Source organism: Mytilus galloprovincialis, chromosome 14 (assembly GCF_965363235.1).
Source record: "Mytilus galloprovincialis chromosome 14, xbMytGall1.hap1.1, whole genome shotgun sequence".
NCBI classification, from domain to species: domain Eukaryota; kingdom Metazoa; phylum Mollusca; class Bivalvia; order Mytilida; family Mytilidae; genus Mytilus; species Mytilus galloprovincialis.
In genome coordinates this window covers 64,992,673-65,064,761 of record NC_134851.1, presented here as the reverse complement: position 1 = coordinate 65,064,761, position 72,089 = coordinate 64,992,673, and the positions used below count along the sequence as shown (strand labels likewise).

Here is a 72,089-nt window from a genome sequence, read left to right as displayed (position 1 = left end):
ACGCAAATCGCCGTATGTCACCAATGTTTGTGATTTGAACACCTTGGATTATTCTCTTTATACAATAACTTTGTACTGTGAATGAAACCCAAACGCGTAAGAATCGTGGAACACATTGGTACAAAAATCATGACTGGAATAAAGGAATTGACACAAATATAAACTGGTTAGATTGTTGACCGTATATTAAGTTCATTTCATTTTATTCTGTACTTATAATACTTGTGTTGCATACCAATGCATTTGCTTCATTTTATTAAGACAACAAACGATTGCTTAGAAAGCAAAATAAAGTTGGTTTAGGTAGTCAAACTGAAGAGAGCATTTCTCCATGTTTCTGCTGTTTACTATAAAATATGTTTCTAGAGCGGCAATTATCATGTAGAACAGTAGTGGCCTATCAGAGATATGTAATTAAATGTATTTTGATGCTGGATGTGTACGGATTGATAGTTTAATCTTAAATGCATGATATCTTTTATTAATTGTTAGTGGCTTTGAACTAGCTGTCAGATAACCGTGTGTACTCTCAGATCTGTCCCTAGTGTCTTTTTGTTTTCGGGATCATAAATAAGGCCGTTAGTTTTCTCTTTTGGATGGTTTTACATTGCCATATCTGGCCTTTTAAAGCTGACTATGCAGTATGGGCTTTGCTCATTGTTAAAGGCCGTACAGTGACCTATAGTTGTTAAGGTCTGTGTCATTTTTGACTCTTGTGGACAGTTGTCTCATTGGCAATCATACCACATCTTCTATTTTATATTAAACATTTGAACAATCATACACAATACCTGCATGTATCATGTGTATGTATATGTGTAATAATAAGTTTATATGTGTATGTATATGATATACATATAAACTTATTATTACACTTGTATATATAAATAATACGTGACAAGACGGTTTCATATGAAATAAAATTTGAAAAATAAAAACCTCCCACCCGCCCCATTTAAAAAAAAAATTTGGATGAAAATCTACTTATTAATTTTAGTTGGCCTTATTTATTTCATTTTCATAAAACAAAATGGTGGTACGCAAATTATTGAAACAATAGGAAAATAGATAAATATTTTAGTGGCCCTATACTAACAATGGACAGCATATCAAAGTATGGTATTGGTAATGATCATTTCCATTCCAGAGATTTGTATGTTATTGATGGGAATACATTATTTGCCTTAATAGGTCATATTAAAAAAAATTTATAAGAACATTGTAATCATAATATCTACCATTCAATGATATTTGAATCTTTTTGTATATACATGTATTTTGTTTTCTTTCTCTTTATTACAATACATTACGTTCAATTGTGATTGTATAACGGGCAAATCATTTCAGGTAACAGATTTTGAATAGCTAATACCAAACGTAGTTTAAAGTAAGCATGTGTAAAATCTGTAACACTGATACAATGTGTGTTTTAAACTAAATGTTTCCTCGTCAAGTTACTTTAAAATCAGAGATTAACCTCATTTCTTTCATAACTGTCTTTTGTATAAAATATATTTGTTGTTTTACATCCTTTGTCGTATAAAATAGGTTGATTTTTTTTAACTGACACGGATTCTTTTGTATTAGTATTTAAACTTAACCGTACACTTACTATATGCACGAATACATAAATGATATGAAGATCACAATTATAATGAGACGATAAAGTTTTAAAATTTCTATATCATTGGACATTTTGGACACAACTACAAAAATATTTTATCTCGAATTTAAGAAAAAGATTAAAATAAAATACTATGTAAATAGTATACTACAACCAAATATCTTTCCGGTCAAAGAATGGTGGTTACAATTGTTGTTAATTGACTCTTAAGATCTATAATGAATTGATGCATTGCTATAATAAACAATATTCAGTACAAAACATAAGAAAACGACAGCTATATGTATCAATGACTTACCAAGTTCATCAGCAAAACAGGTGAATGATTAAATTAAGCTTCTACAGGTACTCACAATTAATTCACTAAAAACTTGTTTAACTAAAAAAAAATACCAGGTGATAATATCGAGGCGCTTCAGAGGATTTCATTGTTTGTTGATCGGTCTAATAAAGCTTAAACATAGGTCTAAGCTCTATAGCTTTTTTGTTTGATAGTGTTATTGTTATAGTGCTGCTCAAATACAATTCATATAAAAATGAAACAACTACCAACATAATCCAATTAGTTAGAGAGTCAAACAAGTAAAAAGTTTAAAAGGATTGAGAATTCCAAAAAAAGGTTGTGCCAAATAGGGCTTAGGTAATCTATGCCTGGAATAAGAAAAACCTTAGTATTTCGAATAATTCCTTCTTTTGCAGACAGTAAATTTATGAAAATGAATGACCATATAAGCGATATTCATGTCAACACCGAAGTGCTGACTACTTGGCTGGTTATACCCTGGTGATACGAAACGTCCACCAGCAGTGGAATCGACTAAATTTCCTGGATATTTTGATAATATTGAGCTTCCTCTTATTTGTTATATTTACAAGAAATCTACCCGTAAATTTGTGTTTAATTATATTACATTTATGGACCCATTTTCCATGTTATAACAGAAGATCTTAACATCGTTCAAGACCGAGAGTTAAAAAATACCTCAGTAAAGGGCCTAAATATCGTCCATCTCAATTATTAATTGGAATTAGTGTCGTAATATCATCCACCACTCGCTCCGTACTTACTGTTTGAAATGGATAAAACGGGAAAAAGCTGATAAAAAATATTTGGAATATTTTTGTAATCCAGTAATGAACATAGTTGATATTCGTATTCAACGTTTCAAAGAACATTTTACTCTTAACAATAACCACAATAAACCTATTTCTCGTAGCAAACAGAAACTTAAAGAACTAGCCAAGGAATTTGTTTTTTTTGTCCCGGCCGATAAAGCTGTTAATAACATTATTATTGTTTGACGTAAATTTTACATTGAGGTTCTAAAAAAAGAAATCGCCAATTCACCAACATTCCAACTGGCTCTATTTTCAGAAAACGACATCTGTAACAAACATAAACTTTTAGTTACCTCTTTACAAGCAGAACCAAATACAATGAAAGTCCCAACTATGTATTAGCTTCCGAAGCTACAAAAACACCTTACACATATAGATTCATTACGTCTTTAAGCCATTGTTCAACTACTAAATTGTCTATTTTCTTACCAGTACACTTGGTACAATCAAAAACCTGATATTTTTTTCAAATAAGGCCTTTGAAAATAGTGGAATAAATTACTTTTGGAATGCCAAGAACTCGTTGGAAGGACTTGAACAATTGCATGCATATATTGGTGATTTTTAATCTACCCTATATACCACATTGCCTAACATTCTCATTAAGAAAAAAAGTCACACCTAATGAAATTGGCATTTAAAAAGTCAGAATGTGAATATATATGTTCAAACTCTTTTAGGTCATTTTTTAGTAGCAATAAACAAAAAAACTATGTCAATAGAACATGCTTTATCACTATATCTGCCCTTGAACTTTTACTAGATACAATTTTTGTTCGCTTTGGAGATTCCGTATATCGTCAGGCTATCGGAATTCCAATTGGGACTTGCTGTGCACCAATTATTGCGGACCTTTTTAGTATTGCTATGAGTTACAATGTATGACAAAAATCAGCAAAGACCCATCGAAACAACATCTCATACACAAAGTTAATAATACTTTAAGATATTTGGATTATATGTTGGCTCTCAAAAAGGACGACTTCAGTATGTATACTAAAGACATTTATCCTGTTGAACTTACTTTAAATAAAGCTAATACTAACAATGACCACTGCCCTTTCCTCGATCTTCATATATATACCATTACCGGAAAGAGTAATACTAGAATAAATGATAAAAGAGATGATTTTTCATTTCCTATCGGTAATTATCCATTTTTAGATGGTGACGTTCCCTTGTCACCATCTTACGGTGTTTATATATCTCAATTTGTACGATTCGCTCGTGTATGTAACAATGTTTATGATTGAAATTAGAGAAATCGATTTCTGAAATATTATTACACCAGGGTTTTCGATATCACAGACTAGTCAAAACATTTACTAAATTTTATGATCGGTATAAGGACATCATTCGTAAATATAGCTCAACATGCAGACTTCTTAGGTATTTCACATCCATTTTTGTATGGAAGTATTCTTTATAAAGCACACAAATGTCAGTGTTCACCTCAGAAGCTAACAAAACCTTTAAATAGATTTATTAAGAAGGGATATAGTTACGATACTGTTGTCAGGTCATCAAAGAGACAATAACTCGACCATAGAACAGACAACAGCATAAGGTCACCAACAGGTCTTCATTGCAGCCAGAAATTCCCGCACCCAGAGGCGTTCTTCAGCTGGCCCCTAAACAAATATGTATACTAGTTCAATGATAATGAACGCCATACTAAACTCCAAATTGTACACAAGAAACTAAAATTAAAAATAATACAAGACTAACAAAGGCTATAGGCTCCTGACTTGAAACAGGCGCAAAAATGCGGCAGGGTTAAACTTGTTTATGAGATCTCCCCAATCCCCCCATACCTCTAGCCAATGTAGAAAGGTACACGCATAACAATACGCACATTAAAATTCAGTTCAAAAGAAGTCCGAGTCTGATGTCAGAAGATGTAACCAAAGACAATAAACAAAATGACAATAATACATACATAACAACAGACTATTAGCAGTTAACTTGTTGTCGGGATGTACAAGTACCCGCCCACGTCCACGTGTATTTGTGTCCATCTGATGAGCCTTTTTCAACTGATTTGTATAGTTCGTTCTTATGTTGCACTGTTTTACCACTGTTCCAGTTTACGGGAGGGTTGGGATCCCGCTAAAATGTTTCAGCCCGCCACATTATTTATGTATGTTCCTGTCCCAAGTCAGGAGCCTGTATTTCAGTGGTTGTCGTTTGTTTATGTGTTACATATTTTTTTTCGTTCTTTTTGTTATATAAATAAGGTCGTTAGTTTTCTTGTTTGAATTGTTTTACATTATCCTACTGGGGCCTTTTATAGCTGACTATGCGGTATGAGCTTTGCTCATTGTTGAAGGCCGTACGGTGACCTATAGTTTTTAATGTCGGTGTCATTTTGGTCTCTTGTGGATAGTTGTCTGATTGGCAATCATACCACAGTTTCTTTTGTATATGCCAGCTCCAAACTTCTATTAAACTGATTGAAAAATTATGTCTTTATCTTATGAATATCATGCACAATCCAGCCCGTTAGGGTTTTAGTATCATACCATCATTATAAATATGAGTAGAACATAAGGTCTGCCGAGCGTTTAAATATTTAGAATGTACTGTCGAGATAAACAATATGTAGGCAAACTTGTTCGTTCTTTTCAACTGATCTTACGATGTGACGCCTTTTTTCATGCCGTCACAATAGGATATTCAGAGGAATTCAAGAACATTCGACGTCATAATTGAGTTATGACCAAAGAAGAGCTGAGGTCGAACGATCCACACATTGATTAAATAAACATAATCAAATTTGTCAGGAAAAGAATCAATCGTGTAAGAATTAGAGTAAATGAACTAACACATCATAATTATAACAGTTATAAAACCGAGGAGATAATTTATTCGAGTTTTATCTACAACAAAATCCATTCAATATATATTTTAAAAAAATGAAATGATGAATATAACATCTGAACATTAAAAATTGCGGCTTCAACGTTTTCGTATGACAACGATCAATAAAGTTCCAAGCATGCTGATGCTAACACCATTGTTCAACGCCTATGTGGCATCAAGTACTAGGGTACAACGCACGCCTCGCTTCTGATAGGTTATCTATAAAATATGAACAAACAACTAGTAGAACTTTTACCTGAGTACGGTAAAAATGTTTTTTGAAAGTATTTGTTCAGTTATTTCAAGTTTCCTAAAAAAAAACGTTTCATCATCATTGATGGCCCGACAAAACTTAAATCATTTACTATGAAAAATGAGAAAAAAATATGTACACAAAACTAATTTCTCTTATTAAATACTTGTATTTGATAGATCGCATTTTGTAAACGGGACAGAGTACTATTTACATTTGAACGTGTTTTGTTTTTTACTCTTATTGTTAATATTTCCTTGGTATCATCGGTCTTTTCTTTTGAACCGTCAGCTTAACAATTAACACGTTATATCAATATTTAAAAACTATCAACTAAAACTCATAAAAGAAAATGTTGATTCTATATAGCTAGCATAACGAAAATAGGATAATATTCATATTGAGTATAGGTTTTCGTCGCCCATGGATACAAGTATCATTTCTCATAGAACATTTTTTTTTTGTTATGGATTCTCTGTATAATTCTTTAATACATACAATGCATATCGTGAACATAATCCATGATATTAAAATACTGACATTCCATATTCCAATAGGCAACATTTTGTAAAGCTGTATTGTGTTTCCTAATTCAAATGAGAATCAAACGAACCATTTTAGCTTTAACTATCTAACTACAATGAACAGTGATACTACTTACACTCAAGTGTGACGTACGACACACCAAACCAATGAAGACACTCCGTAAATAGTTTGATATGGGTCAACCGTTATCGCAGGGAAAACTGTCATTTTTTTTACTATATTTTAACTGAAATGACAAATGTTAAATGAAATCTTATAATGATAGAACTACAATCTCTACTGTTATTTTTGTGTATTCATATTTTAAGAAAGGTAAACAAACCTGTACCCTTGACACTACGCGACATCGATACTTTTCTAAGTTGACAAAGCAACACGTCGATCGTACCCATTTGTCAACCGTGATAATTGTTAAATGAAACAATGTCATTGCCATAGTTTTTCTGCTAAACATTTAATTGACAAGTTTTGGTTTAAAACGTAACGAGTTTTCGTCCTACTCTAACATCAATCAATTTATTTCAAAACTACTGCATTTTTCTTGTATCCCTGGTGTATCGACTGGAGAACTGTCATACACAAGTATTGCACAGGTTGGCACTCCTGAGCGGGTGGGGAACAAGAAGGTGAACTGTGTTTTTTTTTTACCAAAAGTATCGCTTAAGTCGACGCTAGGGAACGTATTGCCCTTGATGTTGGTTATGAAAGATTCGTTTATTATTGAAGACCCTACATTAACTGTCAAGATGAAAAAACAAACATACATGCCCTGTTTATTGATATTTTTTCGTATTTTTTCTATGTATTGTGTGCGATATTGCCCCTTGAAAATTAAAATTTTCCCCAATAAACAATATCTTTATGTTATAATGTGTATACTTTTTCATTAAAAACATAATAGTTTTTTTCGGGAAAAGTATTGTTGATTGAGGAGGAGGATTCGCTTCGATGATGTCAGTGCTACATTTCAATGAAAAGTCATTTTGTTGATGCCTTTCGAGGTTATATTAATATCTATTATTACTTACATATTAGATACACATGTTTATTTCCCAACATTGTTCTGGAATGAACTAGATGTTACTATATCTTAATATTAGTCATTTAATTCTTCAGTTATATAAATATCAATTTAATCAAAAGAAACTGAAATAACGATGAACCTGCAAGGATCGAACAAAAAAACGTATGCATATTCAATCATATATAATCGAAAAAAAAAAGAAAAATAAAGTAATCGTTAAACAAACAAGCGAACAGATGTTAACATTATCATATCCTTGCAACACTAAATAATATTAAGTCAGTTGACACATCAAAATATAAAAAAACACACACTCACTACAGATCAACCGACACCTTTTCTATGCAATAATTATTGAATTGAACTGTAGTTGATTATGCTATGCTATCAACTGCCAATAGGTTACATAATAGTAAATTAACTAATTAAACAAATATGACAAAAACATTTTGTATGTTATAAGCTAAGTGCAAAAAGTTCGGGCGTTCATATCAGAGATTAGCAAGATGTTAATTTAGTAAAAGTATTAGTTAAAAAAGTTGTAGGTTAATACCGTTTTATTCTTGAAAAGATAAATATACATGCACAAGCAAATGAAATTAACAAAATAAACTGATGTTTATGATATATTAGTATATTGATATACAAAATCATGAAATTCAGACAATGAAATAATCTTCTAACAAACCATTTAATGACTTTTTAGTTCTGGTATATTGCATTGAATATATTGTCCAGACTACAAATTATTCAATAACATAAAAAACAACTTATTGAAAACTCTAAGCTCATTTTCATCATACACTAATTACCATACATTTTGCTAATTTGGCTTATGTATGTTTATTTGTTTTGCTCAAATATTGTTGTCAATGTTATAGAATTCTATGCGACTGTCATCAAGTTAAAGATTGAGCTAGCTCACAAAAAACAGAATTATTCCACCATTTTCTTCATAAGAAAATGTCTGTACCAAGTAAGGAGTATGACAGGTGTTTCCCATGTAATTTTTATTCGTTTGATGTGTATGACCTTACAATTTAGATATTTATTGAAGCCCTTTCCTTTTAATTTTTTCTTAAAGTTCGGGATTTTTGTTATTCATTTTTTTTTCGTATCATCGATTACAATTTAAAATTAATCGCTCAACTATGATTTCTTGTTAATATGTTATCATTAATATACTTACATTTTTCATTAAGGACAATTACACTAAAAATTCTCTCTGGATCTGAGTGTAAAATATTCGTTGTAGTACTAGTTTTAGATACTGTGACATTGATTATTGAGGTCCCAGTTGCACAGAATATGTTGCTTCCATAGACATGAATGCCTATGTTAGTAGAGGCTGCATTTGTGCCGACAACTTTTATTTCATTCTCTCCATTGAAAGTTGAAGATTTTAAATCGCCACTGTTATATTCCATCCAATAAAGTTGATTTCCGGTGGCATCTTATATAAAAAGAAATAATACTGAATAATTCTTATATGATTTGCATATTAGGAAATACCTTGATATGATTGGTCGAGAGATACTTGATCTTGACGTTGGTTATTTTTTGATAGACAAAGATCGAATTTCTTTTCGTTCCCATTGTTAACAAGATGGCGGCGATAATAATACCGACGTTAAAAAAAAAAATTTAATGCACATTAATCGTTTAACAAAATAACAACAACAAAAAACATTCGTTTGAATGAAGAGTTTTAAGAGAAACAAAAATGTTTTTGTAGTTTATTTTTTATCACATTGAAAATGTCATGGAGTACATATTTTGCGTATGCTTATAAACATATTCATGCGCCATGACTATTCGATGACTGAAATGATACAATCTACGTGCGATAGAGGTAACGAGTGTGTACTTATATTTTCCATCCAATTTTAAAGAATCATAAGGATTTAACCCCCTTTTAAAGGAACTTATTTGTATATAAACTTTGGACTTTTATTTGTTTGTGAGTGAATTGGTAGGGTTTATACACCAATAAATTCCTTTAAAAAGGCGTTTTATCCTATATTATTTTAACTGTTGAAGGTTTGGTATTATTGAATTAAAGTTTATTTTATTGCAGATTATTGACTCATTCGTACCCAATAAAATTGAGAATGGAAATGGGGAATGTGTCAAAGAGACAACAACCCGACAAAATAAAAAACAACAGCGAGGGTCACCAACAGGTCTTCAATGTAACGAGAAATTCCCGCACCCGGAGGCGCCCCCCAGCTGGCCCCCAAACAAATATACACTAGTCCAGCGATAATGAACGCCATACTAATTTCCAAACTGTACACAAGAAACTAAAATTAAAATAATACAAGACTAACAAAGGCCAGAGGCTCCTGACTTGGGACAGGCGCAAAAATGCGGCGGGGTTAAACATGTTTGTGAGATCTCAACCCTCCCCCTATACCTCTAACCAATGTAGAAAAGTAAACGAATAACAATACGCAATGTATCACTTGTTGACTGCCTCTTTGAAGGTTGAAGTCAGATGCATTGTTTAATGTGTGGCCTAATCGTCAACGTATTAATTAAAACACTGAAATCCTAACTAATTACATATATACAGTGTATGACTAGCAATTTGTACCTATACAGGCCTATTAAAGTTCACTGTTACAAAAATGTATCCATCTTTTTTACTTTTATCTGAAATATTTGAACTTCGAATAGAAACTATGCTAACATGCACAATCAGCCAGTTTAGGCTAAAAAAGGCAACAATAGTATACCGCTGTTTGAACGTCATACATCGATTGCATACATATATGTGATGTGGTATGATGAAATTACCCTACTGTACAGATGACTGTATGTGTCATATAAAATGAATGCAAAATTGAAAAAAAAACTATTTCATGTTAAGTGTTTACTTATCGATATTAAAAAATATCAGAAAAAAGTACCTCTGCAAATTAGAAATATAAAAAATACGCGTTTATATATAGAAGATATTAACCCGGAAACCGATTAAAAAGACGTAAATAATTGAACTGCTGCGAAAAAAAGCGTAAAAGGTTAATAATTTTGATTCTTTGGAAACTAATTGATGACTATTTGTTTGTTTTTTTAACATTTATTATCTGTAAGATAACTCACATAGACTCAAACCATATATTCTGTGTGGACTATTGATGATTGTCTGTTTCTCAGTTCCATTTAGTCTAGCTTTTTTATATTTCCATTAGTTGTGTATGTACTGTAATACATCCATCTGTTTTAATTACAAAATTATATGAAACTCACAAATACAATTAACTAATTATAGATACATGCACTGAACATTTTACGCCACATTTGAGTTTCGTCTACAAATAACCAAACAGTGCCGCTAAAAGACAATGCCGTTTAAAGTACAAATTCAAAAAATTATTGCCTAAAATACCTTAGGTCATTTATTATCGTTTAGAAAGTCTTTTCGAAGTTTGAAAATTTTGTAAACAGTAAATTACCATATCAATGACACAGAGTACTTAGGTTTTAGCAACAGTAGCATAAAAATGGTTTTCTGGTTAAACAAAGTAATATGGTTTGTTTCTCTTACTTATGATTGGATTATAATCATTGTTATTTACCATACTGTACCACTGTGTACAACACACTAACTTTCATGAAATTCTTAGCCACTACATTGAAAACAACAGCTTAAACAAAATTATGAAATACAAGGACTTGCAACAAATGGAAATTCTCTAAAAACTGACAAAACTTTAATGGAAGGCCTAAAGAACCCATACAAAATGTTTGAGTCTTTGTAACGGTACCATCTGAGGTAAATGGTTGGTTAAACCTAGTTATATAGCTGAACCTACATCTCGATTAACAGAAACTGTTGTAATATACAACTCAGATTGTATAACTTTGCCCACAAGGAGGGTCTACCTTGTTTGACATACAAATGTTCATAATTTTATTGAAAATGCAATTCACTGATCAATGTAAATATAATGGAAATTGATGAGACTGTCATCAAAGTTAGAGGGTTAGCGCTATAAAACCAGGTTTAATCCACCATTTTCTACATTTGCAAATGTCTGTACCAAGTCAGGAATATGGTAGTTCTTGTCCATTTGTTTTTGATGCGTTTTGTTATTTGATTTCACCATGTGATTATGAACTTTCCGAATTGATTTTCCTCTAAGTTCAGTAATTTTGTGATTTTACTTTTTAATATATTTTTGTTTCGCAGTTCAAATACCTCAATTGCGCTAGACGTGTATCTCCGCTAGTTAATCAAGCTGGCGATCTTTCTGTTGTTTTGTCTTCATTTTTAGATAGAAAACAAAATAATCTCAGCAGAAAATGTACATGCTCTCAGTAAAAAGCCAGTATCTTACGCTCAATACAAACCTGTTTGAATTATCTAATGTAATAACATAAAGCGGACCATCTTGGAGTACAATTATTTTATTTGACCCATCTAAATTACATCTATAAGGCTTTCCTGTTCCATATTCAGTCAGATACACGTGGCTGTATAGTTGATCAATGGCAACACCAACCGGTTTATCTGCCTTTGTTACAGTTTCTGAAACGTATGGTTGTTCTGAAGGATATCGAAATCTAAGTGTAAACAAAAAAGGACATGTGTCAATACCTCTTGAGTAATATAAATGTAAACATACAAGCAAATTATGAAATTCCAAATAGTGGAACTGATTACTTTTGAAGTGTCAAACAAATTACGGAAGTGTTTGATAATTATGATTTTTTTATCCTATATACCACTTTGCATCATAATCCCTTTAAGAACAAAAACATACACCGAACCTCATCATAATCTAAATAAAACATACACCATTTTATGAATTGGTATAGAATTTAAACTATTTCACGAATGTGATCTACCGATATAAAGGTGTGTACTACCATGAGATACACGAGGGGCTGCACATGTTGAGTAGGATCTGATTATACTTTCGGAACTCTTTCTGAGTTTCAGAGGGGTTCGTGTTGCTTAGTTTTCAATCTTATAGATTTCAGTCTATTCAAGGTTTCATAAATAAATCAGGCCGTTTCTTTCAATTGAAATTTGCCATTTCGGGACTTTTTATACATAATCTGACTATTTGGTTTGCACTTTACTTAATGTTGAAGACATAATGGTAACTGTAAGTAATTCATCTCCATGTAAATTTATCTCTGGTGTAGATTTGTCTCATTGGCAATCGGGTATGATTCCACCTTCTAACAAATAGAAGAAAAAAAAACGAAAACTTTTGTTTGATAGAAAAAGCGTGGTCACATGTTTGCAACAATAACTGCAACCGAACAAAGGGAAATATTTTATGACAAGTGGTAATCCCAAAAAAACAGAAATTGTGTTTGCATGCATTTGGTGTATTAATTCATAATGTATATTGTTTCTGTACAAGGTTTGCTACCGAGAAAAAAAACAACATTGCTTTGCGTGGCTTTCATCTCTATTATTTTTCTAAATCATGTTCTGGTGAAAGTTCACATTATAGGGGTGCCTGGATATTTTTTTAATATAGGAAAATTTAATTTAAAACATGTATATAAAATATACCTCAAGATATCATTCCGTTCAAACCTTGTAAAATAAACATATTCATATTTATAGCCATAATCTATAGAATGTATGACACTTTGTAGATTCGTTAACAAATCAGCTACTTCACCAGTGGTTAAGTCTCTTTCTTTGATTTTCCCATTAGTTGAAAAGATAATCTTGTGTTGATGACCTAGAATAAAAAAGGAAACTGTTTTCAAGTAAAGTAGTGTTTGATTTCTTTTGTAGTTTGCTAACACAATGGATACCATCCCCCAAGTTTTGGTAGGAAACGTGTTTCCCATTCCTTATTTTTTTTTTATGTTGTCAGTTTATTTTGACTTTACAGTTTAAATGTCCATTTATTATCTTTCGCATCTCTTTTTGTTACTTACAAAATAGCACTTTCTTTTAATTTCGGTCCATTCATTGTCTGTTTGTATTGTAGGGCGATATTCTTATGCGATGTTTGCATCGTTTATCACAAGGTTATATCAGTTCTGAATTACCAGTATGCAACTGCTAGGGCAGGTAACCTTTTTGAAAAAACTATGCTTGTGTTTGATCATATTCCGAGTTCTTATTATTTGTTCTTCTCCTCTTACCAAACCAGTTATTTTCGTCGTTTTTTTCATTATGGGAACTACATTGTGCGTTAAATTATATAAATGTAAATGAGTGATGAGGGTCCTGATATAGGTTCACGTCACTGTACTTTTCGTTTTATTCCTTTATTTATTTTTTTTATGTTAGTTGTCGTACAGACACCACTACTTCCATTGTGTTCATAAGAAAACATGCATCTTATAGCGGACTTGACACTGTGAATTTGTTGCATTATATCTGCAATGATAACAATAACATGTTTTAAAAATCATAAGATTTCTTGGTATAACTATTGGTTTCTGAGAATACGACTAAACATGTCAAGCTCATTACACCCGCTTCGGTGCAAGATAAAAACAAATGACTATAACATCAATAATCCTGTTTTCTGGATCTGATCCAGCTATATAACAAAAAGGATATCAAAAATCCTAGTTAAAGGTTTTACCTTTGAAACTATTTAAAATCAGACCATATTTTTGGGAACGTTGCATTTGTCTATATTGACACTAAGACAAAATGTTAAGATTTTGTTCTCCCCTTACCAAACCAGTCATTTACGTCTTAGTTAAAGGTATTATATTGACACTAAGACTCAATGTTACGATATTTTCATACACAATGATGGTATCCAATGTAAGCAATAATGTAAGAATAAATGGCAAAGTTTGAATTACTTACCTTTGTCAATACAGTTAATATAAATCATAATTCCAAATAAAAGACAATTCATATTGAGATATGTCATTCAACATTAGTCTGGTGTATCTGAATATGATTACAGTGATTTGAATCCAGTGTATCGGGTATATTATTTCTTATTAAGTGTAGGCTACGTTTTTTAACGTATAAAAAGACTGTTCATTACCAATTTTGTCTATTTTAGATGTCTACTACACAAACTATACTCGGATATTATACGCTGAAATTAAGTAATATGAAGTATCATGTTTTATTTGTACATCAACTATTAAAAAAACTTGACGTCAAGTTAAAAGTGTCATTTTATTGTAACTCGGTATAATTTATACACATATGATCTGAATAAAGTTAATGTGACGAAAAAAAACATAAATTATAATTTTTACTTCATATTTGACATTTAAATTGGTAACTTAATATTGTTACACATTGTAAAATATCCTATACTTCCTTTGTATATATAAAAAGTCGATGTTGATTCATTTTGAATGTATCATAAAAATCCTTTTTTAAAGGCTTTCTTTTTCGAGGTAAAACATAAAGTTCGTGGGTTTAACTTAATTTTTAGTATTCAAAAGTTCATTAGTTAATAAATGAAAGCAAAAACATAATTCATTCAGATTTTCATTTGTATATGTTACAGGCATTTTCTAAATTTAGGCATTTTGTAAAATGACTGAAATTTTTAGGCATTTTCTAAAATGCCTGGATGATTTAGGCATTTTACAAATTGACTATTTTTTTCAGGCATTTTACAAAATGCCTGAAAATATGGTAAGGCATTTTACAAAATGCCTAAAAGACTAAAACTGAATGGAATGTACTCAAAATTTAACGATTAGAAATATCAATTAAATAATTTTATTTTATCATTAAATATTGCATGAAATTTAAACAGTAAAAGTTTTATAATTGTAATTAAACCAATCATTTACATAAACACTGAAGATGACAATTATTTGTTGCTACATGTAATGTTTGGATGACAGCGACTGTTACACATTTGTCCTGACTTTTTGCAAAGGCAACGTTTAGTGTTACATCTAGTCTTACCACTAGCACTACAGCCACATTTTGTGTAACCCTGACCATCACACAAAGAAACTTTACTGACAGCTTTTCTAAAGGATATTTCATTATCATAATTTACACAATGAATAGCAATAAAATTACTGTCAGATAGTTCAAACTGATTCCTGGTGTAAAGTCCACGTAATATTCCATCTTTAATTCCTAGTTTATAACCATGCTCTTCCTTTCCAGTAACAACAGCCATAAGGTTACGCGGGTCTCCTTTCCCTCGATCCACATGTGGAATTGCAACTAATACATTTGCACCAACATCCACCTCTGTTAAAACTCTTTCCGATAGATTTCTCATCCTGACAGCTTGTTTTGTCATTGAGTCTGATGCATGCCTTCTCTCATTTCTGATTACCTCTTCGTTTGAACACAGGTGACAAGTGATAGTATCAGGTATGGTTCCGTTTGAACACAGCTCATGTATGTACTGTGCACAAGTAGAACACTGGATAATCGAAAAACATGGATTTTCACACACGGCACACACATGAACATCTAATTCTGTTTCCTGAGTTTCAGATAGATTTAATGCTGTATTAAGCTGGCTTTCCTCGTCAAGTTGGTTTGGCTTATCAGAGCTTAACTCATTTGGCCCGTCATTGCTTATCTCATCTGGCTTATCAGAGATTTGCAAATGCTGAATCAGATCTTCCTCCGTCTGTAAAGAACCAAGAATCTCTTGAGGTAGTGATGGTGATGATAGTCCTATCTTAGCATCACAGCCAAACATTGCCTTGTATGGTGATCTGTTAATACCAGAATGATGACTGTTATATTTTTCAAACTGAACAAATTTCAACCCTATATTCCACTTTTTACTGTTGTTCTCTCTCATCCAGATAACCAGCATGTCTTTGATATCTGCATTTCCTCTTTCGACACTTCCTTGTGATTGAGGATGTCGAGGTTTTCCATGGACTATTGTACAATCTGTCCACATGTCTTTCAGTTCTTTGATAATATTGGCCGTAAATTCACGTCCGTTATCCGACTGCAGGATATGTGGGGCCCCAAAAAGTAAAAATATATCCAGTAGCTGATAGGCGACTTCTGAGGCGTGCTTTGATGTAAGTGCTCGCAATATAGCAAACTTGGTCAGATGATCTTGATAATGCATGATAAATCTGAAATCACCATCTCTCATAGACTGCATGTCTACTAGATCAACCTGAGCTCTACTGTTGAAGTCCTTACTTATCAACGGCTTAATAACTAGACCTTTACTGGCAATTTTCCTTTTTTTGAGTTGACATTCTTCGCACATTTCTTTAAACAAATTCAGAGCATGCCTTGTCACATTCGCGTACTTCTTGTTGACCTCTTTTAACATTTTATCTCTTCCACCATGTCCAGTGTTCAAATGTGCTCTCATTATAATGCTGTATATTTCCTCTGCATATGCATAATATAGGATAGGATCTGTCAATGACTGTCGCTTTTTAATCAATTTTTCTACATCACCACAGTGTAACACATCAAATCTGCAATTTCAAAGTATATAAATTTGTTAATTTGTAACTTTTCAATGGTGGCCTCATACAATTAACTTTAAAAATCAATTTAGTAGCAGAAAAAAAGAAAGAAAAACAAAAAGTATCAATGTTTTGTCAATGAATTGGTGCATGCTAAATTTCCAGTGGCAAATATTTCATTCATATTCAAGTGGCCTATGAAGCAACTTAATTAGAGTTGTCTCATTGGCAATCATACCACATCTTTTTATTTATAATTAATGTTATTAGAAGTTGTCAACTCTATTCTTTTATGTGATCATGTACTTTTTTACTTGACCATTTGTTAAAATGAGTGCATCATATTTTTATTTTCAATATTTTGCAAGATGAGCAATTCATAAGAGCCTATAGATTTTCTTATTAACGCTTGCTATGAAAACTTTAAAATAAGTTACAGCTCAACAGAAGAAATGCACCTACCTTTGCATATGATAATAATCCGACGAATGTCCTTTTAATCCAATCTTAATTTTGTTCAAAATAGTTTCATATTTTTCTCTGTTCCATATAATACTTTTCTGATTAGAATCAGAATTTTCAATTAATTGGTTTGTAAATCTTTGTTCTGGTGTAAGAACAACATACCCTTCTGCCATGATGAAAAGAAGATCATTAATGAAATACAGAGTGAGTACTCACTCAAAGTTGTTGTTCTATGGAGTTTCTAATTATAGACACTAAAACTAGTAAAACATAAAAATTTAACCTGCAGGCTAGATTTATAAAGAATAATCTTAAATTTATTTTAATCAATACTTTTTTGTAGGTTTACAATACATTTCTGTCATCTAATTCATGTATTGCATATTTACACAATTTGCCTGAAATAGACCAGGCATTTTGTGGAATTTTCATTAAAATTTTCAGGCATTTTACAAAATGACTAGGTTTTTTTAGGCATTTTACAAAATGCCTGTCAACTTTAGGCATTTTAGAAAATGCCTAAAAATTCAGTCATTTTACAAAATGCCTAAATTTAGAAAATGCCTGTAACATATATATATAATCGAACGTAAACATCGGTGCACTTAATTGTATTATATTATCGCTATATAGGGTACATTTACATGTAGAGGTAACTATAAGTGTAATGCTGTAAAGATGATAATATCGGATACACGAGTTTTGACATATAATAAAGCGATCATTAGCATAGGCTATCACGTTTGTTTATCTTTAAATGATGATATTAATGTTATTTAAAGAAATGTAGAAATGACGCATAATTTATGATTCGATATATCTTTTATTGACAACTCAATGACCCCTATGCAAAGCTATTAACGTATTCATTTTCATATAGTGTTATTGCTTATTTCCTATCGGAAATTCCAAATGAAACTTCGTCTAATCGTACTCATCTGATGATGCAATTTGATAAATATAAACAAAAAATGCATTGTTCTTCCTTGTATGTATATTTCATAGTTATAAAACATGTGAAAGACATATCAATAAATTTCCACTGATAGTGGTGCTAGCCTTGTATTAACTGTATTTAAGAGCTTTGAATACAATAGTAAAGATAAACGTTTAAAGGTTACTAATGATTTACTGATTTACTATTGTTGCAATCTATTGTAACGGACATCTAACTTACGGATTATTATGTCCTTTTTTAGTGAATCAGTATTGATTTTTTGGATCACATATCAAAGGCAGATATTTGCAAAGTAGTCCTGGCACCATTAGGTGTCTTCAAGACAAAAGGCAACGTCCACATAGCATTGTATGACTAATATATCATCAAACAATATAATATTCTATTACATTTTTCAATAAGATATTAATCAACAAAACCTTATCTGTTCTTGCTTTACTATCTATCCCATTTCATACATGTTATAACTTGAAGCTTGTTATTAAAGTTAAAATTTAATGTTTCTTCGTATGCACTCCGTATACTGTAGCTAGGCGTAGTAGAACTTCGTGTAATTCGTGCAAGAAGCTATACTTTTTTATTACAAAGTTTTTCATGTTTTATTCTAAATTGAGGAAATTTTGTAACCTCGAACGCAATTAACGAATATTTAGGTTGCTTAATATCAACTTCACGTAATCGAATCAAAACACATATTATGTGTTCAAGTTTTACCGAAATTATCTGATTTTAAAGCGTTGTCGTAAATCGTTTCTCGTAAGCTTGTTTGTTCCTTGTGTTTCAAATGAATTTAAGATTTATTCTTATTAGATAAACTATTTTTACTGTTTGGTTATATCTTTGAAAAAAGATAAATGCATGAGTTCAAGACTGAAGAAACAATACGAAAAGAACATGTAAAGCACACAAATGTATTTTACATCGTACACTTGACATAAAATGTGCAGCCTTAATGTGTCTCCCGTATAAGAGGAAGATTTATTTTTTTAAAAGGAAATCATCGTAATGCTTCCGTTTACATTTTCGTTTAATATTTGTTTTGTTTAAATCAAGAAATAAGGAAATCAAAACGATTATAGAACCTTTTATGATGTCTAAGGTAAATCAGTGTACAATCATTTCGAGAAAATATTTGTTGTTGTTGTGTATTATTACCACAGGAAAGGAAATAGCAACTGTTTATTTTGCAGTTATTTTGACATATATCTGTTTGCAGTTATTTTGAATAATCGTTTGTCTGCTTTTTTTCTTCTTCTGTACATTGAACTGCATAATATTTCCTTTTGTTAACATGAAATATGTTTGTTGTTGTCATCCCATTTTTTATATATGCATTGAACAAATTTATAACGCTGATGATCAACTGACATATCAATATACTCACATTTAACCACAGTTGTGATCACAAATGGATGAAGAATGCGATATTAAAATGCTATATATCAAACTAACGAAAATACAAGCGTTTCAACTATCGCATATTAAGAAAGATAGACAGAGGTCTCAAAAGGGTTTAAAACAAACAAAACCGGGACAAACTGACAAAAGCTGGAAGAGAAAAAGTAAAAAACGACGACAAAAAAGGTTTATAAAACACATCATAATAACCAACAACACCATCCTTACCAATAACCAGAAGTTAGGCAGGTTATATGAAGGGTTCAGTAGATACTGCTCCATAAGTGACACCTTTTGTTATGATAATGTAAGATCAACAGATCACAACCCTGTGTGCGAGATATGACATGCCGATCGATAGTAAAGGCACTCACTTTTCATAAACATTAATCCAACAAGGTTATGAGAAAGATCGACTGAAATCGACACCTTATAAGTTTTAGAGTCACCATCAAAAAGCTGTTGACCATTACTATGTGCGTGTGTCTCAACTTATTAAAGACATGTCTTTGCAGTCTTGAATACCAGAATATTCGTCTAACCTGTACATGTGCTGAGTGTGCATGTCTGACTGAGTGTGGATTTGATGTTTGATAGCCATGCATTTTAGGAGACGCTTAGCTTCATTTGTCTTCTTAATCAATTTCTGAGATTTAAACCATCGGAAAACTACTCACGCTACTGATATCTCTATTTACAGTCATGTGCAATTAGATAATCGTACATATTTTATAATTTACTCTATATGCTGGCGCAGCTGCAAAGTTTTGATATTGGTGTCTATAATGAGTTTATTTGCAACCACTGGGTCGATCCCACTGTTGGTGGGGGTTTTATTCCCCGAGGGTATCACCAGCATAGTAGTCAGCACTTTTGTGTTGATTTGTACTGTCATTGATATGTTCATAATTATAAATTAACTGTTAACAAAACTTGGAATTTTTTAAATACTGAGGCTTTTTTACCTAAAGAATGCATTACCGTAGCTGTATTTGGCAAAACGTTTAGGAATTTTTGGTCCTCAATGCTCTTCAACTTCGTACTTTATTTTGGCCTTTTTAACTTTTATTGATTCAGGCGTCACTGATGAGTCTTTTGAAGACGAAACGCGCATCTGGCGCAGGTGCAAAGTTTTGATCCTGGTGTCTATGATGAGTTAACGGTATAAATTTTTCTGCACCACTTGTGCAGTTTGAAAATCCAAAGCTTATTAAAAATATAAGGAACTATAATCCAAAAAGGTTTAAAAAGTATAACCAAACCTGGACAAGGGATCAGAGCTTCAAATGAAAGATAAACATTTCTGAGTTAGAAATAATTTCTAACATAAAATTACAAAAACAGCATTTTTAAAAAATTCTAAAATAAAAATGGTGAAAATAAATCGATTAAATCAATCTTTACTAAACACATCCGCAATAAATCGATCACTTAACAATTCTGGTGCAACTATGTAACTACATGAAACATATCATACATATTTCCCCCTGTTTACCTTTAACAAATCATTAAAATGCTTATAGAAGATGAGCAAAATGTTTAATCAAAATATAGTTTTTCCTTCAAACTAAGAACAATTAAAAACAAAAATGTGCCTGCATTTTTGCAGCATGTTTGGGCGAAGAATTCAACAAGTGAAAACTGTATCTGTTATTATTAACAGAATAAAATATAATTACAACTGCTTATTAATTCAATTGTATTGAAATGCAATCACACTACATACACAAATGCAATATACGTTAGCCTTATATAAAAAAGAGTTCTTATCTGCATCTTATAAAGAGTCCTGCTTCAAAGATGACGCATCCTGAAGTCATTGTAAATGGTGGCTGATAAAAAAAATCATGTTGTGTTCATACTTTTTTGAAAGATATCCGTCTTAATCATGTTAATCTAAAATAGAATAACAAAAAACAATAAAACAATTATCAAATATAGTGCGCATCTGCAAAGTTTGTACATTTGTTTCGAAAGAAAAAAAATAATTCTAGATTGATGCAATGTTACTGGAATTTAAATAAAAAAACGTAATCATTGAATTTCAGTCAGAGTATTTACTTACCAAAACCGATGGGAAAGAAACAAAAACAATCAAGTCAAACTATCTCAAACACCGAGAACCTATTCACCTCTACTACAAAACGTGCAGATATAGACCCATTTAAACATTACTATGTTTCCAATACTTAAGAGATAACTGTATTGTATTTGAAGCTTGGCGGAAGTCGATCGGTAGTTTTACTGTCGCAAATTTAGTTTACCTGGCGACGTCCGCAAAGCTTCAAATGCAATACAGTTATCTCTATTCTAATGCAAAACAAGTACATAATTCAAATCAAATCATTATTTCCGTGTAAGATTTACATTCAAAAAAAAATCCGCGAAAAGATCTTATTTTTTTGGCCACTTAACTAGGTGACTTCATAGGTATGCTTCCGGTGTCAAATGTAAACACCGGGCGTTTTCTGCTTCTTGGCCGCTTCAGAATGTGGTAAAATTTGATAAAAAGAAGATTTCTAGGTGCAACATGTGAGTTTTTTTTTTTTATTATTATTATTGTAGACATTACACGTCAATACATTCCGCAATTCAAAATGTTGGCTTCCTTAGTTACAGACAAGGAAATCGAGTATTTTACGCTTAATGTCATCCAATCAGAACCATTGATACACAATAATTGTATTAAAATGAGAAGTATAAGCAGTTTATTGACTCATATATTTGCATGTACTGTGTTTTCATCATATTTGATTGTATCGAAGACAAAAAGGTACAAAGACATAGTATTTTGTAAATAAAAAATGTTTTTTTGTTCGTCTTCTTTTGGGTACGACATTTTTCATAGTAATAGCTTCGGTCTATATTCGTATGTTAAGCAATACGTATGTAGAATAGTAAATTGTCAGATAACAGGAAACTGTCTAATGGTTTAACGTTTGATACATAATATGAATTACAAAAAGAAGCATTCAATTCATAAAAATCTTCTGAAAAATAAATTTTGTGACACATCCGCAGTAAACCTGGCGCAACTGAAGAACAATATGGAACATATCAGAAATATTTTCTATGTGTACATTTAATATTTAAAAACACAAACTTAGGCTAAGAATGCTCTAGCCACAACACCGAAACTTAACATTGTATATTATTACTCGATTCTATTGTCTGACATAACTAAGTTGTTTGATAATACGTATATTGCAGGAATAAACTGTAAGATTGAAGGTAAACGATAATTTACGTTTTACCTCGTTAACTATTACACGCACAATGTCTTCCCAATGACCATCCCATTTTGCAGTTCATTTCCGATACGACTTAGCTACGGCCACACAATTATTGCCAATTATTGCAGAAGAACTGTAACATATTTTCACAAATTTTAAACGAAAAATTAAACAAAATCAAATACTATGATATGCATAATGCTATTGATATTAGGGATCTTTCCTTGGTTGTGTTCTTGTTTATTAGAGGACTGTTCTATATAATACGTTGAAGTACGGATGTTGCTTGTGGAGCAGGATGTGTTAACTTATCCAGACCACTTTATAGAAGACGGTTCTCTGATAGATGTGTTGTAAACGTGATTTTTTTTCCATGATTTTGTCAGTTGATCTTTTAGTGTTGCGCTTTCTTGTTTGTGTGAATGATATACTAGCATATGCATTCACTTTGTATTTTGCAGTATCAAAATATTTCAAATACATTTATCAATTAACGGTTGTGATTTTGATCTTCAATGCGAGGAACTTGCCTTCAATTGTGCATGAACTCATTAAGTCATATCGACAAATGGATGCTATCTTAACCAACTCAGATAACATTTATTGAAAGAAACACATGCCAATTTTTCTTGAATATTTTGGATAAAGAAATCTTACCCACTATGTACTGTGTTACGACTGAGTTAGTAAATATATCAACAAACACTGCTTGAAAGCCGATAAAAGCTTAATACAGACTTGAAACTGAGAACAATTTAACATATGAGTGTATGTGCATGTAAAATTCAAACAAAAAAAACTAAAATTTGCAGTCATTGGTAACTTTATAATACGCTAAAAATACTCACACAGATTTGTAATACAAGTACCACTTATGATTTAAACTAATATCTTGTTAGACATATGCAACATGTTTTCGTTACAAATATAAAATAGTAAAAGAAATCATAAATTAAAACGATATAGTAATACATGTTATAAATCAACAAACTACACGGCAGTATATAAAAAAATATCCAACATTATAAAGCTGTTAAATATCATGTGACTATCAACTATATAAACATAAATAACGATTCCACGAAACACCTGTACCATAATAGATATCAAGTTACGAGTTAAGTGTATATTTTGGTAAATATTTGTAAATATCATTTAATTGATTTTAATAAATAAATAAACATGTGCAAAGAAGCCCAAGCAACTATCAACAAAATCACTGAAAAGGTACATGATCAGTAAATGTAATGTTTGTCATATAATGCCTGTAAGTTACTTAAATGCACGTAGCTAAATGTATATATATATATATATATATATATATATATGTTTCATTAATTGAGTTATAAATGCTTACACTTTGTACGCATGTGGTGTGTGTCCATAAATACATTATCAAAAAACAGAAATTGTGATCGCTTTCAATGCATTCATAATATAAATGCGCATACAACGTGGTGTTCAGAGCAGATCTGGTTCTGTTTTCAATATTGAAAGCTTTATGATTGCGATTAAAAATGCCGTTTCGTTGTTGTCTCATTGAAGTATATCATTTTTTTCCCTTTAATTCGTAGTAGCATAATTTTGTACTACATTTAGGAATCTCTTGGTTGTAAATGCGGTTTATTTTTTTTCATGTTTTGACTTTAAAAATAATTTGGTTCAATGGTCTTGATAAGTTTTGCACAGTATATATCGCTATTATGTACATGTATCCCTATGTTTGCATGTGTTTTGTTTGTGCTGACAATTTTGATAATATTAGTTCCATTAAGATTGGAACATTTCAAATCACCGCTCTTTCTTTCAAGCCAAAACAGCCTATCAGGATTATATTCTGGAAGGAAATTTGACACCTGACATTACATATATTCAAAATGCTTTTCGAAATTAGTTATTTTATCATTTTATGTGCAAGATCTACAAACTGTAATGATACACATGTAATGTTTTTATTTAATTTTTGGCCATGGAAGTAATTCTTTAGGTTGTTGCTTTTTTTTAAACTACTCAAATAGATTATATCTGTTATGCTTTAGTGTTTTAAGTTATCTTTTCGTGTTTATATTTTTGCCATATTCCAATCAAGAAAATATGCTCATAACATGCTTAAAAGAAAATTAATATCGATAAGTTTAGTTACCGTAACAAAATATATAAGTAAAAAAAAGTGTCGTATCTTTGCTGTTTTTAAACTCGATGTCATACATGACATACATTAAAATTATTAAAAAAGCTTGTTTTAGAAAAACATGAAACATAAGGAGATTTCGTATGATAGCCAATAAGAAACCATTATCCACTGCAGACCAAATAACACCGATGTCACGGTCAGGTTTTGAACAATGAAGACATGACATTACCGTTTAGTAAGCTGTAGAACGACAAGACTTGACAAAATGCAAGACCCTTCATAGAAGAACATTTATATACAAAACAACATATGATATAAAGCACAACAGGGAACCTGCCGAATCACAAGCTCTGTACTTTGAACAGGCACTTTAGTATGTGGGGGAGGAGGTTAAACATTGTACACAACCCAAACAATCCCCTAAAATGGGAAAGTGTTTTAATAAAACAACATATAAAATCCGTTGACAAGGGCTTGACTCATAATATTGTCACAAACACTAGATACGCACACTATAGATCTTACAGTACTTGCAGGAAGATAGTTCAAAGCCAACACCAACAAATACAAACATCACGTATAAAGACAATAAAATAATCATTACAAATCGACTACATATAGATCTTGGTTACGATGAACAGTTTCAAACGATAAGCTAATGGAGTAATATAGTTGATTCAAGCTGTATCATATCTTATATAGTTAAGTCGAGTTTGACAATGTATCGTCGCTGGGCTTCCAAAAGTTTGTAAATTACAAATTTTTCAAGAAAAATATATCTCACACACAGGCTTTGAAAATTTGGACAAAATGCATGCTTCCAAAATTTCGTATGTGAACTTGAACATTTTTGTAGATAAAATAAAAACTGTGACATTGATGGATTATCCGAGAACTTAAATTATTTTCACAGAAATAAAGAAATGTACAATAATTTTATTCCCAAAGCCTTTATACAACGATTTTCAAATTTTCATACAATATTTTGCAAGCACACTTTACAAACAACTGACATTGGCAATTTTGGTAAATGTCTGATTTGAAACGTTTTAATTGGTCTAACTATATGCTATTTTTAACCAAAAAAGTCATATACGACATTTTGGAAGCCCAGCGACGGTATGTAAGTAGTTTTGGTGAGAACAGCAATGATACAGGTCTAACAGTAAAGTAGCTTGGTTTCAATGTACAAACATGTACCACTCACATGTCTGTTTGTTAATCATTGATAAATAACGCCTTTGAGAAACAAATATATAGAAGTAAATACATTCGATTCAAATCCTAAAAAGCTAAGCATGCCACTTTGTATTTCTTTGATGTAGTTGTTTTATAATTATTTGCAGTAACAGCTTTGAATATTTGCAATTGTTAAAGTTAATTTAACTTGAAATATATGCAGTACTTCGTTATTCATGTATTATGCCGCAGAATGCTTATCGTAAAATCAACACACATCACAACACATCAAATAATAACAAATCATGTAATTGATCTGACTATATAGGGCATGTTAACTCGACTTACGAAAGCTATGTACAATGTAGAGTAGTTTAGAAGATTAGGCAATATGTTAAGTAGTCATGGACATTTAATAAAGTTCAAGAAATGTCATTCCTGTGTATTAGAACTTCTGTCAACCGAATAGACAAAAACTAAATTTTTATGTATCACAAATAAGCTAATCGTACATTGCAAGGCTGTATTTTATATATTAAATATTATAGCAGTGTCAATTTTAATGTTCAGGGTTAATTTAATTCATATTCAGGACGATTCCATGTTAATGGGAAATGGATATATGATATACTTGACTAACACGCTGATTCCTGTTTTATTTCATAACGATTAATGAGGTAACACATCACAGAAATACATGTCACTTTTTCGATCATTTTATCACATATTTTGAACGCGGTTGCATAGCACATGTACCAGAGAAGCGACATATACCCCTTACAGGTTAATACGAGAAGGCGAATTTACGAATTCAGATAAATTCAGTCAAAACATTTAGTATACAAATACTCAGATTTTGTATAATTGTTATCGATACAACTACCCTCAATATGCCCACAGACGTAAAGATAAGCATTTACATTTACACTACGGTCATAACCGTACGGCCTTCAACCATGAACAAGGCCGACACCGTATAACAGGCTATAAAAGGTTTTGAAAAGACAATCTTAAAATAAATCAAACCTCAAAAAACCAACGTCTGATTTATGTACAAACTATTAACTGAACACGAATATATCAAATAGCTATCAAACGACAGAAACCCCCCCCCCCACACACACACACACACTTGGAACAGACACATACAGAATTAGGCGGGAATAATCTAAACTTTTACATTGTTATATTCAATGCAAATATGACATATTTAATAATTCAGATAAGGAAAAAACCTGCTCTCAGTTATTGATAACAACTCGACCCTTCCAATATAAAATCTTATCATGCTTTTCTAAATATCTCTAATATCCACAATGACTTCATTATTGAATTATTATCACACTTTTTAACTGGTTTTGTTAAAAGTATGCTTTCTGTTCATTTTTTAAGTTGTCAAATATGGATTACAAAAACACGCAAAAAATAACAAAGAGACGTTCAAACTCATTAGTCGAACACTAACTGGCAATTCTATGGCTAATTAAGAAAAAATACAAACAGACACACAGACAAACAGACAAACAGAATAAACATCAATACACAAAACCCAACATATAAAAACAGAGAACAAACGAATCCCACAAAAAACTAGGGGTGATATTCGGTACTCTGGAAGGGTAAGCAGATCCTGCTCCATATGTGGATAAAGATTTACATTGACAATTTCCTTTTTCACTACTAATTGTGGTCCAGAACCATTTAAACTTAATCGTCTAATTGCACTGCGTGTGGGATAGATACTGTAATACAGCCATCCACGTATAAAATGACATACAAAAAACGAAATAAACGAAATATAAATACAAAATCCAAACATGCATAATAAGATAAAAAAAAATATAAGAACGTTAAATAACATTGTCTGGGTTGTGCTGTTTAAAAAGTCTTTCTGAAGATCTGTTTCTAGCCTCGAAATCATCTTATTTACTTTAAGTGCGTCATAATACCATTGTTTCGATTTCTTGGTAAATCGTTTTTTCCATGACTGACGTCCAGAATATTCCGTTTTCCATTAGTATTTAAATTGATTAACCCTTTAAATTAAAATTTTGCAATTTGATATGCTAGAGGTGTCCAATTGCATAAAAACGAAGAAGGTATTATATGATTTCATATGAATATTCTGGCGTGGTACAAATTCGGAAATACATGTACAGAATCATTACAACTGATTTAATTAAGCTTTGTCACACGTATTCAAAAACATATCTTACTTTCTTAGAAAGGTGCACAAAATTCAGTGGTGAACTAGCTTTGTTTTGGTTTCCTTAGTTTGTTCTTTAGTCACATGTCACTTAATAGCTAAATAACTACAAACCTTTTCCGGTAATCTAACGTAAGAGCATATAGTTCACCATCTTGAAGTATTGAAATCTTATTTGACCCATCGAAATTACATCGCTTAAGCTCTTCTGGTGCAGTTCGTTCTGTCCAATAAACATAATTGTCCACTTGATCAATAGCAACACCTATTGGCCTCCTTGCCTGGGTTTCTGTTTCTGTCATGTAAACTTCTTCTGATGGATAACGAAATCTTGAAAAACGATAAAGAAGATATTCATTATTCTAATATTTTTTTTATATAAATATGTATGTTAATTTAATACAATTCAATTTATCATTTTATTGAGATAAATCATAAAAAAACTATAACATTTAAGTTGGAGGTATCTACAGTTTAATGCAGGATAAAATTGGGATCGATGGCTTGTTTTAGACATGTATCAATTTAAGAACAAAGAATTATAACACTTTCAACTGATATAGATCTTTTTTCAAAATTAAGTTTTGAGATCAGGTTTAGTTAGTTTAAACATATTTTATTTGCTGAATAAAAGCAAAATGGATTAGACAAAAGTAAATCACACTTATGAAGTCTTCTCCATAATACAATATCAAGTTACAATAATAGTATAATATAATGGATATGCATATAAAACAAACAGTTTATACAATATAATACAAGCTTTCATAGGTGAACAAAGAGGAGAGAAAGTAAAAAGAGAAAAAGAAAGTTTTAGAAAAGTCGTATAATTCTGTAACGATGAATTGTGGATTGATGACAACGATGAAGTTCCGTGTCAGTAACAATAACGCTCTATCAAGGCATAAGAAATCTGTTTGACCTGTTTATGAAATTTGGAACATGTTTGAAAATTTAAATATTTCGTTCGTTCGAAAGTTCCAAGTGTCCACAAATTAATAGCTTTGTATCTAAAACAAAGTTTTCAGATAGCCAGTTAAGGTTATGGAATAAGGTTTTTCTACATAATTATTTTGGGCAAACGAAGAAGTAATGGTAGACATCCTCAATATCGGACCCACAATGGCAAGAAGGATCATTTATAATATTAGCTCTAAATAGGTCATTGTTTAAGAATGAAGCGGAACATCGCAATTGCGTTAAATAAAGGCAACAGTAGTATACCGCTGTTCAAAACTCATAAATCCATGGACAAAAAACAAAATTGGGGTAACAAACCAAAATCGAGGGAAACGCATTAAATACAAGAGGAGAACAACGACACAACACCAAAATGCAACACACACAGAAACGGACCAATCATCAAACAAAATCCCACGAGAATAACAAATATAACATTAAAACCAAATACATGAATTTGGGATAGACAAGTACCGTGACACGTCTTATCGCAATGTAAATTTTCACTCAAAATTAAGAGAAAACAAACGACGCAACTTTAAAATGTAACACACACAGAAACGAACAATAATATAACAATATAAGATAATATTTAATTCCTTGGGCTGTACAAATAAAACGTTTCAACTTTACATAATAGACTATCGTTTTTTAATTCTTTCTTAAAATTAGAAATAGAGTCGACACTGCGAATTTTTGGATCAAGTTTATTCCATTCACGTATAGTAGAGGGAATAAACGATTCAGTAGTAAGGGAAAGTCTACAAAATGGAACAATAATATCATGACCATTTCTCAACGGGTAGTTGGTTGTACTTTGTACATAAGGAGGTACAATATTACATAGATATTCTGGTGCATGCTTTTTGTTCATGTTATAAAACATCTGTAATTTTCTTCTCCTTCTTCTTTCAAAAAGAGATTCCCAGTCAACCTCAGAATATAAAGTTTCAGTTTTTGTAAATATTGGTAGACCTGTAACTATTTTTGCGGCCTCTTATTGCAAATTTTCTAGTTTATGTGAGTAGCCTATTCCACAATTATTCCACACTTCCGTGGCATATTCAAAAGTGGATCGAATAAAAACTAAGTATAGTTTTTCTAAATTATTTCGAGATAATCGGTATTTAAGTTTACGTTAAACATTTAAGTGTTTCTTTACACTTGTTATTATACTTTCAATATGATTGTTTCGTTTTGCGTCACTACTGAAATTAATTCCAAGGTGCTTATGAGATGTACTTGAAGGTATATTTTTGCCATTTAAGGAAAAGCTGAGGTCTGGAGTCTCAATATTTGAAAAAATCATAATTTCGGTTTTATCTGGGTTAAATGACATAAGACATAAGACCAAATATCCAGCTCTTTCAAGTCGCGATCGATAACAGATTTAATCTGTTCTCCATCGTTACCAGAATAATTGAATGATGTGTCGTCAGCAAATAGCCGACATAGTGAAGTAAGCTTATCAGCAATATCATTAATATATAAGACAAAGAGAAGAGGGCCCAGAACTGATCCCTGGGGAACACCAGCTGAGACATTACAGAAGGAGGAAGACGAGTTATTTACTACTACTCTCTGTTTTCTGTCGTGTAGATAATCCTGATTCCAATTCAATACGTTTCCGTCAACACCATAAGCTTTCATTGTACAAATAAGACCCTCATGCCAAACTTTGTCGAAATCTTTAGAGAAGTCAAAGAATACAAAACAATTTATATCTTTTTTTCCAAGGAGTTTAATATGCAGTTATATATTTCTAAGAGTTGATGAACAGTTGAATTTTTAGGGAGAAATCCTGATTGATACTCATAAATTAATTTATTAGCTTTTAAATGATTGTATAAGTACTTAAACACAACTCTTTCCATAACTTTTCCTACACAACTAATTAAGGATTCCGGTCTATAATTTGATGGCAAAGATGAATCTCCCTTTTTCAAAATGGGTATCAGATTTGCTATCTTCCATCTAGTTGGGTATATCCCCTCTCTTAAGTATTTATTAAATATAATATGGAGCGGAACTGCTACCTTTTCATGACACAGCTTTAGCATCTTATGGCTGATCACATCAGGACCAGATGCTTTGTTTGGATCTAATATCTGAATAATATCTATTATTTCTTTTATATTTACCTGGATATCTGAAAATTTACTATTAGTTTTTGCATCAAATTCGGGAAAATCAACATGATCTTCATTTAGTATTGAAATCATACTTAAATCTTTGTTTAACAAATTACATTTCTCCTCATCTTCATATACAGTATCATTCAATGCATTATCATTTATAATATTTTGGAGAGGGGGTATGGTTTCTGAACCTTTTTTTGTATTTAATAAACGTTTTCATTAATTTCCAATACTTTTTTAAGTTTGAGGGTTGTTTTGATATTAGACAGTCCAAATCTGTTTCAAAATTTTCTTTGGCGATTTTTTCATATTATTTACTTTATTTCTCTGTTTTTTGTACTTCATAATATTATTTTCACAATTATATTTAATCACTTTTTTTCTTAATCTGTCTTGGAATGGAATTTCACGTCTTATGTCATTAAAACTTGGATCTGGATTTGTTTCAATATTTCCGAGAAAATGAAGTACGTACAACAGAAAAATAATGTTTGTTATTGGATTAATTGTTTGTTAAACAGAGAGATTGAAGATGAGGAGACTGCAACGTAAGTTGATTATAAATATGTCTAGATAGGAAGCTATGTGTAAATTGGATGAATGTACAATCAGGTCATTAGGTAATGTGACACTCTCCCTTAAGGTAACGCGTACAGACCTTTGAACGGCTAGGTGGTCTCGTGGTAGCGTGTTCACCCTGCATGTGGTAGGTCGTGGGTTTGAACCCGCCCCGTTCGAATTAAATACTTTAAATTGGTATTTGTTGCTTCTCAAAATTTATCTCAAGCTCGGCTTTGATTGCTAGTAAAATTTATGTTAAAAGTGTATCATATGCTCTTCGTCTCTTTTGGTTATTATACATCCTTGGCTTTCAAAATTAGGCTTTGAAAGTTCATGATGAGGGTTAATCAAGAAATACTCTTTGAACACCTTTTGTCATAACGTGTTTTTTCCCCTCTTTAGTTAAAATTCCAAAGAAATATATGATAGACCTAAGATTACTCGGGATTTCATTTTTGGTAAATGTCTTGGGGATATTTGTTCAGACATCAGGTGAATAAGCAGTACCTTAATTTCGTTTAGCCTGGTTATGTATATGTGGTTTACGCACACAAAAAATGTAGTTTGAGGCTTTAAGTGTGAGGAAACAAACGTACAAGTACATGATTGTCTGTTTGTAAACCTAATATTTCTTTGTTTTTTTATTATTAATCAACAACCTCATATTCTTCCGGAAAATTATCTACGTATTTTATTTCGTGTTAACCAATTGCCTGTAAAAATCATGAAAAGCATTTGTTAGGGGACGACCATGTGATCTTCTGGTGGAGGGCCGTAAGAAGTTATATTTTATTTTGTCTTTCAACATGTTCAATGTTATGATATTCATTCAAAAATCATTCTGCCCTTTCCCCTCGGACGATCAAATGGTCGTTTTTATAACATCCACGAGAGATAGCGAAAACATAGCTTAGAAATTGCAAGATAAAGGCATTTGCACTAGTACAAGAAAGTTGACGATGTATTGATGGTTCGTATCAAACGCCAATAGATATTTCGATACTTTCGATTCTGGTTCATATTTTGTTTTATTAAACATTTGCCAATCTGAAAAATAATAACCATAATAGTCAGAAAAAGTAGCGTACGATATTTGCTTATTTAAAGCGATGATTAAAGTTAAATGCACAATAAGAGTTAGTTTAATCTATTTGTGTTATTTGAATCATATTTTCCATTTCTTTATACCAAACACATACCTCAATATATCGTTTTTGTCCGCTCTTGGGAAATATATATATTCGGTGTTAGAGTCATCAACAAAACAATGGATGTAACTTTGTTGGTCGATAAAGATATCTGATACGTTTCCAGTGTCCATGTTAAATTCTTTAATTTTACCATAGGTTGAAAATATAATCTTGTTTTGAAGACCTAAATGTAAATTAAGAGGAATTTAAGGATTTGCTTACAATATAATCTCCGTAACAGATACAAATACTTGAAATTTTCTTTTTTCGTGTTTATATCACAATAATACTATGTTTGTGCTTTTCTTTATACTTGGCTATGAACAATCATTTATTAGATATTCATTTTTTTAAATTAAAAAAAAACGTTGATGTATTGTGTCAATAAAACACGGTCGAAGGAACTTGAATTTGATTACAAAAAATGCCTCTGCTTTTTTTGTCCCTAACGTTTTTATTTTCTTTTATTTAAATTTAGCATCATTTGCTACTTATCTACGAGTTTTAAGCAGCAGAATATCATCATCAACTTAACAATAGTTCAGGAGTTAGATTTGCACTGACTAATTGTGTTAAGTTTGTGATAAAAATATTTGTTTTATGGCATAGTGGATTATGGCAATGTACACTGTTTCAGGGGCGAAGCCACATTGTAAAAATTGAATTTTCAGTCAATAAGTCCAAGCGTCTTATCAATTTAATTGAATTGAACGACGAACAAAAACAAATCTTTCATATCTGGTTGTTTTTCACTTTTCTTTCGACAGTATATATTGCACGAGAGATTAGATTCATTTTAATCTAGTTATTTAAGGTCTATGATAATTCTAAAACAAAAACAAAATATGTTGTTTTATCCTGACATATTTCGTTAAAATGTCAGTTTTAAAAACTTTAAAAACTCCATATATAGGATAACTGTTTGAAGAATTTATAATTACAAAAATGAACACTTAGTTGTCCGACCGTTGTCTTAAAACCAAGCAAAGATGATAATTTTACAGTTGGTATTATGTTTGGACATTACAACAAGATGTGCCTTCAACATTTGCATTGTGTATTTATACCACATGCTTACCATGCTTACTTTCTATTACGACAGAGGCCTACTCATACTTCCGATAGTACGATTATCATATTTGTGTTTTTGTCCTTTTACTATAATTTTGCTTTAAGTGTTGATATTTGTCGTAAATAATAATGTTACACACATTTATAAAAGTCTTACCTTGATTAGTAAACGTTTACTTTTATTGTGTATCGTTCATTATAATTGGTTTTTTTTTTAAATTTTGACATTTACATCACACATTGTTTGAAATTGTGCCGATACAATGTCTCAATTTTGCACACAGTATCAATTTAAACGAGCCTAATGAACATTGATTGCAAAGATCAAGTTGACCCATTAATGGTCTTCGGCGTTTTCTGATCTTTGGTCTGGTTGTTGTTCATTTGACACATTCTCCATTTCCATTCTCAACTTTATAAACAAAATTATATCTGAAATTTGTAATGCCTTAAGGCCAATATATTATTTAAAAGCGGAATATACTTAAAATAGTTAATTAAAAGAGATATCACAAAGGAAGTTTGCATGTCATCAGTTAAATATTAAAGAACCTTACTATACCATACTAATAAACATGCATATTGAAATTACTGAATAAATAGTTTTTATTCTCTGTAATAGAGTATTCAATGTGAATAACGCTACATACATGTATGGATAGTTTAATCAATCACGCTCTTTAAAAAAGGTATCAGTTTATCTTGGTAATGTGTATTATAGATGTATTGTCACGGTACTAACTTGTCTATGTTAAATGCCGAGTAGCAGCGAAATTAAAAAGACAGAATAATGCACACATGACAAATAAGTTGATAAATACGTTCGTGTCCGAATTAAAATTGGTTGATGTGATGCATACAATTGGTTGTTGTGATGCATACAATTTGAAAACCAGTATAAAATTGCATCAGATAAAAAAATGCATTTGTTTTGCGTTATGAGAAATCGATGTTCATATTTTGTTATTAGACCTCGGAGAGACTGTGGGCAAATGTATATTGTGGTTATGAAATAATGATTTACAATAAGATTAAAGTAAAAACAGCATAACTTACCAAATCTTTTTGTCAACTTATGATTTCTACAGGAAACAAATCAGTTTCAAGTCAGTATAATTACTATTGTTCTGGTTTTTTAAAGTTAATACACTTCAGTAATTTTTAGTGTATTTCCGTTTACGTCATTTTGTAAATGGTGTAAGAAAAAAATAATTGAAATCGAAATAAAAGATTTAAATAGATTCATTTTACTACATTTTGGTGTACCTTTTTTGTAATAATTTGCCATATTAGTTATTTGCTGACAATACAGAAAAAAAACGATGACTTATAATTTAATTTTGGAAGTAACGCGTCTTCTGATTGGCAGACGTTATTTTGTTATCAGCCCATAGACATAATTTAGTCATGTGACTGTGACGTCCTCATGGTTATTTCATGGTTTTCTACGGTTAAAAATGGAATTTAGAATTAAATTATAAGAAATGACTGTGAAAGTTTTTCTGTCTATTCGAAATAACATAAAAAATGTGGTGCACACGGTTGAATAACCCGCTACGCGCGTTATTCAGTGTGCACCAAATTGTTTATGTTATTTCTTCATAGACAGAAAAAATATTACAGTCATTCCTTAATTAATATAACGGTTTTTAATAAAAAGGTTCCAATTTTATAGCTGTCATATGACATTGTTATATTGCATTATTAAAGAAGTTGACGATGTGAAGATGTCAGAAAGTGACATTTTTAAGAATGTGATTTGATTTTTCTCTTGCCTTCAACATACTTGTTGATCAATTGACACCTAGTGCAATTTTAAATTTTATCAAACATCGAGTCTTTCTAAACGTAAGTTCTTCCAGTCAATGCTTTAAATTAAAAATAAAGAGATGTGTTATTATTGTCAACGAGAAAACTATCCACCAAAAACTCATATGAAGTGGATGAAAGCTGTATAGGCATCCGCACGATCTTTAACAATAAGAAAAAGACAGAGAGAGAGAGAGGGAGAGACAGAGACAGAGACAGAGATAGACTAATTTACAAATGCGATGTGACAACGAAAAAAACATTTGTAAATCTGTTCATAGAAAACTTCTGATAGGAACATGTACCAGGTTCAGGATATATACATTTTACAACTCGCAAAATAGTCCAAAAATCAAATCTGTATACCAATACAAAAATAATGTAAAATATAAAATTGAGAAAGGACATGGGGAATGTGTCAAAGCGTATATAACTTACCTTGAGAACAAAAGCAAAGGAAAGCTATCCATCCGAAGAATGCCAACATGTCAACAGTACATCAACGTCAATTCATTTCTATGTTGTAAAGCAATAATTGATTAGTTAAAATCTAATGCAACAAAAGTGAGATATGAACATGTATGTTATTGCAGTGCATGGAATTTTTGATAGTTATCTTTCTTTTTTGTTGTGCTTACGCGATATTATTTAGAATTACATTTTATTATTAGTGATTTATAAGTGTTATGCAATTACTCTCATGATTACTTATTGTAATAGTGTTGATATGAGGACAAATTCATAAGAAATCGAAAAAGAAAAATGTATGTTTGGCTCAAAAAGCAAAACAAAAATGTGATGTTCGTTTTCGGCCATCATGTAGGGAGAGCGTGTTAGTATGAGTGCAATATCAAGAAGAAAGAACAAAACATTTATATTTCAGATTAATGTTTGAGTATTGCTTGCTTAATTTCTAGTAGCAAATGTTGTATCTATTCTAATGGGGGAAACATTTTTTCAACTGTTTTTACTACAAACAAAATTGAAAATGAAGGCGGCTTTGTAAGATTTTTTTTTTTTTTAATTTACTATAGCACTATATCACAATGACGGGATGAATAAGTACAGAGCCACGTCAACTAGATATTGTCAAAAATAGAGTAAAGAGTTAAGGCAATATTCAAAAAACATATAAGATAATACTTTCACACGTTATTAAGATGCTAAAAACGTCAGTAAACATAATTTTTACTTTCAGTCGTTAGTTTTCTAGTTTGAATTGTTTTATATTGTCATATCGGGGCCTTTCATAGCTGACTATGCGGTATGGGCTTGGATCATTGTCTAAGGCCGTACGGTGACCTATAGTTGTTAAAGTCTGTATCATTATGGTCTCTTGTGGACAGCTGTCTCATTGGCAATCATACCACATCTTCTTTCTTTCTATTTTAGGCCATCGTGTATTATCTATTATTTGTGAAGTTCCTACGGAATACTATCAACAAAGTCTTGGTATATTCCGATGAATCTTTAAAAGGCGACAGGTTGTTCGACCTACAAATGGTTCAACACCTTTCGTATCAGACACTGGTGACGTTTTACAAATTCTAAGTAGCAACTGCATCTGTTGAATACCGAATAAGTTGGAAAATGTATATCTTATAGGCAGGTGATGTTGATGTCTTGCTAATAATGTTGCGGAGTTTGGATAATTTCAAAATCAAAATCGTCTCCCTTGTCGTAGATTATAGATGCAAGATTAACTTTGTCATATGATAAGTGGGATGCCATTTGCACAATTAAAGATAAACCAACCACAATTGTATTAATATCTTGTGTATTGATACCTTGTGTATATACATAAGACATTAACTAAAACACATGCATTTCACTATAACTAATATAAGATAAAATGATAGAAAAAAACTACAACAACATTTATTATGTTAAATATCACCAGGTTTGATACAAATTAAAGACGGAATATTCTATCAAATACATATCTTGAGTTTGAGAAATGCAAGCTAGTTTCAATATTGATAATTTGATTATTATTATTATTTTGACAATAAAATTGAGAATGGAAAAGGGGAATGTGTCAAAGAGACAACAACCCGACGATAGAAAAAAAAAATTACAGCAGAAGGTCACCAACACTATGTATCACTTTAATAGTAATCTTCATCATTGAATTGTTTTGGGTTTTTTTTCTGTAAGAACTTAATGGTAATGTGACTTCCATTCTGATATGCTCAATCCCCCTTTAAAAAAAAGAGATAATATTTATATGGATCCAGCTGGAACACCAAAAAAAACCGATCAAAATTAGTTTTAACATTTTCACAAGTTAATGTATGTTTGCTGTGTCATCGATATCCAATTTATTAGTTTGTGTCAATATACACGATAGATAATGGTGTTGCATATATAATGACATTCATTTTCTTCTTCGAGAATCTTGTTTAATGATTGTAGTGTTGAATAAAATTATCAGTGTAGTTCCTTAAAAAGATATATACTCATGTCAGATCTAAAACATTTAACTAATTAACAAAGCTTGTACAATAAAGTGAACCTAACGTATAATTAGCATGTCACATTCGCCACCCTCGGAGTATGTACTTATTAATGGAATAAATAAACTCAAATGATGTGTGCAATTAATATATTCGCAACATTTTCTATGTTGTTGTACATTTTTTATTTATTTTGAATGATAATGTATGTCGTTTCGGACCAAATGACGATGTTAAATGGCCATCTATCAAGTTTACATCGCGCAGAATGTTATTAACTAATATAACGTATTACTCACCTTGGTGTCAATGCAATCGAACGGATAAATTGAATAAGCTACTTGCTAACGCAGATCAGGACAATAAAGTAACAATAAATTTGGCATGTTATATATACATGTTATATGTTTATATATTTAACAACATACAGTAAGAGAGTATCTAAATAATTGAATTCTGTGAATTCATTTATATTCGTTGGATACTTATTTTCGTGAATTTCGTTTGTACATGGGAACAACGTTTTTAAATGTTCAATACTAAACAGATTTTCTAAAAGAATGTATTCAGAATTTGCCAAAACACTGAATTTAAACATCCATGCAAGTTTTCATCAATCTACGAAAATTGGAACCAACAAAAATAAATGAATCGACAGAATACCACAGATCATAACAGTTAAACCGAATTAAATTATTTCATGGTTCTTTAAAATAAGCAACACGACGGGTGCTGCCAGTGGAAAATGATCTGCGTACATCCAGAGCAACCTAAGTATTTGGGGGTTCGTGTTGCTTAGTCTTTAGTAATCTATTTTTTATCGTACGTATGTACCTTCGATCGTCTGTTGGTCTATACTTTTTAGCCGTGACCTGGTCAGCTTATTTTCGACTTATGAGTTTGTCAGTCTTTCTTTCTTTTTCGCCTCTCGTTTATATAAGAACTTATATTAAAACTATGTAACTTTGTTATCAAACTATGCAATTGATTTACAAATAAAGTGTTTTGATTATAAAACATACATTAAAATGTCGAAAAGAATCGTATCAGTCATCATGTAATGCATATGAAACAGTAACACAAAGCAGCTTGGTTAGTAAGAGATATGCAAAGAACATCAAAACTAGTTTTGGATGATAAATATAATAAAAGAAACTAATACGCATATTCACAGACGACTGTATATTCTGACTGTTGTATGTGTGAAGTAGAAACGTTTTGACAGTATGTGAACAAGTTGTGTGTGTCACAGTCACAATATGCCACCCGGAGTGTAAAATGTGACTATTTGAAGTGATTCAGTTATTTTGTGAATATTAAGTTGAAAGCGACAAGCAGTAACAAATATTATAGGACTATTCAATTTAACTATTATACAGAAAAAAACATTAGAATTATATTGACATACACATGCTATATTAAAAATATCAAACAGTAGATAAGTATATTAAACCATATTCAAGGTTAAAGCCTTGACCTTCAAGAAGAAAACTAACAAACAAATAATCATACAAACAGAATAAATATAATTTATTTGATACTGTAACGATAGAAACATACTGATAACGTCTTGAGTGTGTACATCAATTTTCAATTCAATAAATATTTTTTTTAATTTGAAACATGAATTTATGGATGTTTGTTAGCATAAAAGATAAAAAAATAATACAAGTTCCTTTGCGGTCCTTTCAAATTTACATTACCTGTAATAGATGCACGTGTATATATCTGAATAAATACAATGACACATTTCCCCGTTTCCATTTTTCAAGCATAAAAGGATACGCTTTCAAGTGCGAGGTTTAGCTAGCTATAATATTTAATTAACCATGATCTATATAAACATAAGTCTGTACCAGTTCAGGAAGATGACATTTATTGTCCCCTCGGTTGATGTGTTTAGTCTTTTGATTTTGCCATTTGATTAAGAACTTTTCGTGTGGAATTGCCCTCGGAGTTTAGTGGTTTGGTGATTATACTTTTAACCGTGTCGGTGTAACCAGTCTCACGCATTGTATAGTGTATATTCGGTTACCTTGGTTAGGTAAATTAATGGATACAAGTACTTACGTTTTTCCTTGTATACAAATAAACCATATATTCTGTTGGTTCCTTGGTATATTACTCTTGATGATGTCACTGGTGACAATGTGACGTTGAGTATCTTATTAAAATTGATACAGTATAATTCGCTATCAAGTACATGGATGCCTACGTTTTTGATGGTCGTATTCGTGCTGAAGACTTTCCTGTCATCAGTTCCGTTTAAATATGCAGATTTCAAATCACCAGTCGCGAAGTTCATCCAGTAAAGTCTATTTCCTTTGAAATCTTAAATTAAAAGTAAGTGTTTTATGTATGCATTCAAAGCAACGATAAGTAATGATACCGTTTTGTAGTCTCTCTCTCTCTCTCTCTCTCTCTCACTCTCTCTCTCTCAAATGTAGTTTGAAGCACACTTAACTGTTTTAACAAGTACACGTATATTTAAAAAAATATAAAAAATTTGCTATAAAAGGCAATAATTTGTTAAGAAATCAATTAACCATCATGACGTTTTTGTAGATCTTAGCACTAGTAGCACGATTTCAGTCTGGAACGGTCATTTTGGTCTGATCATATTTTGATTGACTGGATTTACCGCGAGAGAAAAGTTTTAACATTTTAGGGCAGGTAGATTTTGACATTTACAATGTTAGATTTTCTCTAAATGCTTCGGTTTCAGGGTTATAAACCAAAATTTACATTGAACCCCTATGTTCCTTTTTAGGCATGGTGCCCATGTTACTTGGCAGGCGGGGCCATCGAACACCTTTTTTTAACAAAATACCGTAAGGATGATTGTAGCAAAGTTGATCCAGAAGTTTCAGCGGAAATATTATCGTAAGTTACCTAGGGATTACGACGGACGCAAAGTGATGAGAAAAGCTAACTTGGCCTTTTGGGAAAAATAAGTAACGGAGGTAATATGCTCTATCATTATATACCTATACTCAAATCCGAAGCTTCCTCACCGATCACTGTTTGATTTTCAGTACCATCCAATCGTGATCGTCGTATACTTCTTATTGGTGTTGTTAGTGTTGTACTATAATACAACCATCTACAATTTTGATTTAAAAAGAAGAACATTGAGACATTACTATATGAATCTAGTGAAATTTAAGTAATTTTACTCCGAACAATAAAGGCAACAATAGTATACAAGAGAACTATGACACGACAGAAACACAACATTAAAATGTAACACACACAGAAACAAACTATAATATAGCAATGGCCATTTTCCTGACATGGTACAAGGTATTTAAAGCAAAATACGGCGGGTTGAACCTATGTTATAATATTAAAATGACAACATTACAGGACAGGACTACAACACAAATAAATGGGAGAAAGTAAAAGACAGAGAAACAAACGAAAAATAGCCAACAAATGGTACCAGGTTAAAAATTTAATACGCCAGACGCGCGACACGTCCACACAAGACAAACAAGCGACGCTCAGATAAAAAAAGTTTAAAAGCGAAAACATGTAAAAGATGAAGATAACCGAGGACCAAAAGTTCTAAAACGTTGTGACCAATACGGCCAGGGTTATCTGCCTTGGACAAGAACATACTTATTATTAAAAATAATTCATGCTTTTGCAAACCGAAAATACGAAATAACTCTATAACAGATATACAAGATTAAACTGAAGTGGGGTCTAGCTACAGAATAAAAACGGATACATTGCAACAATACATCGACGTGTTAGCCAAAGACAGTCCAACGTACAAAGTACAAAGTGAATTTCTAAATCGAGTTCCCAAAATTTGGAAATAAATTGGATGAAATTCAAGATAGATTTGTATGGCTTATCTAACATTTATTATTAACAGTGAAAATTACAATACTAATTAATATCAAATTGTAGTAGTTATTATATAATTAGTTGTATAATCTAGCTATGTCAGTGTTGCTTCGGAATGGAACTGTAAACCAAAGATATTTTGTAAATTTCGTTGATCTAAACTAAAATGTAATAAATGAACTGGATGATTAATTATCTTTACTATAACACACGAATACAACAGAAAAAAGAAGATGTACAATTACTATAACACACGAATACAACAGATAAAAGAAGATGTACAACTACAAACGTTAAGACATGTGACAAAATCCGATGACAATAACAAATATAACATCAAAACTAAATAAATGCATTGGGGATGGAAAAGTACCGTGACACGTCTTATAGCAATGCGAATTAACACCCAGCAAAACAGTCACAATCTGAAATAAGTCACGTTCGGTAATTAATAGGTTAGACAAAACACAAAACATAATTCAAACGCTTGAAAGTCTTCTCAAAGCGCTAGTAATTCTTATGAATCAAATGTTTTAATATCTTTTATCTTATATTTTTTGTTGTTTAAGGACGTTTCATTCTGGGTTCTTCATGTTTTAACCTGCGTTATTTAATTAACTATCAAATCTATGATAATAAAAAAAGACAAAATATTAGTGTTAAATAAGTTCCTGCGAGGATATTCAGTTTAATCGCCAGGAACAGAAAGCATTTCAGTTATAATTATTCTCTTAATTTATTAGCATTTGATATACACTTGCCTGTTAGTACACAAAATGTCCTCTTTCCAAAGTTAGTGTATAAAAAATAAGCATGACATTTAACAGAAAAAAAATTGTATGGAGTATTCATTCATAAAACATTATCAATGCATGTACAGCAAGAAAAATATAATTTATCGATATAGTAAAATTAATTATTAGCAATTAAGAATCATTTACATTAACCAAAGCAATAAAATTCCTACATGCTCAATTTATGCTGACCTGAGTGGCATATATCCACTGATCTTTTGAAGATTATATGCCGATTTTATTCAATGATTAACTTGAGCTTTGACTGACGTGAATTATTTTTGATACTTTTTTTTCAAAATAACAAAATAGATACAAACCTATTTCGATAGTCTAATGTTAGAGCAAAGAGTGGATCTTCACTGAGGACACGTGATTTATCAGATCCATCTAGATTACATCTATAAATATTTCCAGCATTATATTCAGTCCAATACACATGGCTGTATAACGGATCAATGGCAATACCTATTGGTACACTTGCATTAGTCACAAATTTTGATGTGTAGGGTTTTTCTGATGGATACTGAAATCTAAGAATAAAACGGGTTTAAAAAAGGTGAAATAACCGAATTACCACCCTTCATTGGAAAGTCCCGTATCAAATATCCTAACCAAAAGCTCAAACACATTAAACGAATGTAAAACGACCTAGAAAAGGCATGTCCTTATGTACTTTAAGGTTAACTGTTTAACATTTGTATTATGATTTGGATTTTCAGATATATTTGTCTAAATCATCACTGAAGATTCATTATCTGATGAAAGGTGCATCACGTGCAGTAACATGTGTATTATCAATGTTTATTCAACCATAAGTTTGACCTTAACGATGGACTGTAATCATAAAAGGGTATAACTAGCTCAACATCCAGTACCTCTGTAACAACATAGAAATATGGCGGTTTTTATATACTTTATTTGTTGTAATAAACTTTAAAACGGCTGTCATAGCTCTGATTCCTCATCAAGGTTAAGCATAACGAATGTCCCTTTTTTTTTTATGTGATTTCAAACGTATGAATAATAATTTGGTTTATTTTTAGATATTCCCACCTAATAAATCACTAAAGCTAAAAAAATATCGGAATGCGCTTCCGATGCTTTAAAATTGGAATTGTTGCTTGTATCCTATTTTTAGATTATTAAACCATTAACAAAGTAGATCTAAAAATTGGATATGTTCTTCATACATATTTATATACCATGTCAATATTCATTTACGGATTTTCGCTCCTTTTGGTTTAATGTTTGACAGATTTTCGAAATCCTTTGATTACATCCATGTAGTGCCATTAAATACTTTGTTCTATGATAATGATGTCATTGTCTTACCTCTGTATGTCGTTCTTGTGAAGTCTTGGAAAATAGATATATCCATTGTTATAATCGTAAGTGATAGAATACACGTCACTCTGTATATTTGTTAATAGATATGATACAGTTCTAGTCTCCAGGTTGTATTCATATATTCTACCGTTATCATCAGTCATATTAGTTGAAAAGACAAACATATATGCAAAAACTGAAATATAAATTGAAAAACAAAATGTGTTTTTTCTTCTCTGTTATAAGTTGCACATAATTATGTACATGCATCCCTTGATCTTTGTAATATTACGTTAACAAGAAAATGTAAATACAATAATAGCTACGTAGAAAGTATAAGATTCATATCACATACATGGCATATTTAATTTGAAAACAAATACCACAATCATGTACATTTTTATGACATGTCTTATATGTGTACAATGCAAATTTCCGAAGAAAAAAAATACACATAAAAAACGATTGTTTTCAAATCTTATTCCTAGATTTCTTCCCTAATCAGAAAGACTAGTATCTTTGAAAAATGTTTATTATAACATAAACTTCAATAGTCTGTTAAAAACGTCAAACGAAATTTTCTACAAAAGTTTATTAAATTCTGCTTTAATAAAATATAGAAAATTATCAACAAAATATGATTCCACATTTTGCCTAGTCTATTTTCACAAGTGTAAGATTGTTTGGAAGTTATAGACCCACCATATCAAAGGGAATTGAAATAGTCATTTTCATTATAATTTGTATTGATGAACTGTCGATTGAATAAGTACGATTAGAGTTCTTCTTCTTCGAAAATCAAATTTTTGACCATAATAGCTTAAATGATGTACTATGAATTTATTACTATTAGTTGAATACCAAACTTCGTTGATTTCTTTGGTATCCGTATGCATGTTATGGGATTTGAGCTGGGTTGCAGGATAAAAGGAAATGGGCATAACATTTAAATAAAAAAGTAAAAATATGGAGAATAAACAAAAGTAGCCAACAAAAACGAAAAAAGGAAAACGGGCAAAATCAATTCAATAATAAAGAATACAAGTAGAGTAATGCGCAAATCAATAACAGAATAGTGAGAAAATGCAACAGAATATTGATATAAAGAACCCCAACCAGACCATCCCTTATGTTAATGTGTTGTTCTTACCTGTATTTATAAAGCAGACACACATAACAAATTCAAACAAGACTAGCACGTGTAGTCTCATGTTGAGGAAACACAAATGATACGTTGATACGTTAACCAAGACTATGCTAGCAGATATAGCATACTTCTGAAGATAAAATAAACAGGCGCATTAATGTAATAGTTTCTTGGCCAATTTCGTCGTTCATTTAGAATGAGAGCGAAAAAAAGAAAAACCCAAAGCCTTTTTTAAAGTAAAATATTAAAATCAATGTGTTTAACTATGTTAAATATCTATCAATTACAAATAGAAACCTTCAACCTACAAAATATAATAAGAGTACATATTATGTATTAAGCTAAAGTAAAATTATGACATTTGAACTGAATTTTAATGTGCGTATTGTTATGCCTTTACTTTTCTTCATTGACATTTATGGTATAGAGGACGGTTGAGATCTCATAAATCCCGCCGCATTTTTGCGCCTGTACCAAGTCAGATGGCCTTGGCCTTAGTTAGTCTTGTTTTATTTTTTTCTTTTAGTTGCTTGTGTACAATTTGGAGTTTAGTATGGCGTTCATTATCAGTTAAGTAATATATATTTGTTTAGGGGCCAGCTGAAGGAGGCCTCCGGGTGCGGGAATTTCTCGCGAACTGTTGGTGACCTTCTGCTGTTGTCTTTTCTATGGTCGGGTTGTTGTCTCTTCGACACATTCCCCATTTTCATTCTCAATTTTATATTGAAACAATACCACAATCGTCTCTAAGGAAAATAAATCACCACAGATATTTTTGATATTTAAACCCCTACAAAGGAAAAACATGAACTTTGTATTTCGTTACAATGTTACTTTGTATGTCATTTTAATATATCTGCATTGTATTGAATATAAACAGAAAGTGTGTAACCAACGTATATCCCCCTTAAACACACACTTCGACAATCGCAAACAAATGTAAAGTATAACTACAATTATCAAGCTAAGGTATATCTTATAACAGTATATATCGATTGAAAACAAATGAAATATTTATTAATTGGAAATGAAAGAAGACTGAACACAATTGTGATCGTGTCGTTTAATAGAAAAGAGTCGAAAGCTACCGAACGGCAAGTCAAACTCGTATATCGAAAATAAAAAAAATAAAAAGGAAACATTAAAACGAACAATGAATGTGCTTTTTATTCCTAGCAGTCTTTTAGGTTTGTTTCAGTGTGATAATAATGTTAGAAGAATGCATGTTCGTTATTTTTGGCCTATTTTTAAGCTGGAATAAAAAGTTTATATTATGTACCAAATGATGTAGGTAATACTATTGATAATATCTGAATGCAATATTTAAACTACAAATGTAATTTAATGTAATTTGTCTTTTAAATTCCGTTTATTTATTGATTATGCATTTTATCTCGTTTTGATAAAAAAAATTTGGATAGGAGTATCCCGACTTACAAAGTATTATGCTCGTAACCCTTTGCATAAATGCATGCATCCATCTAACAACATGCTTAAATTGAGTCTCTTGAGAAATACTTACATGCAAAATAATCGCATGTAACAAAATTGTTACTAGTATATAAAAATGTCTTCCTTTGTTCCGAGGTGTATTTAAACTTTAAAAGTTTAAACACAATAAACTAATTTTAAATTTTATATCCGTCATAAAAAAGTAATTCAATCTTCCTGTATCAGTGAATTGTGTCTTTTGTGTAATATGTCGAGTCTTTCACGATTTAGTTTATTGTCGTTCTATATAGAATGACGTTGTCACACGATTGAGAACTTAATACATTTACTAAAGCTTTTGTTCAAATTGTGTCTCGTAATGGTTTTCACAATACACAAAAGTAAACGGAAAATTATAACACAATCATTTGACGAGTTTTCAAGCATGGCAAATCAAACATGCAGACAACGTAATACAGTAGCTGTGCTTGTTAAAATAGATATATAACAATAGATCAAAGTGTAACTCTATATATTGCATACCTATGTGTATAAAATACATTTCATTGTGTATGACTAAATGAATTAACTCGGCCAATTATTCTAAAACAGGAGAAACATATTACTTACGACTTCACTATGCAATCACCATTTTAAAATACTTCACACGCGCTATCTGCTTCACTTTACTGTCGCGCAACTGTTTCCTGTGTGAGCTATGCAAGTGTATTTATTGTCAACCGGAAATATTAAAGGATGAATTACAATGCACCTCAGTGATTTTCAGTCGATTGTATTTTAAATAAACAAATTAAGTTTATGGTAGTCGTAATAATGTTTACTATTCTTGTTATTGATTTTGTTTTCTTCAGATATTTGGAATCCTCTAGTGCTATCTATGATGTGCCAATACAAATTGTTCACATTTAACCTACATTGTAATGTTCTTTCTGTAATTTTAAAACAAACAATAACACGCGAAGTCGCGGGGATTCAGAGTTTAATTGTAAGTGTGTAGTTGTGTCTGGAAAATTTCAATAAAAGACTTCATGTCTGGAGAATTTCAGAAAAGGTATAAAAATTCATAGGTACTTTGAAACAGTTTGAGCCCTTTTCGTTGATTACACAGTCCATTATTATTTTGTTTCTGTTTTTTTTTCAAATTTTATAAAAATCCTTTAATCGAGTGATTGAAAGAAAAAAGATACCAATTGTACATGTAGGAAAAATTTAAAGTGATACATATACCAAGTCAAGAATATAAAATCTATGATCCATTCGTTTGATATGTTTGAGATTTTGACTATGCCCATATGATAATGGTATTTCCTCTGTTTCCTCGCAGTTCAGTATTTTTTGTTATTATATTATTTACTTCAGAAACAAGGACACGAACCTTTTATTATGTTTCTGCCCTTTTATGTTTGTTATTTATATACTTCTTCATAAATAAAAATGTTAATTACAACAGAGATGCAAACATCCTTAAATGGTCATTTTCATCTTCGCATCATCTGAAAGTCTTAAAAGGTGGGGTTCTGCTCAAAATGATGGCTTTCGTAAAAAAAACTGTTTTAATACTAGGATTAATTTTATATATTTAATCAAAATCATAAGACATAAGACATTAACAGCGTTGTATTATTTTCTCTTTCGAAAACTATACTCGTTATATCATTTTCATTACTGTTTTAATCCTCCTCAATCATGATTTATTTTGTTCTTGGCTAAAGTTGATAGATAAACTGACTATAGCTGATATATCAAAAACTTATCTATATATTTTAGAAAAACAGCAATCGAACAAGAAGAAAACATGTAAAATATCCGGCATGTCGACAATAATTCATAAAACGTAGTGAAAGACGACAACACTTATAACAGGAGGTAATCTTTTCATATTTCTCTTTATTAAGTTCCTACAAAGTATGTACGGTCGTGTCCATTAGCTTGATGTTTGATTTTTTTCATATTCCATTTGATACGTAGAGTTCCGTGTTTGCTTTAAAATTGTTTCAATGAAGTTTATGTAGTAAACATAAGTAACAAGTTCTTATTAAAAACGAAAGTGTAGCATATAAATCTGCTGAATGATTAGTATAAATAGAAAATATGTAGTGAATTAAAAAAACCTGTAAGGTATATTCGAACCATGATTAATTTTCTATTTATTAATTATCTATAGGTTCAATCATACGGACCACTTGTTGACAATGGAAATCTGGCGTTAAAGTCAAATGAATATTCTTTATTAATAGAAAACGAGTCATGTATTTACAAATATTCGTGATGAAAGTTGGTGTTACTTTTAAGACAGGAACATTCAACATTTTCCGTTGAAGCCTGTGGATCACGAAATGGAGTTCCAAGCAATATTTTTGTATACATCGATTATTGTGTTATGTTTTGTTAGTCAAGGTAGGCAACGTACATGTGATACAATATTGAAAGGTTGTGAAAATGATTATAATCACATTAAAATAAAATGAAAAGCAAAAATGAAATAAGACAAAATCAAAACAAAATAGAAAAAAGAAAAAACTAAAATAAAATGAAATTGAGAATGGAAACAGAGAATATGTCAAAGTGACAACAACCTGACCATAGAACAGACAACAAAAGAAGGTCACCAATAGGTCTTCAATACAGCGAGAAACTCCTAAAACACATCAATACTAAATACAAAACACATATATGGAAAGAAAAACAAATAAAAAGCATCCCGAAAGAAACTTTTATCTGGCTTGCAAGTTATGACGTTTGATTATTTGGAAAATGTGTTGTGCTTTGTGTTCTATATTGCATATATGAGCTCTGCTGATATTTGTTTTTCTTTGAAATACATATTCTTTCCTACACTGTATATGATATCCCAAAAAGGTACAATCATTCACCCCTAGAATAGACCACTTGTTAAATTATTTACATTAAAAGTTCCAGTTTGACTGAAATGGAGATAAATGAAAAACTGTTTTTTTCTTCAAATAACTGGATTCTGTAACGATGTTTTGTTCTGGGTCTTATAAGAAACACATTCCGTCTTTCAGAATATAATGAACTCATATAGTTTCGATCTCTTCCTATGTTCAGCTGAGGTTTCCTAAAATATTGGTTTCTTACTATCAGAGATGTGTGTTGTTTGCATGAAATAAACACTTTTACGAATAAATGTTTTTTTTTTTCGCGTTGTCGTGTAATTTGTCTATCTTCATATGTGATTCAATTTGTACTTGAAGGGAACTTCACAAAATTCGAAATTGATAGTATGTTACTTTTGTATAAGTAATCAATCATTTAAAACTATAGACGTTTTATTCTATTGAATAGATGGCCATTTTGAGTTTTAATCCGACTACCGATACATACCAGACCGTTTATCATTTTTTTCAGCATCTCGGTTCCAAAATAATCACGACATATCTTATTACAACAAAGTGGCAATGGTTTTGTCAGTTTATTTTCGATCTATGCGTTTGCCTTTTCCGCTGGGTTTTGTTTGCCCCTGTTTTTTAACAAATGTAAACCAAGAATATACAATTTGTAAATCAAAGGAATTTAGAAATTTCTAAAGCCTCTTTTAATAATGGGTTTGAATAATCAAAAATCAGTCTAGCAAGTTATACAATATATTTGGTTGTAATAAAAGGATCAACTGGATGTCTACCTGATTCAATCTCACTCCTGCTTTGCCGTAAGGTACACACGTAAATAATCCCAAAAGAATATTTCAGAGTTGTATGTTGAAATGATTTCGATCAATTTATCAAAGAGATGTTTTAACCGAAATAGAAAAAGAGCCCAGCGAGGTCTTTGCTCTAAGAAAAAAAATAATACTTGTCTTGCTTTTTTGCCAAACTCTTCCAGACTATATTTCAGCTTACTGTCATAGGCAACCTAAACATAATTATACAGTTACATTCAGTATTATGTTATCTTGAAATTTTATAAAAGGAGGAACTTAACTTGTGTGTTATTAGACAAACTATTTACGGATAGAAATCAAGACAGATATGAACCAAAGAAAACAACTGTCCAACTTCTGGCATGGGACAAGGACACACCAAATATGACGAGCTTAAGAATATTGAAGCGCTCAACTCTCTTTTTACAGTAGTGTTTCAGCATGACATACGAATAAACCGTAAATACTAACCGAGATTGACTAAACTAAATTGAGATTTTGAAAGAAATTATTATTATTGCAAGTCATAGAATCATGTTATGGATGTATTACATGTTTGTGGTGTTATATATTCCAGGTCTTCCAAACATGATTATCCTAACGGGTTATAACTACATCAAAGTTATCAACCTGGATACTGGAGATGCATCATATCTACTGACTGATCTACAAAGTGACATTTATTCTATAGAATATGATTATAAAAATATGTATATTTATTTTCCAAGATTTGATAAAAACGACATATTAAGGTAAGCTTACTGTTCTAAAATAATATTTTATTGATGTATATGAGTTTATGAATATAATATGTATAACTTAAAGAAAGGAAACACTTTAACATCTACACTTTTTGTTCTATACGTAACTGTTAAAGCAAAAGACAATTCAAGTGACCGTACAACTTCATGAACGTGAAAAACTAATACAATATGTTCAGCTATAATTGCCCCGATTGCCCCGACATAAAAAACGAAAATGGCTCAAATGGGTCAAAACAACGTCTTTTTTTAGTATATGATCGCTTTTGAACAAAAAAAAAATAGAAAAGAAATGAACGAACGTAAACCATTGAATAACATGCTACTGGCTTAAAACATACATAAATGTTATCTAACATTGACCCTTTAATATTATTTTTCCAGCATAATAATAATAAATTGGTATACTGTGGATTTATTCATTTCTGGGTACTATTTTCAGTTAAAAGTTGAAAAAAAAACGTTATTTCGTTGCTATTTAATTACGTGGTTTAGTCAATGGGAATGGGAATGGTAATTGGGAATGTGTCAAAAAGACAACAATCCGACCAACGAGCAGACGACATCCGAAGGCCACTATCGGGTCTTCAGTGCATTGCAAAAATCTCGTTTTGCAAACAAGCTGAAGGAAAAATTTCAATAATTGTAACTTTTTATGTTATCGTTATAGAATACTTCAAAACTTACTGTTTAGAATAGATACATTATAAAGAACTATAGATTTATTCATGTTCGTTGGATGCTAATTTTCATTGATTTCGTGGGAACAGGTAAACCACAGATTAAAATGTTCAACGATTTGTAAATTTCATATATGCTTTTTATGCAGAGATTGGCACAACCACGATATCAAATAACCACGAAGATGCAATATTTGGTACGTCAATCCAAGAAAATTGATACCCACGAAAATAAATGAATTCACAGTATTTTATCTTCAGATTTAGGTATCCATCAGAAAAGGTGTACAATTTGGAAACTGTTACAGCTGCAGATAAACCTACAGGATTGGCAATTGATCCAGTTAATAACCATTTATATTGGACCGAACAATTCAAAGGAAATCTGTACAGAAGCAATTTAGACGGGTCTGATAAAACTTTGATACTACAAGATGACATAATATTCGCTCTTACAATAGATTTCAAAGAAAGGTTTGTATCTGACTAGATACACAGGGTAAATAATAACAAGACCATATATATATAAAAAAAAGATGTGATATAATTTCCTATGAGACAGCTCTCCGCAACAGACCAAAATGACACACACATTAACATGTTTTAATCATATATTTAGGAAATATATCATATCAATCAGTGACATGAGTGTCATATATTGGTTATAACATTAATTCATAAAAATCCCAATTTGTCATGAAATTCATTTGTTGTTGTTGTTTATTTTTTGTGTTGTTTTTTTCTTTTTGTTGTCTTTGGTCTACGTTTTCTATGTATGTTGTGTATGGATCTGTTTTTTTACTCAGATTTATTTTCAACAAATCGATTTGTGAATACTGAAAAGTGATATACTACTGTTGCCTTTACTGATACTAGTATTAGATTACAGAAATTGGTTTGTTATCAATAACGCCATTAGTTTGTTATCAGTTAAATTGTTTTATCTTTTATGCCTTTCAAAGTAGACTATTCGATGTGGTTTGACTCCTTTACGGTTGCTTACGTCTAATTTATTTGATCTTGAATGGATATTTGTCTAATTTTCGAGCACACTGCTTCTCTCAAATTCTATATATGTTGTATGCATTAATGTATATCCTATGTTAGTTCTTGTGGATAAAAACATTTTTATATTACAAACAGATGGCTGTACTACAGTACCTTAGGAACCAATAAAACAATAAGTCGATCAAGGTTCTGAAAAACATACATTTATAGATGTTAAGTTAGAAAAAGTCACTGGAATTAGCATAGGTTAGTACATTGTTGTATGCATAAGTGGTCTTTATAAAAAAATATATGACTGGAGTCTGTAAGCTGTCGTTATGTATGTGTGTTATTATATAAAGAGCAAATTTATATCTATCAAAAATTTGACGTATATAAATTACAAGTATATGTGTATATACACTAAATATTTTGTACATAAACTAAATATTTTGTATATAAACTAAATATTTTGTATTTAAACTAACAGTGTCTTATATTAAGCATCATCCCCTGATTCCTTGCACAAAAAAAAGACGTTTTCACAACGTTAACCAGTATAAAACTGGTGTATTTAATGACATTTTACCATGCTTTAATGAATGATAATGCACAGCATCTATCTTTGTATCAGATTATAATAGTGGTCAGCTTTACTGGATGGAAAATGTGGAAGGCGTATTAAAATCCACGGATTCGAATGGTACTTATATGATGAAGGTTTCTAGCACTCTAACACCTGGAGCAAGCATGGGCATTTCTGCATATGATGGTGACATATACTGTTCAAATAATATGCAGCTGCTTCAAGTTAAAATTTCCGGAGGATTGCGAAGACCTTTTGTTATATACTCAGAAACAGATACGATACATGGTGTTCTTTACGTTAACGAAAAAGGTAATTCGTAACAAAACACGTTTGAATATTCATTACTGTTTTCAAATTAATTATCATAGATAAAAGTCACATACTAAATTTATTTTCCTGATCCTGTTATGAAGGGAACTCAACATAGATGCAGTTATTAGAATTGTGTATGCCAGACACAAGCTTTGTCTAGAAAATACTAGTGGCTCTGCACTTTTACATCACGTCATTGTGTTATTGTGCAACTGTAAATTTTGTATTCTTGTCTTTCGTGTTTGCTAATGTGCTTTGTCTATATGTTTTATTGTGCTCATTTGTAACATATGTTTTTGTATTTATATTCATTAAGATTATTATATAATGTTGACTGCTGTACCCCTATTAGTTACATTTTTACTAATTGTGTATGTTTGCTTTGTTCACGAATTGCTGTCAATATAATGAAATTGGTCCGATTGTCATTCAGGTAAGAGTTTCATCTAGCTTGCTTTAAAACAAGGTTTAATTCATCATTTTCTACAAAAGAAAATGTCTTTCCAAGTCAGGTATATGATAGTTGTCACCCATTCGTCTGATGTGTTTGAGTGTTTGATTTTCTCATTTAATTTGGGACTTTCCGTTTTGAATTTTTCTTTGAATTTATTATCTTTGTGATTTTACTTTTTTAGATTTGAATTAAAGTTTATAAAAGTTAAAACATACTAAATTACAGCTAAGTCTCTCCCCTCTCTTTATTGTTTCATAGAATGTGATTATTCTACTACAATGGTCATGCAAGTATCCAAATCTATTACAAAATGAGACGATTTCAATTCAGAAATTATAAATGTTCTTCTTCTTAGCAGCAATAACGCAAGAATGAGTAGAAATTCCTCTTCTAGTTCTTATACAACCATTGAGGTACCCTACTAGTCTTTGTTGGATTCATATCTTGAAAAAAAAATTTCAAGTTTTATCTTTATTTCAAATAATGTTATACTAGGCATGTGTAAACTTTTATCCTATCCTGTACTATAAACCAAAATTTTACACAACATTTTATTGAAATATAAAAAAAGATAACATCACTATAAGTAACCAATCAAATGTTTACCTCTTTATTACCTATATATAATTTAAAAAAAAACACCAAATAAAAAATATATTGTGCTTTGAAACAGTCAAGCCATCCGTTAATGAAACATATGTTTTTACTGCAATTAAACTATCAAGTTCAAGGGAACTTTTTATCCATTTTTGTTCGTATGCAACTAGATATAATGTGTTATGCAGTGGTGGTAATATATATTATAATATGATTTCAAAGAGCGTATGGAAACCGCCATCGGTGTGTGAGCAGCAAATTTTCTCAAAAAACTAATCGGATAATACCAAAATCTGTTAGGTAAGTATTTGTGATTGCATTCCTTTTGGTCGGTTGACTCTCGGAGTGACTTGATATGCATGAAACAGCTATCGAACGTTTGCCCATAGTCGTTCCTGGTGTGCATCCACATGTGAATACATACGCATAAGGTGTTTTACAGTGTTGTTTTTATTAGTTCCCCTTGTATATATAATTTTCTATATCGATTGAACAGAATTCATTGTTAATAGTAACTGTCACATGGTCTTATATAGCAGTGTGTTGACAGATTTAAATTTTAAATGGTATATTCTTTAACATTCAAATAGAGGACATGTTATATTGCAGGCCAATATCCTGTTGTACATACTAATTTGAATCATTATGTTGTGGATTATGGAAGTTCTTTGACTACTGACTGTTCATTTCAAACATCTGAATGGAATCCCGTTCGTGAAATATATTGGCAGTTCAATAATAGTGGAGTGATAACAGAGATTGTAAAAGAAACCAAGGGAATATCAGGAAGTTCAATAGAAACACCATCTCTCACAATTTTAAATGCTACAACATCCGAATCGGGAACATATATCTGTTACGTGAGAAATGATATTGGAACAGGACAAAGTACACCAGTATATGTTACAATAACTGGAGGTTTGTGAATCTGACATTTTTTTTTTCCATTTTCCTTATTTTTTTATTATTTTTTTTATGCATATAATCCCGATTTAGTAGCGTACACGTGAAAAGGGGTTAATCATCAATGCTGTTATTACATAGTCTTAATAAATTGAAAACATAACACATACACAATTGATTCTAAACTATTGTAGGCAGGGAATATATCTGTATCAATATTACAATTATGCGAAACTGTCCAACAATCTAATAGCTATCAGGCAACACGCAACTACAGTTTACTTCATTACTTCAACAACGATAAAAACCTCACCGTATGATATTTCAATAAATACTATAGAAATGAGGAGATGTGATTTGATTGTCAAATGAGGCAACTCTCTACGAGATACCAATTTTCGTAGCATGCGAAAACAATAGGTCAGATTAAGATATTCCACAATGAGCAGAACCTATACCAAACAGCAAGGTAGCCAATATTATTCACATACTCTCATTATTTTACATTCAACAGACGCACCATGTAAAGTCCCCTGATGTATCATGTAGCCAGATTCGACTGTCCTAATTCCGATTCGACACATTTGACTGATTGTTGTTTCCACAGGTGGTTGAAACATGAATATAAGGACACCCTAATCTTGTCTGACTAATCTCTATTTTTTTACTATTCTCTCATTGTTTGTGTGTTTCCTTCATTGGCATCTTCTTCTGCAAGATACTATCCTCGGTCAACTAATTCCCCTTGATACGCATACAAAAGATCGATCTATCAAACATATAATGATATTGATTTGAACAGATTAAGACATCTTTCTTAATTTTTTTTATTACACCAAGTCTACATATCCATCTTCGTAAACATTAGGCAATATTCTGTCATATTATTCAAAGTGTTGCTTTTCTGTCTGTTGGATTTTAGATGAGTTGACTATATTTGTGTTTTGTTTGTACATTATACGATATGTGTATGAAACCGATTCGGACACACCCCATTTTTAAAGTGTTATCTTTGTTTAGAACTGTACATGTATGCTCACATATATATTTATTAACACTTAATATTCTAAATGCAGATGTGCCGATGGTGTTCGTTGGAGTTAGAAATTATTCCATAGGGTACGGTGAAGAGATTACATTACTCTGTAACATATCATCGGACCCTCCTGCTAATAATGTGTATTGGGAGAAAGTAGTCCATGGGACTTAACACATCCTGAATGATTGGACAGTTGGTATTCAAGGCGTTTCTGTAGACACACCATCGCTAACTATAATGGAAAGTACTACTACAGATATAGGAACGTACAGATGTGTAGCAATAAACGATATTGGAACAGGATTTAGCGAATTCATAAAGTTGGACGTAATTGGAGGTAGTTCATTATCAAATATTGCCTCTTATCATTTGTTTATATTCTGACCCGAATGATTTAACACAGAATAAATTGATTAAATGTTTCCACAATAACGACTGTTATGCATTGTACAGTTGTAAAAAAAAATGAGTCTTAACTTTCCGTTTGTAATTAACTGGCGTGTAAGTAGTTTATATACGATAATATTCCACATACACTTTATTTGTATATTATAGAGCTGCCAACTGTCACGATCGCGGATGATTTGCCAGAAATAAAGTATGGAGAAAAGGTGCGGTTATTTTGTGCAATATCCGGCAATCCACCTCCAACCAAAGTTTACTGGGAAAAAATATATAATGGCATTTCCAAGGTGATAAGTAATGGAACCTCTGGTACAGACGGTATTACGGTTGACAATCCGTCAATGACTTTGTTACATGCAACGGATTCGGATTCAGGACTTTATAAATGTTTTGCTGTCAATGCATTTGGAATTGGGTACAGTTCATCAACTAAACTTACTGTCATTGGAGGTACCTTTAAAGAGAAATGTAGTGCAATCAGCATTTTAAAACACTTTTCCTTTAATTTTCGAAGGAAAATACAAAGAGGTCAAACAAACTACTTATTGCCTGAAAAATATGCTCCAAATCTGAAAAGTACACAAGACCAAGTGTCAATCAATTTGACGATATTTAATGGATGCTCATAAGCATCAAGCTAAATTTAACATGGTAAATTGAGAAATAAACAATGTGTTGCTGTATAAAAAGTACCTTACATTTGAACGAGTAATACTCCGATGATGGCCAAATGTTTGTGTCATTAAGATCATGACTGATGTCTTTTTTTCCCAAAACATATAAATGTACAAATAAAGGTGAAAAATTAAAAATGTCAGTTTGAGCATGGTTTTCCCAATATACATTTCTATGCTAGATAAGATACATCATATTCATTTATCATGTTTACTATTAAAACAAAGGTTTTTTTTTAAATATTAAGGTATAGAGCTACTTGTAATTGTATATGTCATGGTATCGCTGCGATAGCCCCGCTAGGTTAACATGGTTTTGTTATTCTTATTTTGTTGGCGTGTGTTGATCACTGGGACATCAGTCTGCAACATTGTGGGGAAATTAAAAAGAAAAACAGACTCAGTTTCATCATATTTCTCAATTGCAATCTCGCTGATTTTAATTTGTGTTATTACATAACATTTAAAAATTACTTGTACACCACAGCGAACTTTTTTTGTAATATTTATTGACTAATTTATTATTTTGTATACTTACATTATGTTGCTCTTAATGCACACAATGAATGCCTGAGAGTATTAATAAACTTGTCTTGTCTTGTAGGTCTCCCAGAGGTGGTTGTACCATCTATAACGCACCTTACTGCCACTGGTTATACAATAGCTCTACCATGTGTCATTTCTAATTCGTTCCCTGTAGTAACAAAGGTGTACTGGCAAATATATACACATGGCTCTACAACAATAATTTCATCGCGTTCGATAGGAATTAAAGGAGTCACAGTTGAAAATCCATCGTTAATAATTGAGAAAGCAAAAGAAAAGCTGTCTGGATAATACACATGTTTTGCTGTTAATTCTGTTGGTACTGGTAGTAGCCTTCCAATACAGTTAACAGGTAATATAAAATAAGGAGATTGTTTATGACTCTGAATGAAACAGCTGTTTAAAGACGTCACGGTGGAGAAGATCTTAGTACTTAAGGGTTAACGCATGACCTTATCCAATCGACAAAACGAGAAAATCCATAACTGTTAGTCTGCTATAAAGGTACAGATATGATGAAATGTTAAAGAATGTGTATGTGACAGTACATAGGTGAATGTAGGAATTAAACGTAAATATTAAACAATTCAGTAAATATGTAGGACTCTAAAGTGCGATGGTACTCAGTGCGATGGTCACGCTAAAGTGCGATGGTCTACGCTAAAGTACGATGGTGTTTAACGCTAAAGTGCGATGGTTGTGTGTTCGTTAAAGTACGATGGTGTATTACGCTAAAGTGCGATGGACCAACAACGTTTAGAAAACCAACCACATAATTTCTACTAAAAAGTTAAGTTAAGTGTAAGAAAAATGTATATTTCCTGTAAATGATTTCGGACGTAACAATTATTTGGATAATTGGTGAAGCTTGTCATTCACACAGTCCATCACTAATGTGAACAGTTGTTATTGAAAATTATCAATACAAATGTACAAACAAAATCGATCATTGTCGGCATACGTAAAATTTATTTGTCTCTGAGCTTTCTCCATTTTGGAATCGAATACAAATACTTGTTATAGTAGGCCTTACTTGTTATATATTCTACAATGTACAAATAAAGGTTTAGCCGACAATTTACAATTTACCCATGAAAACATGAACCTTTATTTTACCGGCGTTACTTCTCAATAAAATTGGCAATATTTTAACGTACACCGCAAAGTAAGCTGCAACATCTATAATGATTCATATGTATCGGTTCACTTCAAACAGAAGCAGAATACATACGTATTTTGTATCTATAGTAAAATGGTCGACTGCAGGGCACACGTACTTCTTCCAGCACCCGCAAAAACCTGAAAAAAAGAACAGACAAAGTCCGATTTGGTTTAAAATAATTAAGTCATAAACATTAGGTTTACAAGATGTTGATCAAATATTCTTAAAATTTATCTAACGGCATGCACATTTTTGGTTTGTTAATTTTATCCCTCGCTTACTCTCAGAATAAAATTCGAATATCACAGCCCAGACCATGTGTAAATGTCCAACAATCTATGGCTTCCATGAATTACTTCGATTCTAATAGGACAAAAACGGTCATTAAAATACTGAAGCGAGATTTGGTTTAGTGTGTGTGTGGCTGATATTTTTTACTCCCTGTTAGATAAAGCTCAAGTAATTAGAAAATAGAGCAATTACAGGTAATAACTGGGCAGTTTCCGGAATTACTTGTTTTAACTAAGTGCATCATGTAATTCCTACTTTTTTTGGTTATTATGTATAATTCCTAATTTCACATATAAAAAAGCACTAAAACATTCCAAATTGATAACATAATACGACAGAAAATAATATCAGACAGAAAGCATCTATCTATAACTACTGAACTTGTAACATTCACATATAGAATGTAGCGATAAAGTGCTTAATTGCCCAATAAACTTAGCATTAGATCGGTGTGAAACACATACAAATTTAAAAACAAAACATCAATCATTCCAAAATACCAATCTTCCTCGCGGTTACTTCAATATAGTGCAAAGACAATAGCAACTTATAAATAAAGCAATTTCTTCCGAACTAATTATGTTTTTACGATTTTCTTTGTGAAAAGGGTTCATTTAGTTACAACAATTATTGACAGTACTTATTCAATTTATAACATTACTCCATAGTTCCTTGGGCCAATTATACTCTATCAATTTATGAATAAGCTATTGAATACACAAATAATGTTTTTTTTTAAACAATTCTGAAACTTTACTTTTGTTCTTGTTCAAGACTTCATGAATTACAATTTTTAAAAGCATATACACATGATATTTGATTAAACAAATGCAATGTACTACATTAAATAATTCAATGTGTTATTTTGTAGTCCAGGCTGGAGTTACACAACAAGCGCCAAGTAACGAAAATGCAGGAAAAGTGGATCATAGTTAGTATCTTTTTTTTTATATAAGATATATTTGTGTAGTTTAGTTGCAGATAAAGTTATATTTAAATCTATCTAAATTTGTGGTCATTGCTAAACATGGACCAGATTGCTGACAGAACAATCTTAAATTACAATCTATAAGAAGGTTAGTTCGTTGGTATTACAAATTATTTCAAAGGCTACATCAATCGGATGCATACAAAGTTATAACCTTGGTCCTTTTTATTTTTGATAATATCTAGAACACATCCGCGAAAGTGCGAGCATTGAGAGCTTGCTTGAAAGTATGTAAACTATAGTAGGAATAATTTTTGAAAAAGATTTTATGTCTGCCCAGAAAACATATCAAAAGTCATACTACATGTAGATACTTGGAAACTAGACAATTTTTAAGCCCTCTCTCGTTTTTTTTCAAAAGTCCGTTGTGTGTTTTGTTATCTTTTACGTTCCATTATTTTCGCGTTACTGTATACTATGAACATACTAATGTTTTAAATAAAGTCTATTTTCTATTAACTATCAAATCCAAGTTTCTGCTCCACGCCGATCACTGCTATATTATATAGAGAATATCTATATATTATAGTAGTATCAGATAAACGCGAAAATAATTGTCCTGTCGCAGAGTAATATAAATATTATGTGGATGTTTACAATCCAAAGTCTTGTCTATGACTTAAAAGTCGGACTGATGAACGGAAACAATATCCGGGCGCCTTTATTTCGTTTAACTCCCAAAATAACCCCAACTGAATAATTTTTAGAATGGATGACAAATTCGACTATTCATGGTACCTATAGAACACAGAGGCATGTTGAATCATCTAAGTGGAAGGTAGAGAAGCGACACACAAAATGAGGTCTTCTTGTTTAAGAATATAGAAAAAAAATAGAAGACGCAGTATAATTGTCAATGAGACAACTCTACACAAGAGACCAAATGACACAGAAATTAACAACTGTAGGTCACCGTACGACCTACGACAATGGGCAAAGCCCATACCGCATAGTCAGATATAAAAGGCCTCGAAATGAAAAGGTAGGACAATTCATACGAGAACACTTATGGCCTAATTCATGTACAAAAAATGAACGATAAACAAATAGGTCACAAATAAACAAAACGCTGAATTACAGGCTCCTGATTTGGACATGCACATACATACATGATGTGGTGTGGTTTAACATATGAGCGGGACCCCCTGACCTTGAACAGTGATGTAAAAGTACAACATAAAATCAAACTATAAAAATCAGTTGAAAAAACTCAGATTGATACAAATACAATAAGTATACATACCTGCACTATCTATCATGTATTTAACAGAACAAATAGTTATCAAAGGTACCAGGATTATAATTTATTACGCCAGATGCGCGTTTCGTCTTCATAAGTCTCATACAAAGATAACAAAAAAACTGGCCATTTTTTTTTTGTGTACGACTAGTTAGGTAATCCCGATGAGTAAGACGAGGAAAATGACCTGACCACAAGTAAAGAAAAACTATATCGCTGGTTGTTATCGTCTCGTTTATTTGTGTTTTTGTATCTTACTTGTACGACGTTTTCAATTAGAAATATGGCATTTTGCATTAAGGGCGATTGCATAATTAAAACGATTGAACACATGACATTTGCATACCAATGCATGTACCATGATCTGTGTTTATATTTAATCTTTAATGAATTAGTATTTTGCGTTAACACATAGTCTAGCTCTTCTCAATTCTATCAGATGTGTTCAAATGAAATATATATTATGACTTATCCATTTGATGCATATTAGTAAAAACGGAGTAGATTGAAAAGTTGGTAAAGTGAAATTGAAAAAGAAGACCTCTAATCAATATTGTTATATTGAAAATCTAATTGTATTATAATAAGTTAATGACCTCGTTCGTATCCACTTATTAAAAAAAAGAGACAAAAGGGTGGGGGCTTAGGCCCCTGAAATTTGTACAATCAAACTAAATCAAAAAAGGAAATTTGTTATTTCTCCTTCATTTCCCTTTTTTGATAAAAAAAAAAAAGTATATGACATTTAAAAAGCAACTTCATATGAAATAAGATAAGAAAGAGACAAGCATAACGCAACATTTATACAAATTATTGACAAAATCAAAAAAGTTAAGAACCCTTCCTGAGTTGTATCAGCAATTCATTAAAACTTGGATTAATGTAAAGGGTGGACAGACAATTATCCCATTAACTTTCCTTGATATAATGGGACAATCAGAACATACAAACAAAAGAAAAATACTTATTGTTGAATAAATCGATTGAATATAATATTCGGTATGTAAATGACATACTTGATGAAAGAGGTATATCAGAAAATAAAATATTCCTTAAACTAAAAGATATCCGCGATCCGCTATTTTTTTTTAAAGAAAGCTATTCAAAACAACAATATATGCTAAAACTACTCATTTACAATTATCCTTAAATAAGTAATACAAATATACATTCAATGTTATTTTACACTCATAAACAAGAAAAACCTTAGCGAGATATATTACAAATATAAAATAGTATTTTTCTTGTACAATCATTAATGAAAGTTTAATAGTGAAATAATCATTTGCTTTCAGCAGACAGTATCGTTCATTTTTTTCAAAATCAGTTAAGAAAATTTGATGATGAATTATTCACTTGCGTTTAAATAATTCGACCTTATGTGAACTTCAATGTAACCCCTTAGCTAGAGATGGATAACGCATGCAATGTGCGTGTAAAAATATTTAAAAGAAAAGAATGTCAACATTGAGAGGGAAACACACTTTAAGGTAAATCATTTGATTCACTGATTTGATCCTCAAAAAAAAATATTCTCGTACAGGTTAAAACGAAAATAAACATATATTTGACATCTATAATATGAAATTAAACAGACCTAGAATAATCCAAATGCATAAGTTAGCTTAATTTATCTATATTTAAATCTTAATTTACATCGCTGTCGGCATTCCTACGGGAACAAACTTTGCGCCTCTTCTTGTCGACTTCTTCTTATTTTCTTATGAATCGGAGTTCCTCCAGACACTTTTCAAAAACAAGAGGATCAAAGAAGCCAGATTATTTAATTTCACTTTCAGATATATTGATGATGTTCTTTCAATAAACAATCCGAACTTTTGTGGTTGGGTCCCATTAATATATCCCTCAGAACTAGATATTAAAGAAACAACAGACACGGCTTCCTCCGCCTCATTTTTAGACTTATATCTCGAATTTGACTTACACAGTCATCTCAGTACCAAAATTTATGACAAACGAGACGTTTTAATTTTGAAATTATAAATTTCCCCCACCTTATCATCTTAACAACGTGTTTTATAGTTCTTTCATTTGTCTTTGTTCTATTATTAATATTACTTTTACTGTTGAATTGTTTTATGTGATATCTGTTCGACGTGGCTCGGTACTTATACATCTCGTCAATGTGTGTGTATTGTCTTTCATTTTTTGGTTGTGTGTTTTGAATATGCGACTTTTTGTATTTCTTTGGTACTTATAACGTGACTCTGAACTTTAAAAGATCCCATCACTATGAAATTGTTCTATTTTATGTCATTGATATATTTCTATTGTGAATTACAAAATACGTTGAACCATGAACGTCAAAATCATTCAATCGCATAGTGGAATTAACTATTTGTGGATTCTTATAAATTCTATATATAACATTTGGACTATTTTCAATCTCGGTCTATTTCTGAAATTTATTCTTGCATACTTTTAATTTTTAACCCTATATGCTAACATTGCCTATGTAAATTTTAAAACTGTTTGTATGCATATTGAACGACAAATCTATGTGACGTATAAAATTTTCTGACATCAGACACACAAATCAATAAATGTGTTTGTAGATGTTTTTATGTTCTGTTAAATTGTTCCTTTTAAAATTGTTATACGATGATGACTGATGTACCCATATTTTGACTATATTATGTATTGTGTCTGTTTACTTAACGCTTTACTGTAAATATGACGGAATTTGATGAGACTGTCATCAAAGTGAGAGGTTTAGCGCTATAAAACCAGGTTTCATCCACCATTTTCTACATTTGAAAATGCCTGTACCAAGTCAGGAATATGACAGTTCTTGTCCATTCGTTTTTGATGCGTTTTGTTATTTGATTTTGCCATGTAATTATGGACTTTCCGAATTGGTTTTCCTCTAAGTTCAGTATTTTTGTGATTTTTTTTATATGATCATGGGAAGACTTAATTAATTAGATGGCGTCTAAAGTAAAATACACACGAAAGAAGCTACATGTTATCGAGCCCATGCCCTGTAAATTGTTTATTTTAGACTTTAAATAGTCGGATAAATGTTTTACATTATTATAAATCAAATATGAGAATGTGTGTCTAAGCGGTAAACCTGAATTTGACAGCTAGTGGTACTTTAAGAGGTGAATAATTCTCAAAGAAAATTTGAATATAAATTCCCTCTTAATTTTGTTTTAAAATACCTAGATAACAACACATTGAAAGTGTTTAAACACAATATTCCTCCTCACCATCATTCCTTCCAAAGAATTATTAGTTCAATGGAAAGAGTATAAAATGGCTTATGTAATTGCATGCCCTTATAATACTGAATACTGGCGAGAAAAATATGACACACCACTTTCTTTTATAAAAAAAGACACATTCTAAGGCTATAAAATATATCAGATAAAAACCTTTTGATACAAACACCCTTATAACAGTTATTTTTTTTTATCCATATATAAGGCACATTTCATTTTAAACATAACAGAAACAAAGATAACAAATCTATAAAATTTTCAAAATAAATATATACATTATCAAATCAAGTACGATAAGAAATATTGAAACCGGAATAATGTTATCAAAGACATTTATAATTATGGTATTGTAACTTGTAAGTGTGAATGTAGTTAATGCGTATGTTTGCGTATGTCTATGCTTAATGAAGATTATATAAAATTCAATGATAATTATTTGATATTATATCGTTTTAATTTTTTTGATCCACTTATTTTGAATATTAAATTTTATAAAGTTTTAATTCCGGGCTCATCACAGCAATGCAATATATTAGTATCGTCCGAAGTATTGACCACGTGACACAATCTTTTTTTCATTTTTAATCCCTATACCTAAAATGAGTTGATGGTTTTTTTACGTTGAGACTGATTTAGTGTAATAAAAATTCGACTCAAGCAAATGTCTTGAAGGGGAAACCTTCCGTATACTTCAAATTAGACGATAAAAAGATTGTCTGCAAGGCAACACTTAAGAGGTTTTTACGTGGAAACTTGTCAGGGTTGCAGTTGTTCTTGCAGACAGTAACTTCGTAGACAACTAGCTTAAAATCAATGTTTCAGAAATACTATAAATATAATGTTATGAAGCGTATTTATGAACTATGCACTCACTAAATGCAAAGTGACTTTAACTAAAAATTTAATTATTATTTTACTGTAATTAAGATAAAAAAAAACAATCAGTTCAAAGACATCATTTTGCAGTTATAGGTATACATTTCTTTTTTATATTTTCTAAGCTAACACAATTGTAATAGGAATAATTAGTGGTATTGGTGCAGTAGCTGCATTTGGAACGTTTGTCTTCGTAATTTGGAAATACAGACGAAGATCAGGTATGTAAAAAATCATTCATATTACGAGAAATCGGAAATTATTAAACATGGTATATAGCATCAGTGTAACAGGGGTGTGTGAAAATATTTTGTTTACAATCGAAAACAAATAAGATCACGGAATCATGGGTATTAAGTCGTAAAAAGAATATTAAATACAGTGTACAGTATTCAACGATTTTGTGTATGCGTATTTCAAAATTAAGCCAAAATAAAATATCGTCAGGGAATTGTTTTTTCTGATTAGGTTTTATTCTAAAAATGATACAAGACAAATAGATTGTGACTCTTTAGAAGACTGAAAATGTCTGAAGAAGTTTTCAATAACAAAGCTTTTAAAAGCATTGATGGGTATGACATATGATTTCAGCATATTGGAAAATGAAAAATAAATATTGTTTAAATAATGCAAAATGAATTTAAACAACGATATATTTTTCTCTTTTTTTGTTAATGAATTCATCGCAAGTTAGTTAAAGGGGTTTATGCTACAGCCTTTTCAATATTATATTTATGTTCGATAAAAACACATGTATGTTGAACAACAAAGAAAAGTAGCTTTTTTGTTTATATTATTTTACTTTAAACGTCTGTAATGTTTGATAGGTAAAAACAAGATGGTGACAGCAAACAACATTATACCTGAACAAAACGAAAGGTATGTACATTATAAGTGGGATAAATAAAAACACGACTTATATATGAACCCGCAAAATTTACCTTTAAAAAAATAAACTGTACACGCATAATAAGGAATAGTGGTATGATTGACGGCTATCTAACAAATTCACTTTTCAAATGACGCGGATGTGTGCAACTATATGTCACGTTCCACAATGAGTAGAAACTTACCGTGAAGACACAGCCTTGTCTGACTATGCATTTGTCGTGTTTAACTAAACTTTCCGCCAAGAAACTGTCGATGAACAATATATTAATGTAACAAATGTTAGGAACTTTAGAGTAGCTTTAGTGGACAGACTTGTTTAACTTCTACAAAACAATAAACAAACAAATGACACAAACGATCAATCTAAAACTATTAACGGCTTTCGGCATCTTTGCATCAGAGATTAACACATTTATTCTAAAACCGGTTGTTGTCATGATGGAGGTTATGTTCTACTCATATATTTTATGATAGACTAATACTAATACTAATACTAAACCCCTAACGGTAGGGATTGTGCTAGATATTCATATGATAAAGACATAATCTTTCAGTCTGTTTAATGAGGTTTGAAACTGGCATGTCAGTAACTCATGTAACTGCTAGTAGTACTTTGTTTATGTGGGTATCATTGTCATTTTGTTTAGATTCTATTTTTACCTGTTCTGACATCGGACTCGGACTTCTTTTAAACTGATTTTCATTTTGCGTATTGTTGTGTATTTGTTTTTTTATACTGGTTAGAGGTACAATGTATAGGGGGGGGGGGGGATTGAGATCTGAAAATAAATTGTTTAACGCCCCTGCATTTTTGTTAGTCTTGTAAGATTTTCAATTTTAGTTTCTTTTATATATTTTGGAGTTTAGTATGACGTCCGTTATAATTGAACTAGTATAAATTTTTGTTTAAGGCCAGAGGAAGCACGCCTCTGGGTGCAGTATTTTATTGCTGCATTCAAGACCCAACAGGACTACTTTTTCCCCCATTTCCATTTTTCAATTTTACTCGTGAGCAAGTGAGATTTTGTTCCCTTTTGTTGATTCGTTATTCCTTAACGTTAAATTCATAATGAACGTATAATATGTGCATGTAGTATCATTTAAATGCTTCTCAATCTTGTCTTGCAAATTAGCAGGCAGATAAGCAAAAGAAAGCGAAAACTATTCTAAAATGGGCTAAATGAAGAACAAAAATAAACGAAATATTTTTTTTTACAATGGAAAAGTGGCGGAATAAATTTGGTTTGTTTTTCCGATTCTGTGTTATTTCAACCTCGGTATTCTGTAATTATTAAACAGTATTTTTATAATTTCAGTTCCAATAACTTGCCGATTACATAACGACATTCTGCAGGTAATAGTAAACATGTATAATAAAATATAAAGTAAATGGGGTATCAATCAAAATCAGCTGTACAGGCATTTAAAAAACAACCAACACAAAAAGCAAAGGAACAGCGCTATTATTGCAGTTATTCATCTAAAAGTAACTGTGATGCCCTCATAACGAAGCACAGAAACTCTCAAAGCACTGCAAATTTGTTGTTTAAAATATTTTACATAGAACTAGAAAAAAGAAAACGCTCTTAGAACTTAACTTAATACATTAGTAAATAGCCTCCTGAAGTGTTAATTATTTTCGTCACTGAGTTTCATATATTTGGGATTTAACGCTCCATATAAAGTTCCATTAAGAAAATGGTTTTAAGGTTTAGTAATAAGTAATATTTAAACCAGCTACAAATGTTTGCACCTGTCCGAAGTCTAGAATCTGATGTTTCGTAGTTGTCGTTTGTTGATGTGGTTCATAAGTGTTTCTCGTTTCTTGTTTGTTTTACATATATATGTTAGACCCTTGGTTTTCACATTTAAATGGTTTTGCACTAATAAATTTCGGGACCCTTTAAAGCATGCTGTTCGGTGTTAGACAAGGCTCCGTGTTGAAGACCGTACATTAACCTTTAATGGTTTACTTTTTTAAATTGTGACTGGGATAGAAAGTTGTCTCATTGACACTCATACCACATCTTCTTATATCTATTTGGATGCAGAAAGTTTTTTTTTTCATTTACAGTTCTAACGAGTTGATTTTTGCTTTTGTTTTAAATAAAATAATATGTTATAAAAAGTTAAATAACCAAAATACCGAACGTCAAAATGAAAGGTCGATATGGCAGTTTTTACCGGAATGCTTTGGATCTGCAAGCAAATCATGAGTGTTGTTGGGAAATTATTGGCGAACATATTTGTTATTGTCTTTCTTATGAAAAGACGTAGATGGCTTTTAGAATTACGGACATCTTGAAAATCGTAGACTCAAAAGCCATTCTTCATTTTTTTTATGATAATTGATCAAGTGATTTATTAGATATAGAATAGAATAGTGCGCTATAGATGTCAACATTATATAAATATTGCTTATATCACTGTATCGAGTGTAATATGATTTTTTTCTCACTTGAGCGTTTTCAATATCTAACATTTAACTGACGAAAGTGTATAAATATCGTATTGCACATGATTTGGTGGTGTAATCTGTTTCTCTAACGATTTTAAAACGATATGCAGAATAACTCAATCCTTCTTTTGGAGAGATCTGCAAAACGATGCCTACTTTAAATGTGACGTCATCTGGCAAGGTCACCTTTTTTATGACGTCACAATAGGAAATTCAGAGGAAGCAAGAAAAATTTACGTCATAATCGAATTTTGACCAACGTAGAACTGAGATTGAACGAGCCACACTTTGACTTAACACAAGATATCAACAGGTTACGAAAAGGATAAATAAATCGCGTAAGATTTAGAAGAAAAAAAACACGTTCTGGCATCCAACCTATACAGATAGAAAACAATGTATGACGAACTCACGGGTTTCATTTGTATAATTATTGGTCTATCAAAGGTATCATGCCAACGAGTGTTCTCAGTTATTTGAAAATGCTAAACCAAGACAATTTCGAAACCAAAAACATTGTTATTAAAAATAGGGTGTAATTAACATTGAAGAAGCTATCTACAAGCTATAATCTATATTTAATCTATGAATATTAATGCATTAAAATTTCTATTAGATTTTAAATAGAAATACGCAATATTGCGTTTCACAAACTGATCCATGTTTACAAAGATTGAAAGTTGATTGTTACTATTTTTAGACATTATATAACCTATGAATATTATATATATAAAAAGGAAAAGATACATGTATGATTGCCAATGGGACAACTCTCCACAAGAGACCAAAATGACAGAAATTAACAATCATAGTTCACCGTACGGCCTTCAATAATGAGCAAAGCCCATACCGCATAGTCAGCTATAAAAGGCCCCTAAATGACAATGTAAAACAATTCAAACGAATCTGGCATTTAACTATCTTTCGGCTTAGGAGATAAAACTTGTTATTTTCCATGATAGTGTAATACTATGATGTACGATACTTGCAATTACAGTATCGGTTGTTGTGGTCCGATTTCGTTTTGACTTTAAGCGAGCTACAGTTTATTAATTTACCTGGTGTAGTCTTGTTGGTTAAGATTAGATCAAACAATGAAAATGGGAGTTTGCAGAAAAAAATCTAAGTATGATTTCCACTGGAAATGTGGAAGATACGAGTAGCATTTCTAGTTTAATTACTATGATGTTAACTATTTCAGGTTCACAGGCTGAAACAGAACACTAGCATGTACCATCCAAAACAGTTGATTTTACTTGTTTGGCGAACTGGTCTTCAAATTGAAGTACATACAGCATATTTTATTAATGAATACACATGTTTGCATTCTTCATAATGTATATTTAATATTTCATAACAGTCTTACGTTTTAGAGTTTGTGTACACTCAAAAAATGTTATATAATTTTTCACCTGTGTGTAACCTGCCAAACGCCTTCAAATCATTAGTTTTGAAAATAGTACATACATGCTTTTATTTATCTGTCGATCTATATATTTTGTTGTGAGTTACACGTCTATCGTGTAATAAATATTGCATCAGAACATTGTTCTTCATTTTTACAATTTACAATCAATGGACAGGAATGGGTCAAAAAGGAGATAGTAACTGTACATAAGATTATTGTATTGTTTTCATTAAAAGTGTTCTGCTTTATTCGTCTTATTACACAAAGTTATTAATCATTGCTCTAACCAGAATGTTATACGCACTCTTCGGATTTATATATATTTCTCAATTCGATCGATTTTTTTTTGCTCAACATCAAAGCATAAATGCGTGTTGAGTCTTATTATTGCATGTGTTATACACAATGTACAAGTGTTGTAAGTCTTTAGACTGACACGAATTCTTCTTTTTAACACAAGTAGTTTTTTCATCAACTTACATTTTTCTACTTAAAGGTGACGTCTGAAAATTTTCCTAACCCCAATAAACCTTTATGCTAGTCTCCAAATTTTGACTCTAATGTATTTTCAAGTGAACAATTGTTTAATAGTGTCTTTGTGTTAATAAATATACCAAGTAGTACATGAGGGTCAACAGAGCAAAATTTAGATGCATACTCCATGGTAATCGACTCCGATGCCTTTGCCATACACACAAGCAAATTTCACTCACATTAATTTCATGTGAAATTAAAGTTACATGAAATTAAAGTCCTGCGAATATCACGTGATTGTCAA

General features: G+C 31.2%; 4 protein-coding genes and 1 long non-coding RNA gene across 5 annotated transcripts; 2 read left to right on the top strand and 3 right to left on the bottom strand.

The window, feature by feature from the left end:
* Window positions 1-8,608: 8,608 nt before the first annotated feature.
* Window positions 8,609-13,133, bottom strand: LOC143057989 (uncharacterized). The gene is made up of 4 exons (XR_012972904.1): window positions 12,965-13,133; window positions 11,785-11,997; window positions 10,534-10,648; window positions 8,609-8,881 (listed from the first exon to the last, which is right to left on the bottom strand). It is a non-coding gene; the product is annotated as an uncharacterized LOC143057989 (long non-coding RNA).
* A 1,953-nt stretch (window positions 13,134-15,086) lies between these two features.
* On the bottom strand, window positions 15,087-17,606 carry LOC143059260 (KRAB-A domain-containing protein 2-like). The gene is made up of 2 exons (XM_076232739.1): window positions 17,272-17,606; window positions 15,087-16,818 (listed from the first exon to the last, which is right to left on the bottom strand). The coding sequence occupies exons 1-2, from the start codon at window positions 17,445-17,447 to the stop codon at window positions 15,210-15,212; spliced, it is 1,785 nt and encodes a 594-aa protein (XP_076088854.1). The 5' UTR covers window positions 17,448-17,606; the 3' UTR covers window positions 15,087-15,209.
* Window positions 17,607-39,926: 22,320 nt separating this feature from the next.
* LOC143058150 (low-density lipoprotein receptor-related protein 2-like) lies at window positions 39,927-47,854 on the bottom strand. The gene is made up of 7 exons (XM_076231612.1): window positions 47,754-47,854; window positions 45,696-45,822; window positions 44,552-44,741; window positions 43,537-43,749; window positions 41,555-41,670; window positions 40,603-40,898; window positions 39,927-39,935 (listed from the first exon to the last, which is right to left on the bottom strand). The coding sequence occupies exons 2-7, from the start codon at window positions 45,754-45,756 to the stop codon at window positions 39,927-39,929; spliced, it is 885 nt and encodes a 294-aa protein (XP_076087727.1). The 5' UTR covers window positions 45,757-45,822; window positions 47,754-47,854.
* A 1,564-nt stretch (window positions 47,855-49,418) lies between these two features.
* LOC143058149 (vitellogenin receptor-like) lies at window positions 49,419-53,447 on the top strand. Its single transcript, XM_076231611.1, has 4 exons — window positions 49,419-49,541; window positions 51,383-51,557; window positions 52,508-52,720; window positions 53,390-53,447. Exons 1-4 carry the CDS (start codon window positions 49,481-49,483, stop codon window positions 53,445-53,447), a joined length of 507 nt encoding a protein of 168 aa, XP_076087726.1. The 5' UTR covers window positions 49,419-49,480.
* On the top strand, window positions 53,446-66,778 carry LOC143058432 (uncharacterized). The gene is made up of 8 exons (XM_076231918.1): window positions 53,446-53,500; window positions 53,868-54,131; window positions 55,795-56,103; window positions 57,165-57,464; window positions 57,683-57,982; window positions 58,811-59,104; window positions 61,077-61,136; window positions 66,680-66,778. The coding sequence occupies exons 2-4, from the start codon at window positions 53,894-53,896 to the stop codon at window positions 57,296-57,298; spliced, it is 681 nt and encodes a 226-aa protein (XP_076088033.1). The 5' UTR covers window positions 53,446-53,500; window positions 53,868-53,893; the 3' UTR covers window positions 57,299-57,464; window positions 57,683-57,982; window positions 58,811-59,104; window positions 61,077-61,136; window positions 66,680-66,778.
* Window positions 66,779-72,089: the final 5,311 nt, after the last annotated feature.

Bases quoted from the DNA above. Each gene is read 5' to 3' on its own strand.
- LOC143058150 (XM_076231612.1), bottom strand. From the start codon at position 45,756: ATGAGACTACACGTGCTAGTCTTGTTTGAATTTGTTATGTGTGTCTGC. The intron at 44,742-45,695 runs GTAAGAACAACA...TTTATATTTCAG, and splicing joins TGTCTGCTTTATAAATACAG to TTTTTGCATATATGTTTGTC. The intron at 40,899-41,554 runs GTATATAATGAT...TTTTAATTTAAG, and splicing joins AGCTTCGGATTTGAGTATAG to ATTTCAAAGGAAATAGACTT.
- LOC143059260 (XM_076232739.1), bottom strand. From the start codon at position 17,447: ATGGCAGAAGGGTATGTTGTTCTTACACCAGAACAAAGATTTACAAAC. The intron at 16,819-17,271 runs GTAGGTGCATTT...TTGAAATTGCAG, and splicing joins GATTATTATCATATGCAAAG to ATTTGATGTGTTACACTGTG.
- LOC143058432 (XM_076231918.1), top strand. From the start codon at position 53,894: ATGGAAAATGTGGAAGGCGTATTAAAATCCACGGATTCGAATGGTACT. The intron at 54,132-55,794 runs GTAATTCGTAAC...GTTATATTGCAG, and splicing joins TCTTTACGTTAACGAAAAAG to GCCAATATCCTGTTGTACAT. The intron at 56,104-57,164 runs GTTTGTGAATCT...TTCTAAATGCAG, and splicing joins ATATGTTACAATAACTGGAG to ATGTGCCGATGGTGTTCGTT.
- LOC143058149 (XM_076231611.1), top strand. From the start codon at position 49,481: ATGGAGTTCCAAGCAATATTTTTGTATACATCGATTATTGTGTTATGT. The intron at 51,558-52,507 runs GTAAGCTTACTG...TTTTATCTTCAG, and splicing joins GATAAAAACGACATATTAAG to ATTTAGGTATCCATCAGAAA. The intron at 52,721-53,389 runs GTTTGTATCTGA...TATTACAAACAG, and splicing joins ACAATAGATTTCAAAGAAAG to ATGGCTGTACTACAGTACCT.